This window comes from Oenanthe melanoleuca, chromosome 2 (assembly GCF_029582105.1).
Source record: "Oenanthe melanoleuca isolate GR-GAL-2019-014 chromosome 2, OMel1.0, whole genome shotgun sequence".
In the NCBI taxonomy this organism is placed as follows: domain Eukaryota; kingdom Metazoa; phylum Chordata; class Aves; order Passeriformes; family Muscicapidae; genus Oenanthe; species Oenanthe melanoleuca.
The window spans coordinates 3,736,597-3,808,685 of NC_079335.1; positions in this window are offsets into that span (position 1 = coordinate 3,736,597).

Below are 72,089 nucleotides of genomic sequence, written 5' to 3' on the forward strand. Positions count from 1 at the left end.
CAAATGAGACCTTTCAGAACCCCATTATACCTAATTAAAATCCTTTTTTCTAGGCTTAATAGAAGTTCTGGGTGTGAATAACTTTGTTTAAGCAGATTCACAAATCTGGCTGCAGTATATTACAGATGAGAATTCCCAGGAGCAGAATAAACCCCATCAAGACCCTCATAAACAAAATGCCAGCATCTGGAGCCAGAGAGAAAAGCACAGGCAGGATTGAGAGAAGAATTACCGATCTGGGATTAGCCTATACATCAACATCATGTATGGTGAAAAAAAATCTTTATTTATTGCTTAGCAGCCTTCAGGGTGTGAGTGTCACTCAGCATTAGCATTCACCTTTATAACTGTGCTTTGATTTACAGCTCCACCCCAGCACCGAGGAAGGAGCCAATTACATGTCTGGGGGAACATGGATGCAGTGAGTAGATCCCAGATGCTTCCTCTTGCCTCTCATACAGGATGCATACAGAGAGATTTTTCTTGGCCTGAAATAGAGTTTTGAGAGGTGGGCTCTGACCTGCTTTATGAGATGACTGCCAGAAGAATGTCATGTTCTATAGAAATTTATGCCCACACAGGTTATGCTGCAGTACAAAATGCAGATGTTAGACACAAAGATGCTGTTCCACATTTGTCAAAGCCACACATGGCTTTGCCAGCTGGAAACAAAGAGTTAACGTGCACCAAGGCCAGTGATGTGACAAATTCTCAATTTCCCTGCCTGCAGTGAACAGGTCAGTGACTTCTTAGATGGACATCAGATCAAATCCCATGATTAAGACAAAACCTGAGTGATGCCACCCCTCATCTCTACTAAGATCTTTCTTCCCCTCCACTTTCTGGTGGCTTCTATTGTTTCTTGATATTTACTTCTCTTGGTTTGTTTCACAGTGGCAACCCAGGATCGGCTGGGAGGGTCAAGCACTTCTGAGACCCAGCCTTCAGCTGAGATTGGATGCTCAAATATCAGTGATGGTAAGAGTTGCTCTTGAGTGCTCAGAAGTTCACTTAATGTCCCAAAACCCATGCTGTGAAGACCTGTTCAGTGCTGACCATAGAATCATGAAACATAAAATGGTTTCAGTTGGAAGGGACCTTACAGATCATCCAGTTTCAAGCCCCTGCCTTGGGCAGAGACACCTCCCAACAGACCAGGTTTGTCAGAGTCCCATCCAACCTTCAACACTTCCAGGGATGGGGCATCCACATCTTCTCTGGGCAACCTGTGCCAGAGCCTCACCATCCTCACAGGAAAGAATTTTTTTCTATTGTCTGCTCTAAACCTGTCCTTTGCCAGTGTGAAGCTGTTCTCCCTTGTCCTATCACTACATGCCCTGCAAAAAAATCTCTTTCCAACTTCCTTGTAGCTACTTTAGGCACTGGAAAGGGCACAAGATCTTCCTGGAGCCTGAACACCCCCAATTCTCTAAAGGAGAATCCCCCAAATGTGCTCCTGAACTCATTTTTCTATGCTGTATTTGCAAACCAGGGCTTTTTACAGGCTTGCAGCTTTCCACATCACAGATCCACATCACTGTGGATGGATACTAAATGTAGTGCTCTGATTTTTGCTCTCTGAATTCAGAAGAGCTCCCATGTCAAAGACCTGCCATACCACCAGCTCTGAATTCCCAAAGGAATTTGAGAGGCTCATTACTGATGGCACCTGAACATTTCTTTTTCCAGCTGCCCAATCACCAGTAAAAATGGAACCAAGGAGATGGGTTTTTTTAAGTGTTTATTTATTTATTTCACAATCATGTTTGTTTTGTTTATAACAGGAAATACTGAAATGTTTCACTTCCACCATTAGATGAGAGAGGAGTTGCAGTCAGGCTGGGATTCTCAGACAAATTGAAGATGAGTCTCCACATATTCAAGTGAATATTACAGGAAAGAGTTTTCTTTTGGTTTCAAATATTATTAAGCAAATGATCAAGGCATGCAACTTTAACAGGTACTCATTAGATTTGAATCTTCTGATCCAATCCCTTTATCCTCCCACATACCCCTAAATAGGCAGCTCCCAAGCACTCCAAAACTCCCAGGCACAATGACCCACGCATTGCACCAACACTGAGACTCACAGCAGCACACACTTTATCCCTCCCTAAGGAGGAATGAAATTACTAATTTTTTCCCTCAAAGGTGATTCAGAGGACAGACTGTAGCAAAAGCTCTGTGCATGGAGAGAGAATTACTGCTAAGATTTTATTAGCACATAAACACGATGACGTTTTTGATGCCTGGGGCCATAGAAGCACAATCATTACAATGAAGGCCATATTTCTTTCCATCTTTCCATGGGTCCTGTAACAGACTGAGCAATCCATCTTGCTCACATACCCTACATAATCACAGATATATTTATTTCTTTGCTTCTCTCTATTAGCATTTGACCTTTCATGCACTGCAGATGTTCTGGGGTATGACAGCACAAACTTTGTATCTTCTGCCTTCCAACATAGCTCAGGTGAGGCTTGTGTACAAGTAAGGGACAAGCATGGCACTATCAGGTACCAAATTTCTGTGTGAGCCTCTACCAAGCCCAGAAATAACCAAAAGCAGCACAGTGAGGATGCTTGGAGATGAGTGGTAGAGGACTGGCAGAAGTTATGGATTATACACACTGTGTGTGGTGGAAAATATGTGTTTGCTCACTCACAAAACAATGGTGATATTTTTGTCATCCAAATGTCATTCAAATGAGACACAAACCACTAATTCATAGAATCACAGAATGCCTTGTGTTGGAAAATACCTTCCAGGTCATCAAGTCCTAATTCCCCTTCTATTTCATCACTTTGAAATAGTTGCAAATGCATAAATTTAAAGATTTAGCCACATTAGGTAAAAAAAAAACCCACATTCTGGGTTGCTCAGTGTTCAAAACACGTTTAAGAAACACAGGGATCATCCTTATTAAAAAGATATGTAAAAATTATTTATTATATTCCTTTTTTAGATCATGCACAAAAAAGCCCCAATTTTCTGAAATTTTATTTCAGTTTTTAAATGAATAGGAAATACCTCTGCACACAGTACTTTTAAAGAAAATGCAAAACTGAATCTACTCTCAACCTCCATTTCGTTGATTCAGTCATGTAATGCACTTTCTTTTTAATTGAATGATTTATATAACTGTGAGGCCCTCTGTGAATTTTACAATTGAATATATCATTGATGATTTTCTGCAATGAGGCTTGAAGCTTAGAATTAAAAAGTTATTAGTATTTTCATTAGGAAAGTTCAAGAGCTCAGATATTGAAGACCACATCCCAGAATCCATAGCAGGCTTGTACTGAATTTTTTTTTTCTGCAATTGTTCAGAATTTGCTCTTTGTTATGAATTATTTAAATTAAACCCTTCCACAGACAAAAAATTTCAAGGCCAGGAGAGACCATTGCAATCATTCAACCTGATCTGCTTTGTAATACAGATCACATTCATCCCTTTATTTTCTCACTGGTCTTTCCTTTTAGGCTTTTGTGTGCCTAAACTCCTGTCCTCTGCAATATCTTCTCTGTCCTAATGCTCAGCACATCCTGATTCCTACAGCAACATCCTGATTTACTGGATCATCAGAGATGAGGTGTTTTCTACCTACAGGTTATTTTACCCTTTGGAATATTTCTTATACTTCCTGACCCTGCTTTGCATCTTTATTTTCCCCTCTGCTTGTCAGAGAAGGGCTACTCAGCTGCAGTGAATTAGAAAATAATGTCCATTTATAACTGCTAAGGATACTCAGTTAATAATAATTAATTACATAAAGGCTGCTGAGGCTTTTTCCCAGAAAAAAAATTATTCCTGTCGGGTGATGCCTCAAATAGAATAACAGAGTCACAGATTGGTGGTCTAGGTTAAAAGAGACCTTAAAGACCATGTCCTTCCAACCCCTGCCATGGGCAAGCACATCTTCCACTAGACCAAGCTGTGTCCAGCCAGGTCTTGAACACTTCCAGGGATGGGATATCACCACCCTCATGGTAAGGAATACAACTAATAAAGGGTGATCCATGGATTATTTACTGTCTTCCAGCCATATCTTTAAGTGCAGAGTAAAAGGGATGTAAAACTTCATCCTTACAGAGGAGTTTACCTTAATAATCTGTTTTGAGAGTGTGTGGCTGCATGAAGGAGAAGTGAAGATATTTTCCAGTTTAACTGGGGCACCAAAAGCCCAGACTAAGACTGAGCCTTGTGTCATGGGTGGGTGGAGTGAATCACTCATTCATTGTCATCAATGGACACAGTCATGTTCTAACAGTCACCCTTCTCTACAAGGGAGGTAGAGATGAAAAAATTTTGTGAATTCTCATGTAGTAGTCATGAAATGTATCCACTCTTGGCTGGAGCAGTCTCTCTGTCAAATCTCTCTGTCAAATGTACATGTATGTTTGGGTTATTTTGTCCTCAAGTCATAAATCCACCACAGAAAAAATCAGATAGGTTGCATTTAGAACTTGATCTTGAATAGAGGCTTTATCATAGGTTCAGTCATAGAATGGTTTGGATTGGAAAAGACTTTCAAGATCATCTCATTCCACCACCACCCTAAACCTCCACATTTTCCTGAATCATTTCCAATTTAAAAAATATTACAAAGAAGAAAAAAGCTGTTTGAAAGCCTTGAGTCTTTCTAATGCTATCCCCTCGGACCTTAGAGTCTCAGAAGATCCTAGCTAAAGCACAGAGAACAGTATTCTAAATTCTAAAAACTAAAATAACTAACCCAAAAAATGGGCATGAACAGCAAAATCTTAGATTTTGCTCTTCTTTGCACCTTTAAACATTTGTGCTATTTGTTTTATTAACTTGAAATACACTGAAAAGCCTTTAAAACCATGAAACTAAAGGTTCAGCTCACTCTCTGGTCTTCAGTGATATTTACATTTTACCTTTAAGGTTGTTGTCTTTATACTGCTTTTGGTTTTTGTTGTTGTTTCATCTTGAGTGATCCACCATGCCTGAGAGAATGCATTCAGTCCCCACCCCTTCCCAAACAACGATTTTTGGGGGATGACCTGAGCCAACAGAATCCAATATCATGAAGACTTAGTGCATTTTCACTTCATCACTCATGTCACTGAGAGATAATTGCAGAATAAATAAGTCCAGAGATGAGTTTGGAAATGACAAATGAATATAAAAACACCACAGCACTTTTCCACTTTAACACTTTCTTTCCAGTTGGGAACAGAAGCCTGTGCTGTTAAACAGATGGTGGGAGATCAGCTCTGCTTTGGGAAGTGTGGTGGGAAATGTAATCTGGCAGAGTATTTCACCCACAAAGCAGAATAAGAACATGAGATCCCAGTGCAGCACCACAGCTGTAGCTGCACTTCACATGGAAATCTTTCAACTACATCTCCCTCTCTTCTTCTTTAGGTCCCATCTTCTTTATCCCCTCTTTTATATTCACAATTATTTATCACTCCAACATTTATCACTTTGTTGAAAACAATTGTGCAGGAATTTAGAACTTAAAAATTATTGAAAGAGAACTTTCAAAAGGACAAATCAGTCTGCAAGCTGTCCTCAAAAGCTGAAGGGAGCAGGTCCTCTCTAGGTAGGAATTAGGCATGTTGGTGCCACCAACAGAGCCTCACTGATTTTCATCCCCTAGAAGTGCAAACTTTTCTATAATTCATGCTCAGGAAATCTTTCCAGGTAGGTAATTAAGGCAGCACATCCCTTTTACTGCCACTGAAAGTCTTGGCTTACAATCTGTTCATTATTTGTAGGAATTGCTATTTATATTTCTCTTATTATTTTTCTCCATGCACAAAAATCTTGATTTTTTTTTTCCACTAAGCACAGGGCCTTTTGTGCTATCTTGATCTCACAATCATCTTCTGATTCAGTAGGTGACCATTAAGAGTCTGTTGGGATACCTTGAAGCAAGGACCAGTGTCAGTGATTTTGGAATTCCTTTCAGTTCTATGCTCTGAATATTCAAAAGATCCTCAAAAGAACAAAATTCACCCATTTTCCTGGCAACACCTGGGTGTACTTTCCCAAGATACACTCTTGGTTTTCAGAGGATTTGCATGTATTTGCTGTCCACTTTTCTATAGCAAGCAGGAAGGAAGATGTACTAGAAACACTGGAATTCCACAGAACAGCTTAAATTCTCCCCAGAATCCAAAAGGAAGGCTTGTCCCAGACCCTCATTCCCTGCAGAGCTCTGATACCCTTGAGTGATGAGGGAATTATGTCACTGCACAGGTAATTATAAGGAGCACACTGGTGACTGTTTATTTCTTTTTTATCTTGTATTATGTTTGAATTCCATTAAGATGCAACTGCCTGTCCTGAAAATAACAAATAATGTCATTAGAGAGGCACTGAGATTCAGCCCCTTTCCCCCAGAGAGAAGTCAAGCTATTGTCAGGTGGTTTCTTCTGCATTCCCAGGTGATTAATATTCATTGGAAAGGCACTGTAGATGATCCCTTTGGAGGCAAGGCAATACAGGCTGTGAGGAATGAAATAAATAAAAAATGTGTCCCAAATGGAGCACAGTGTATACTGTCATTTTATTTTTATGGTCTTGGCACTCAGGTGTCTGTGTCACATCCACAGTGTAGATTGGAGGCTGGAAACCTGCCTGCACAGGACAATATTTCTTATTCCACTGACGCCAGTTTTTTCTGGTGTAACTGCAAGATTGGCTTCTTTTCAGTTTTATTTAGACCATTTAGAAAGCAAAGTAAAGCAGAACAAGTAATGCTATTCTTAATTAGGATAAGAGTATCTGAGTGGGAAGGACTGTGAATGAGATTATTCTGCTTACTCCTGACATCAAATGAGTATAATTGTATAGACATATTTTTGGACCACTTCAGTCCATCTACCCAACATGCCTAATTTAAGTCAAAATGCAGATATTTGTTGAATTCTTTCCAGTTCTCAGTGCAGTCTTACCACTGCCAGCAATTGGAAGTAGTACTGGGGCTGTCAAAGCATGGATGTGCACTTTGTTCTGCCACCTCTGACAGGACAGAAAGGGATAGAAAGATCCCAAAGTGAGCAAGACATCTACAGATGGCAAGGTTTTAAAGAAACTGAGTGAAATACACCCAAATTCCTCCATCAGAACTTCAGAACAAGATAAAAAGAAATAAAGAGTTGCTAGTGTGCTCCTTATAAATACCTATACAATGATAGTCATACCAAAGGTTTTAGATTTTTATACATTTTTCAGATGTTTGTAGCTTTGTAGGCTGTTAATACATGGTTATATAGCTCTGGGTATTTTTCCTACCCTTTCTTTCAGATATTAGAATAATAAGCTAACCATTGTAATACATACTTGGAATTCTGTTAAGAAGCCTGACAAGGACATTTCATTTTCCACTACAACTTAGAAGATATAAGTAAGCCCCTGAAACAGCTCCAGTGGGGCAGAACCTGGGAGGAAATTGCCTAACCAGCTGCTCTTCTAATTGGACAATATTTGTTAGATATGCCATTGTTAAACTTGTAAAAGTTGTAGAAATCCAATTCTGGCTCTGCCCATAGCCATGGGGGCACCCCATGCATTATAGATCTGCTTTTTGTGTTATTGTTTGAACACTGTTGCAAGTTTTGGATTGTTGATTTTAGGCAACAGGAGAAGGCACTTTGTCACCTACCAGTAACTTTGGTCTAAGCCAGTGCCAGGCCTGTGGAATTACTGCTTTTCTATTCTTACAAAGAACCTGGCATAGCCAGTTGAAATAGCAAATGTAGTTAATCCACTTTATTTTAAATAAATTTAAATTTTAAAGACTTTATTTTGATAAGGATAAATCTGGTCAGAAAAAAAATTTCTTGCTGTGTGTAGGCAGAGCCGTGGATGTAAAATGTTCATGGACCTGGTTTTACTCCTCTAGAGTCAATAGAAAAACTCCTGTGGCAAGAAAGACACAGAACTGAGCATTTCCTTCATATTGAGCTATTCAGAGATTGCCCTATCAACATCAATTACAGATATGTCTTTATATGCAGAAAATTCTTCTTCTTTCAGAGGAGAAACAAATGAAAAAATATTATTTTTATTAAAGAGATATCCTGTTGTAGGGAGGTTCCACATTTATAACCCCTTACAGATTAAATTACTTTTGCTGTGGACAATTGGAAATGACTGTCTAAACTCCAGAAGAAATTATTTTTTATTTATGAACCTGTTAAAAATACATCCCACCCACAGAACAGAGCAGGATGTCGAGTTTTCAAAAAAGAAAGGGTCATGACCAGATGATTGAGGGAAAATATTTTAATTTACAAGTTCTACCCACTTCTCTTCAATCCCAGTCCTCATGTCTTAATTTAATAGGTAGCACAGAATTGGTGAAGTCACCCAGAGCACACACAGTATAACTCTATCTTGTTATTTGTTGTTAAACAGAAAAAGTTCTTTGCCCACACCTGTTAAAAATGATATAAATGTGTGAAGTGTAACAGAACTGATACTCAAGAACAGCTTTGACTATCTACTTTACAACCTAAATAATGGAGAGAAAGGGAATAACAGATGCCCCTGAACCATTCTTTAAATAGATGGTGAAGGAAATACAGACATATTATATAGTTTTAATTGGATTTCCTCAGACTGTGTTCCAGTCAATAATTTTGGTGGGAGGAGAGGAAATCATCTCCTTAATGCTTTCATCAGCATTAATCACAGCTCATTTGTTTCTGCAGAGGCCAAAGACAACTGGGAAGAAATTAGAGGCACCAATAACTTATGAGTTCAAGGATTAAATACACTGAGGTTCTCCTTGCTCTGCTGAATCTTTCTCCAAGTATTCTGGAGCAGCAGAAAATGAGAAAGCAGACAAATTACATAACTACCTTAGTGGGGGAATATTCAAAGGCATCCTACCAGCACCAAGCAACACTATTTGCTGAACAGAAAACATCTGAATTCCTGAAATTCTCAAATGTCTCTTAGGTTGCAAGCACCTGGCACGTTTTCCCTGTATAATCCACACTACTCTGATCTATTGTTTCTGGAGAAACCACATGCTCTATGCTTTTCAGTTTGACCCAATAATCCCTTTCTGATTCAATAGATATGGACAAATGGGTGCTACAGTTCAGAACCTTTTCTCTTTTTCTGTCCCCAGGCTATCAGTTTTTTGGGGTCATGGCATTGCATCCCATGCACTGCTGTATTTTCATGCCAGCTGGTTTGCATAACCAGAGGAGTTGTTTGAATACAGAGCACAGAGCTGGTTGTCAGAAGCAGCATGTTCCCTAAAGAGACAAAAATGAAATGTCATTTAGACACTAAGAGAAAGCTGCAGCAAAATGAGATAGTTCTGTTGTTATCTAACATTCATCAAAGGGATCACAGTGCTTAATTGCTGGCTTGAGAACTCCTTTATTATATCATCTGCTATTCAGTGTTGGAAAGTACATAATTAGAGAGATCTGTTCACTTTGAAGCAGAAAATATGCACAGACTTGCATTATATTTAATCAGCATCTTGATTCTGCCATTTATGGCTGGACAGACCTACTCCTTCCACAAAAGAAGGTCTGACAGAATAATCCCTGACACCTGAAAGTGCTTGTCTACACCCATAATTTGTTGCCATCTAAAACAGCTACACATCAAAATCACCTTTTGCAGGAACCTCCTTCTCTCTGCTGATTTTCTAAGGAGCATAGGGCAGATACACATCCCCTGCAGACATCTCAATTAAGTGATTGGTTTCCCCTTCTCCACATATCTAGAAGAAAACTTGTCCTTGAACTTGAAGCTTTGGTTATCTGCAAAACACTTAAAACTTTGTCATATATACAACAAGAAATGCATCTCCAGGTTCTTCATAACATCAGCTAATTAATTTCTATCAATGCATGCACACTAACGAGCAAATACTGTAGAAAGGGAACAACTTGATAGCAAAATAAAGTTCAGTATTTGAAAGCACCTGGAGAAAAAAGAAGACAGAAGAAAGGGTTCTCATAGCAGGTGAGCTCCTTCCTCAAACATGGAAAAAGTCATTTTTAGTTTATGAGGCCATCTCATCTTTGGGCTTTAGAGTAGAAAGTTCCTTCTTTTCCCCCTTTATGTACTCTTTCACAAGGCAATTTAATGCTCAGAAATCTCTTCTTCTTCTCAGTGTGGAGAAGAAATTGTAGCATTCTATTATTTATTCCTCACTTTAGGTAGCTCAGGTGGTGGTTTGGTTTTTTATTTCCTTCTTGCTCCTCTGCTTTTAAGATCAACACCCCAATACTCCTTAGCAAACTGATATAGTCACTTTGAAGCTCTCAATTTCTTAAATCATTTTTGTGTGTATTTCATATCATTATTGCAATCTACAGAGTGGAAGCTTTCACTTTTTACCTGCCTATTTTATGTCCTTGTGTACTCTTTTGTACCTATTTTCCAGATGTCAGAGGACAGACCAAGTAGCTTCTTTCTTTTTTCCAACCTTGCCAATTTTTATCTGTGAACCTGTGATATTTGGGAAGGGGGGGGAAGTATCACTTGCCAAAACAGCTCACATAGAAATGGCACTTATTTAAAAATAAATAGTTTTTGCCCCTTTAAATGTCACATTAAAATACATAAGTCAGAAGGTAGATTTAGAGCATAACACATCTGCTTTTCTAACCCTGTGGGGAAACAAATGGAGGGTCAAAAGACACTGTCCTGGTGAGCTATGGAAGTGTTCCTGGGATTTATGAGTCTGTGTCTATCATTAAAAGGACTTTACCTGGTCTTAAATGCATAGATCTGCCTATCCAGAGCCAAAAGAGAGAGCACAAATGAATAGCATTACATGAATCTTTAATGTGTATTGGCTTTGTCTCCCTAATGTATTTATGGCTGCTTCACTTGCAGCATTTTTCACAGAGTTTTGTGGGTAATTATGTTTAGTGAGCCTTCCATCTTTCAGCCTGTGCTGTCCTCCTCCCTCGTTTTGCCCCATCAGGCCTGCAGAAGCAAAGCCCAAGGCAGCTTAAGCCACATTTGACAGAGATGTAAATGTTTCAGAGTTACAATTTTGTGGAATTTTATGGCTGGCCAAAGGGATGTGTTAATTAGCAGCACACTCACTTTTGGGGCCTGATTCATCTGGTCTATTCAGATATTTAAAATCCATCAGGTATGTCTGGCCCTAGAACACTCATTTCTTGCCAGCTGGTATAAAATGAGTCTGGTGGATCAGATCACACCTAAAAATCTTCACAGAAGATAACTAAAGTTAATTAGCTGAATCCCACAGTTTGAGCTCTTTCTAGGATAAAATCCAAGAAGAGGTAGCATAGGAAACCTGGATTTGGTAAGGCTTATACCTGGTTTCTCCTCTATTCACTGGCCTGTTGGTTTTTTTTTATTTCCTGTTCCAGAAACCACTGGTACTTCATGGTGAGACAAATCATCCCAAAAATTCACTGTCTGCATTGGCTGCATCTTCATAAACTGTGGTGGGAGCTGATAGCCACATTTATGTTAGACTGAGTCATGGCCCTGGGACACCAGCCAGTTGCCTAAAAAGAGACTTTTTGTGATAGTTCAGGCATCTTAATGCATCTGAGACACCTCCAGCAGTTGTGCCAGACTGATGTGATAAAGAAGGTGCCACAAACTGGGTCTTGCTCAAATGTGGCAGGAGGGAATCCTAGGAAATATTAGAAGGTATCAAAGTCTCATGTTTAGTCAAAGCGCTCTGTGAAGAGCAGAAGGAAATCACTCATGACCTTATGCCTTCACACGTTTTCTTCTGCCATTTAGATTCTCTTTCTTCCCCAATACTTGTCAGCTCACAGCAAAATCTGGAGATGAGGCCCTGGCACAGGTTGTCCAGAGAACGAGAGTCCACTTGGTCTTCCTTCACTCCACCTTTTGCAAAAATTTATCCATGATTTTATGAGGAGGACTCAAACAAAGTATGTTTCCTCATACTATCAGCCTAACTCAAAATAAAGTATTCAAATAATTCATATCAACCTCCAAAATTCTTTAATCCAGTTTTATATTTTCAGTCAGAAAATTAAAAAAACTCCATTTGGCTCTGTTGCTCTGTCATGCAGAGGTGGAGAACGTCCAGGAGCAGACGTGTATGAGATCTGTTGGCATGAAACACTCACAGAATTTTTCTGGACACAGATTTTTTTTAAAAAAATCAAAGTGCCTTTTTGAACAGAAATAAAAGGCAAGATTAATTAAATACATGGAACAAAACAAACTGTTTATTCTGTGTCAGATGACAGAAACAAGGAACAGCTTTTGAAGTTGGCAGAACCATCTTTCTACACGGCAGAGCAGAACAACCAGCCCACTGAAATTGTGTGGAAAGGGCATTTCCCCTGAGAATCAGAGCTGCACATGTCAAATTCCATTAGTCCTCCAGAACAAAGCTTTTCACAACACCAGCTTGGCAGCATAACCACCAAATTTAGCAGGATATGTGCCAGGAAGTTTCCACTGGGACCAGCTGGGAAAAACCTGTGAAGTGGGGGCAAGGGACTGGGATTGGTTTATCAACACTCTGGTGAAGAAACTCATTTCTCTCAGACATCAGCTGATGCAGTTCATGATGCCCACTCCAATGAGATATTAGGAGCTGGACTTCAGTAATCCTTGCAGGTCCCTTCCAGATTAGGATATTCTGGTCTGAAGGTCAGTGAGGAATGGTGCTCATGGGCTGGGTCCTCTGACTTGTGTTTTCAGGCAGAACAAAGTGACACTTGACAGAAAATACAAAAGCTTTTAAGAACTGACAAAATTATGTCTTTTGCCTTCTTCTGAAGAATTCAGCCATCCCTCATCAGGCTACAGGGAAGCTGAAAGTTCTTGTTCAACCAGTAAAGGCTAGAACAATTCCTCAATGCCAGCTTTCCAAATCTCTTTTGCTTTTACTTTCAAATGTATTGTTTCCCATCCAACCATAAGGGCCATCATGGACCACGTGTTTCCAAGCCTCAGGGTGGAACACCAGGGTTTACATTACCTGAAGTTTAATGTGAATCTGATGCCAAGACTCCATCTGGGACCTGTTGAACAGTGCAATGTTCGATGGCTCAGCCTGTGCCTGTATCTTGCAGTTGGTTTTTTGTTGGCTCCTGGTACCAGTGCAAGGTCTGCATTCTGCTTTTCAAATGATCTGATGATGCATATCCTGGAGATGTATCAGAAATCAGATTCTGAGCAGAATTCACACAGCAGATGTGTCCCTGTGGGGCAAAATGAATCACTGAATAAAGGGTTGAGCATAAAGCACCCTTAGTTAACAGAATCAGCTTTGGGGCAATCTTTTAGAGGAGATTAAGTAATTTGGCACTCCCTGAGAGTGCATCTGGCACTCTCTATGAAACACCCTTAAAATTTTATCTTCAAAAATTAGTTTCCTTCAAAAGCACTGTGTAAATTTTGAGAGTTTCATGTTCTTTCCTAATATTTCCGGACCAAGTGAAAACATGAGCTTTGCCAGTGTTGTGAGTTCTGGAGTCTCCCAGACAGTTTTGTATCTCAGATTTCTTAAGCAAATGGAAAATCAGCATGTCAGCCTGTTCTGCTTCCTGCACAGGAGCACTGTTCAGTCTCCAAGTCATCCTCTCCTTCATGTTCTTCCTCACATGCCACCATTTTCTGTTGAAAGAAGGTTACAGTGGGTGTCTTGATAAAGGTGCCAGTTTTATTCATGAGGAAGAAGTTACTCCCAGAAAAATCTCAGCCTACAGCCAGCATGGTACCTGCTGGTTATGCCAACAAAGTCTTGAGAAAATGCCCATCACAAATGGTATTTGAGCATCTCCTCCTTGAGTGGTGACACTCAACTGGTACATCTGCAGCAGCACTTTATAGAATCATAGAATCATTAAGGTTGGAAAGGAACTCCAAGATTGTCAAATTCAACCCTAACCATGTCTCTTACCAAGTACCTCCTTATGAAAAGGCCAAATATTTTTTGTGGCAAAACATAAAATCTCCATCTGCTCTCTGCACAGAGCCTGAGGATAGAACAGGCCAATTTGCTTCAGCATGATCCCACAGGAAAACAACTGCAGAGTTTTGCTGTGGTAAGTTTCAAGAGAATATGCACTAGAGCAGACTGCAGAGTTTGCCAGTTATACTAAGAAGTCATCAAATTGAAACCAAAAATAAATTGTCCTCCCCATCCAATGTCCAGCTTCTAGGACACAAGCACCAAAAATTATCCATGTGAGTTTCTATGCTGTCATTAGGACTTGACTTCCAATTTATGTCCACCATCTAGGTGGTTGGAAACACTAATTGTTCAAAGTATTTTGGTGAGGATACAGAGAGGTGACAGATATTCTCCACTCAGTTCTCCAATGCTGAAGGAAAGGCAGCAGGGCCAGGCAAAGGCTCCATCCATCAAGGAGCAGTTCTGTATTTGACTCTGGGTTATGTTGACCACTAAATCTGGCTGGTGACTCCTCTTTGCTGCTCTTCCCAATCCAAATCCTTGCCTACTTTGTACAGTCTTCTAGCCAAAAAGTTTTCTACTCACCTAATCATCTGCATCCTGCTTAATACAGTAGTCTGGAACAGACATGTCTATTTTCTACAGCTATCCCTGCCTATTCATTTGGTCTCACCAGAAGTAACTCATCTCATTTATTCCAGATGGATTAAGAAAAAATTTCCACAAAAAAAACCCCAAACAAACAAAAACAAGCCAAAAAAATAAACCACCACCAAAAAAACAGAGTGGGCTATATTTCAACTCTAGCTGGACTATTCAGGCATCCCTCTGATCCAAATTAAACTAAGATGTAGTAATTGATAAAAACAGGCCTTGGTGAACCAGTGTGGGAAGAGGATTTCCAAGCCCCAGAGATTTAGGTGGTCAAAACCTGTAGTTTAAACAGTTTCATGATCCAAGCCCCCAGTCCTCCCCCACAAAACCTTCTCCTCTGCATGTGTATTCCTCAAATGCAGGCCCACACAGCAAAAAACACCTGAGGGGTACTTCCCTTTTCAGCCAGCTCAGGGTGTTTTCAGGGAGGGAGGGATGCAGCCATCAGTCAGACGAGGTGTCTGTCTGTACATCAGGGTGACAGCCACTTTGTTATATTGATGGATTCCAAGGGACTGTGAGTAACTTACTCTCTGATACGATTCATTACATTTAACAGACGAGGCTCTCTCACTGCTGTCTAGAAACATTGACTAAGTAGAAGTCCAGCATACTGATTTATTGGAGCTGGCAACTCGAGTCCAATGAAGAATCCAATGCTGGGACCTTTTTGCCAATACACAGTAACTTTGTTTACTCAATAGAGGATGTATCCATCTTTCAGCTGCCATTGATTGCCCTTCCATTTCTTTTTCAGCATGCCCAGGTTGTAAAGGCAGAAAAAAAGAATCCCACCACAGAAAGTGATTTGTTTTGGTAGAGTAAAAAATGTTAAACCTCTCCACAGATAAACCAAACAGGGTGAGAAAGAAATGACTGCCCTCTTATGTAGCATAAGGATTTTAATTTGAAGCACGGCTCACACAGCTGATTATTTCCTGGCTTACAAAATAAATATTCATTCAGGCAGAAGCAAAATGTCATTATTTTTCTGCACTGAAAGGCCTCGAGTGTCATCATGGAAGGAGATGGGGAATGAAAACAACAATCATATTCTGGCACACAAGTTACCAAGATGGTCATGAAAGAGGGTGGAAGAAATCCATGGAAGATTTCAACTTTCAGACACACACATGAATACCTTCAAGCCACCTGTGGCAGGATGAAGGGCTCAAGCATGAGGAACATCTTATCTGGATTTGGACAGAGGATTTGTGCTCAAACATGACAGATAGGGAGATCACAGGGGACTGCCAAACACCTTTTTCCATCTATTGCTCATAAAATCACAGAATAACAGAATGATTTGGGTTGGGAAGGATGTTAAAGACCATCCAGTTCCAACCCCCTGCCATGGGCAGGGACATCTTTCCATGGTCCCTTCCCACCCATCCCAGGTTGCTCCAAGCCCCATCCAACTTGTCTTGAATGTTTCCATGGATGGCACATCCACAACTTCTCTGGGCAACCAGGGCCAGGGCCTCACCTGCTCATGGAAGATGGATAGAAAAAGATGGTCTTTGGGGTCCCTTCCAGCCCAAACCATCCCATGGCTTTGTGACTCTGGACATGAGTATGATTTTTGCTGCTTGTCTAAGAATGGGCCAGAATGTGCTTTCTCTTTGGAGAAGGAGCTTAAAAGAGCATCTCTTGACTTTAATCCTTCAGAACAGCTTTGACATTTGTAGCAGGGCATCTAACCCCCCACAAAAGCTTATCTGTTGATTTTTATCCAGTCAGATAACTCAAGCAAGACAAGCTGTCTTGTAGGGAGTTATTTTGGTGCCATGGGGTTAACACTGGTCTGGCATCTCCCAGAGGAAAATAAACATCTTAGTGTTGAAGTGAGATTTGACAAGATAAACTGGATTTCTGACCGACAGACACTCGATTTACAACTATAAAAGCCACACCAAACTTTCCCAAAGTGGAAATCTTCTGCAAATTTCCCTGGAAAAGTTTGGAATTTCTCCCATGAGTGAAGATGCTGCTCTGTGGTTCCTTCCAGGGGCTGAGTGGAGGAATCTGTAGATTATCATCATTTTATTGTAAATTACATTCAAGTCCTAATCAATACCATTTCTTTTGCTAGATTTACTATAGATACCTTGATATAAAGCACTGTTTTATATTATGCTGTAATCTATTAGTAATTCTTCTAGTTTTAGACTGTGCACTAATCAGTAACTCTGATTAAAGTCTTTCATCCATTACCTCTTATATGTTCAATAAATAATTCATTTTTATAAATAGTCCTGATTTGCCATCCTTAGCACTTGAGCCAAAGTGATTTCTTAAATTCAAGCTGTTCACAAAAATCTGAGGCAAGACAGGATTTAGCTTTATTTAAACCTGTTCCAGTGAAAGAGTTTCAATACAAAAATTAATTCTTCCTGACCCTCAGAGTCAGCAGCAGGGCTTCTTTAGTGAGCTTTGTTCTGAAACTTCTACTCTCCCTCACAACATTTATTCATAATTGCTCACCCTGGGCTGGGCTGATGTAAATGTAAATAAAGCCAGAACATTTCTTGGTGCTTATCTGCAGCCTCTGCAGCTTGGAAAGTCTGAATCTTGTTTGTTTCCTACTTCACAAAACAGCAGGACAACTTTCTGTGATTCCTCAGGGAATTTGCCCAGGAGCAGATAGACAGGAGACAACAAGGGAGGTTTTCAGCCTTGCCCTCGAGTTCTTGCAATGCTCCTCAGGATTCATGAGCATTCCAGCTCTTACAATAACCAAGGGAAATGCAGAGGTTGTAACTGGAGGTCTAATGCAGAGCCTGTGATTGAAGGGACACAGAAGTCTGGGATGTAGAAATGTATGGCACCAACACAATATTTATTTTGTGAGGCAGTTTCATTCTAAGCAGGCTGCACACCTCCTTAGTTAAGCTGGGTCACAATTACATCCCACTATGAAACACTAAGAGCCCAAGAGTTTAACTTCTTCTCCTCCGTTTTTTTCAAGATCAGGTTTGGAATATGAAGAGAACACTTCCAGAATCTCTATCAGAAACTTAATCTGCAAGATTATATTCTGCTGTCTTTATTCACATGGAACAGCAAAGTTCTGTGTGGGACTTCAGTCTTGATGGTAGATATAAGGTGAAGGAATTAGCTCTTATATGTAGACAGCTGCCAAACAGGGAAGTTTTCAGTGCAAAATGTTTCGACAAAAAAGCTCCAGAATCCAACAGAGTTCATGTAGTTTCTGGTAAATCTCATTAAAACAGCGTCATAATTCTGGATAAAGGATTCTCCAGCTCCACATTTCACACTACATATATTTTGCTAATTTTTCTCTCTGCAAGTGAAAAAAATCCTCTCCAGGAACAAAGCAAAAAGAATCTCTTGGCATTCAAAAAACCTTTAGAAACAGTTACTACGTGCTGCAAATTGCACTTTGCACACAGCACCCCTCCCACGCAGACAGCAATGAGCACTTAATGCCCCAGGAGTGCAAGGAGGCAATTCCTCCTAAATGTTAAGTGCTGCCTGTTGCTGCCTTCGAAATGTCATTTCCAGCAGTTGTGGCTGAAGGAGCCAGCTCTGCTGCATCCCTCCCCCAGCAGCTCTCCCACATCCTGACACATCTCCCTGACTTCCATCCGTGGGGAAACGTGCTGCATTTCTGACAGGTGTGTGAGGGGGCTGAGGGGACTCCACCAATGCAGCAAGGAGAGGAGAGAGCTCAGATGCCTGGAAAAAGGCAGGGCAATTTCACCTGATTTTGCTCTGTAGGAGTCAGACTCCCTAAGGTTATTTACTCAAACACTTTTGATGAACTAGCAGCCCATTCCCCCCCACTGCATGTACAGGTAGTTTAAGCAAGCAGCTCAAGGTTAGACATGTACACAGTAAAAACATAAAACCTACCTTTAAAAAGTGAAGCTGTATTTAAAAATTAAAATCCTTTTTTTTAATCACTATTTATTATTAAAAACATATTGATAATACTGCCTTCTAATAAAAGAAAATTAAATTAAAAAACATCTGTGCTATATGCAGACATTTTGGAGAATGTAATGTAAAGGCATTGAGGAGGTTGATCTTCCTAACAAAGCATGGAACAGGTCAGGATCATCAAATCATCAAACACATGAAGGGTCACAGCCCTGCTTGGGCTTCAGCAGGAGCCCTTTGCCTGTCTGCACTCACAGCCCAGTGCTCTGAGCACTGCTTCAGTTAGAAATAATGATTTTATGTTATATGCTGTTAATGTAACATAGTCCAGCTTAGTTTCTTCAGCATGTTCCAAGCAATGAAAGTGCATCCTTAATAAATGTGGTAGAATTTTTGCTTATCCTGAGAAGTCCAGATGAAAGACTCTACATAAGCAATAAAGCTATTGTATAATATTATACTGGAAAATTTCTTTGTGGCTTTTAAAAAACTGAAGGGAAGATTCCCATCAAGTATGGATAACTTCTGGATAACTCAAGAAATTTGTAGTGAACGATGATTCCTTTTTTACTGTGCATCCTTAAGTGTTATATACTGTCTCTGAGCACTTTCAAACAGCTGCTTCCTTCAGCTCAAGAGATTTCTGAACATTAGTGAAGGATGAGACTTGCAAATTTAGAAATTGTTTGGGGAACTTCTCTGTATAAGTAAAGTCACAGAATGATAGAATGGTTTGGGTTGGAAAGGACCTTAGAGATCTTCTCACTCCAACCCCTTCCATGGCAGGGACACCTTCCACTAGTCCAGGTTGCTCCAAGCCCTGCCCAAGCTGGCCTTGGACACTTGGGACATCCAGATCTTCTCTGGGAAGCTTTTTCCAAAGTCTCAACAATCCCAGGGTAAAGATTTTTCTTCTAATACCAAATCTAAACCTGCCATTCTGGGCAGATCAACAGCCCAGAAGGTCTGATATTTGTCTCACAAATCACATACAACAGAGAAAGAAATTTCTTGTCATTAATTAGGGTGTTATAAAGTGGTTCCTACCAGAATTTTTTATTGTATTTAAAAATCCACAGATCTGTATTCGTTACTTTCCTTGCCTAAAAGATTGCTGGTCTTTATAATGAGAAAGTAATCATAAAGATAAAATTTAAAAGTAAGAATGGAACAGCACATTAAAATATATTTAAATGAGTTTAATTTGCCAGTTCTTCAAACATTTTTAATTGGCATAGTTCCACTAGATTCCACTGAAGGATGGTGATTTTTAGCAGCTGAGTGTCTAAGAAATGTCTGAAAGAGAAAAGAGAGACCATGGGAGGTTACCTGTGTGAAAATCCTACAGAAACAGTGGAACTAGAGGGACTGTTTAGGGTGGGTGAGGAGGGTGGGATTCCTAGAACAAGAGAGGCTGGAAGGTGGATTGGATTCACCTGTCAAAGCACAACTCAGCCTGACTCTCTAAGCAAGTTAATTTCCAGCCAATAAGCATGGGATTCCATAGCATGGTACCTGACAGGAAAGTTAACTGGAACCCCTGTGATAATATTCCAGTGGTTTGTAACCCCCCTTATCATCTGAATGGTGCAAAAAGGCTGGAGGAATATACAGTGAGTTTGCTCTTTGACCAGTATTGCTTCTTACAATCTGACCTCAAACTCTTCTCTGAAAAGTGACCCTGGTCTTGCCAGTTTCTCAAGAACTCTTCTAGGAGCATCTTCCACATCCCAAATATTGGTTTAAATAAAAGAGCAGACTTCAAAATAACAGTAACTCTCAGATGAAGCTCATGCACAGTGAAGGCAATAAACAATCTTAAACACCAAACCAAACTGTATCAAGAAGCCCTGAACTCCTGTTGTGAAATGAACTCTTCTTTTTTTGCTTTAATTGCAGATCTCAGCAGGCACTGTGATATAAAACCCTGAGAGATAGTTGATAATAAACTCAAACAGTCCTATTTTCATTTCTTTACCCATTAAATAGATGATCACAATTGGAAAGGAGGAGAACAATTCTCAGAATAGAACAGTTCATTATGGATTTGTTCCATCCTGGGCAGATTCCCTCTGGGGTGGGGGTTAAGTTGCTATCAGACTGGGTGATTGCCATTCCAGCCAGTGCTTGTGGTTCTCAGAAAGATAATTCCATTCAGGAGTGGTGTGAATTTTCATTTTAATGCCTCCCAGGTTCCTGCAAGGTTCTGGTCAGGGAGCATGCAGTCGTGTTTAGTGAAAACCTCATAAAAGATTAATCCAGCAAAGACTGGCCATAAACATTTACCACTGTAATTCCATAAAAGTTAATGGTGTCAGTAAACAGGAGGCTGGGACAAGGCAGGCTCCACAAGCCATGGTGGGGAGGGAACAAATCCCAGGCTGGAGCAGCAGCTTGCAAAAACACTTGGCAGGACTTGCTTTGCATGTGGCATTTGGAAAGTGGGAATTGCTCCCAGTGGGAAAGGCTGAAGTGGATTCTGTCTCTTGATTTGCTTAGGAAAATGATTGTTTATCCCATCTGTTGTCAGGGAATGGCTCCCCACAGAGAGAGGATCCAGTGCAGGCAAGGAGCTGGCTCTGGGGAGGAACAGGAGACACAGGCAAGTCAGCAGAGCAGCTCTGTGTGAGTTGGTGGTGGTTGATGCCTTTCTCCAGGCAGCTGCACCTGAGGAGGGAAAATTAATTCATCAGCTGCATTCAAAGGGCAGTTTGGGAAAGGCACTTTACAAGCATAAACTGGGAAACTGCCCAAATAATGATGTCTGATGGCAGGGAATTTCTTACTGAACAGAATCCCTTGTTGAATTTCAGTCGAAATTGTTGCAGCCCCACTCATAAATAACATTTTTCTTTCCTTTCTGTTGCCATTGCTGATGATAATTCATTGCATACTATTTATTATATGCTAACATTACATACACAATGGGACAAAAAGTCATATTTTCCCTTAGAAAAGCAGCCTGAAGTACAGACAATACCATTATACATATTTATGCCTACAAGCTGAATGCCAGTGTTTTTATTATGCTTTATTAATCCAGAAAGAACTTATAATCTCTTAATGTAACAGTTATATTCTATTCAACTGTCCTATAAAAATATATCAAAGCTGGCAATGGTAAATAATTACCTAATCCATTAAGACTCAGAATACAATGAGCAGTGACTGTTGTTTTATTTGAGGATGTCTCAAAGAAATTCCCATCTCTTCCTCCCCCTACCCCATGACATCAAGTAAGAGTTAATAAAGGAAAAATACCTCCAATTAACTACATGTTAAAAGGCAACACAGAAAGCCTAAAATACACTGGGAAAGTTGAAAAGAACAATAATTATTTTAGAGTGATAAAAAAAAAAAAAAAATCTACTGCTGCATATCAGAAAAAGCAAAGCAGCATGAATTATGTACTTATGTAAATAAAGTTAATAGGCGATAACGTTAATTAATGGCATAAAACTTCTGCTCATCATTCTGCAGATAGCAGGTATTCATTTGTGAGGATTAATTTCTGTTTTAATTAGAAATTTACATATTTAGCAGCTTGCCACAACAATTAGCAACTCCAGTGCATTTAAGAATTTTCAATTTAGACTAAACCTAGTGAATTTCAAAGGGTCATTTTGGAGCAATTTGTCTCATTTTACAGCAATGGGGAGCTACACATTCCCTTCATATTCACCCATTACCTTCAGATAAAAACTCCTAAGAAGTTGTTTGTAATACCTGAAACATGATTTGGTCTCTTCTGATTTACTTCTCATGAAACATTTATGGTAAATATTAATTGCTAGGGAGGGTCTCTGTGGAGGTGGGGAAGGCAAAATTATTTGCAATTAATAAGTTTGGAGCGACAATAAATCAGCCTTACAGGTGCTGGGTGAGTGGGGAAGGGACAGGACTGGTTGGCCCCATGTATAACTAAGTTTTAGGTAAGATTAGTGAGTCAGAGGTTAAATAAATTTCAAATAATTCCATAATGTGCTGGCAGTATATACAGCATGAGGTTGATCTATATACAAAGAGGGAAAATAAAAATCTGGGTTGGGTGCCTTGCATGATTCATCCCAGATAAACAGATGAAAAGATTTGGGCTCTGCTCTCTCCACCATCAAGGTGAAGGCAGGGGAACTCCACCAGACACTGTATGAGATGACTCTCAACCCACCACAAGTTTTGACAGGTTCACATCCATCAGAACACAGCCCAAAAAACTCACCTCAGACTTGTTTCATTGCAACAAGTGGAATAATTTTTCTTTTTGAGGAACCAGGTTAAATTCAGGGTAGAACAGGTATATTTCCAGCTGACCTGTGCTCATTCCTCATCCTGCAACAGAACCTTGGGCTGGAGGATAATCCCTGGGAAGCCCAGAGCAGAACAGCAGCTCCTGAAATCCACCCAGAGCTGGTGGGGTGAGGAAATGCAGCCCTTACCTGCAGCCTTCATGCAGATAACATTGCAGGCAAGATAAAGGATGCTGGAGCTGCCCAAATAATATTTAATATTATTTTTTCCTGAACAGCATCTCTTTCTGAATTTCAATTGAAATTGTCATATCCCATCCATAAATAATATTTGTCTTTCCTCTCTTTTGCCACTGCTGTTGGCAATTTATTGCATAATATTTGCTACATAGTAACATTATGTACACAATGGACCAAAAATCCACATTTTCTCTTAGAAAATCAGCCTGAAGTGCAGATTCAGGAGTAGCAGGATGCTGTATGATTTCCTGTGATGACTGGACAATAAGTTTGGCTGGGATTAATGTTTCTAATGAAGTCTTTTTTTAATCAAGGAAAAATTTCCATCATGACATGATCATTTCTTTGTGTTCCTCTCTCAGACTGCTGCCATGGGAACAATTATGTGCCAGGATCAGGGGACAGAGGTTCAGTCCCACCAGCTCCTGCATGGGTACAAGGGCACAATCTTCACCCCAATCTATTCAGTGCCTTGTATGATCCACAGCAAGATGAGCCTTGAAACTCTCTTTGATCCAGCTTCTCTAAATGGTAAATAAAACTGATTTCTCACTAAGGTTACTGAAGTGTATTTATTTCAAAAACAGTATTTTGAATTCCCTACAGGACTTCCTTGGGGCATAAGGAATGACCAGAAGCACCTGCCATCAGTTATAGTGCTGGGTGCTAATTGTTTCCCCAGTTGTGCTCATTTTCTCAGCCCAGCTGTGCCACACAAAGCAGAGCTTCATTAATTATGGTGCAAAGCTCACTGATGCAGCTTAGAGAAATCAAGGATGGGGGATACCTCCAGAGATCTTCTACTCCACAGCTGCTGACACCTTCCCCTCTGTCAGTATTTCTTTTCCTACATAAACAGGATCTTTACTCCTTTGAGTGAGCTCTGTGAGAAGTGCCTGTGAGTAAGAGCTGTAGCTGGAAACATCCCTCCTTTGAAAAGTGAGGTTTTGCCAGCAATTACATAGCCACAACTTTGCTGGCTCACTGCCTTGCCATGAAGGCTGGAGCAGTTTTCACTCAATATTACCTTCCTCAATATTTCACAGACTCCTCTGAATCCTTGTGATCCCTCCCAGGCCCTTTGCTAATTTAAGGAGCACTGGCCATCCTCCCACACTTCAGCTCATATGAGAGACCAATATTTCACTGACCAGCCAGAAGAAATCAAAATATAAGCAGTTAACTCTTGGCAGCTGGTGCACAGCCCTAATCCTCTCTCAAGGCACTACTGACACCTGAACCATTTCTCCAGTTATTTGATAACCTATGGCTAAAAATGGGCAGTGATGGATAAAGCAAGTATTGCTTCCAAAGGTATTCATTTTCTTTGCTATTGCCCCAAAAGATTTTTTTTTTCCTGAAGACTAAATGAAAACCTGTAGTCTCTTCTATAATTGAACAAATCCCTTTATTCCAATACATCCTCCTCAGTCATGGTTTCCTTTACAAATGTTCAATTGGCTGTTTGATCAAACATTCATGGTTTTTTTTTTTTCCTCTTTTTCTGTGCTATAACAAGAGCTTGAAGACCCAGCTGAGGTTAGAAATGGATTATGCTGGATTGCTCAGTGTTTGCAATTTCATGTTTATAAGTACATGTATTGAGGGAAAGGCCCCTGTGCCCAAGACTGGGATTTATTCAGGAGGGATAAAAGGCCAGTGGATGCTCAGGAGGAGATAAACATCACCCAAAATCTGTGTTAAACATGGACCACCAGCTCAGGTTTTGGGTAGCATCAAAGCCAGACACAGCAATGTGTCCATTCAAGGTCATTAATGGATTTAAGTGTCTGGCAGCCAGTAGCAAAGAACAAGGAAAGGGAAAGGGAAAGGGAAAGGGAAAGGGAAAGGGAAAGGGGAAAGGGGAAAGGGGAAAGGGAAAGGAAAGCCCTGCAATGCAGATGAGTTTCTCTTTTATCAAATTGTTTCTTTTCAAAAGAGCCACAGAACAAAAATGCCATTAATATCCTGTGACTCCCTACATGTGCTTCACAAAAGCACTTCCAGCCAGGACTCCCCTGTAGCTGGCAATTATTGATCACAATTCTGTCCTATTTTTACTTTGGAAGGTGCCAGCTGTAGGTCCATACAAATTATGCCTAGGGTTTTTTTCCCTACATTTATGATAGAATCACTTTCCTGCCCTGAAAGCTACCCCTACCAGCTGAGATACACTTTTCACTGAAGCAAAATTAAAATCTTCCAGAATCTGCCCCTGTAGCTGTAGCTGTTTACAGAATATGGTGACTTCCAGAAGAATATAAAGATAAAAATTCCCAGGTAGAAAACAGTGAATGGCCTTAAGCTGATGTAGGACAGATTTAGATCACATATCAGGAAGAAATTCTTTACTGTGAGTGTAGTGGAGCCCTGGCACAGGTTGCCCAGAGCAGCTGTGGCTGCCCATGGATCCCTGGCAGTGTCCAAGGCCAGGCTGGACGGGGCTTGGAGCAGCCTGGGACAGTGGAAGGTGTCCCTGCCCATGGCAGGGGAATGGAACTGGATGATCTTTAAGGTCCCATCCAACCCAAACCATTCCATGATTCTGCTGTTATAGGAGACACTTCCAGATAATGCTCACTCCCCTAGATTCACTGAGAGTCAGCCTGGGAAAAGTTATTTTTAGTCATCAAATCCTTTAGGATGACAATTACCCTATAAGATCAGAAATACCTGGGTCACTGCTATCCAAGAGTGGAAGATCATTTCTGGAGTGGCTCCTGCCTCCCCTAAGCTACTGGCAGAATTCTGATTCATTCTGGTGGCAGAACCATCAGTATAAATATAGTGTCCAAAAAAAAAAAAAAATCATAGAATCATCATAAAATGTTTTGGGTTGGAAGGGACATTAAAGGTCACCCAATCCCCATCCCCTGCCATGGCACTAAACTGAGCCAAGCCATTGACAGCTACTGATATCACTGGTGAATTCTTGGCAGCAGAAATCTCTTCAAGAAAGATTTGCACTGCTCAGTCAAGCCTGAGTTCTCCCACCTTGGAGGAGATGTCTAAGAAACCCAGCATAAGAAAGTGCAAGAAATCTGGGATCTGTGCTCAGAACTACGTTGTGGATTTAACTTAAACTAGATTAGATACAATTTCTCTAGGCATGGTAGACAATCATAAAATAAATGCCCTTCATCTCTATGACCAGAAAGGACTAAATGCTAAAAACATAGGTGTGAAAGTAGGAGTTGTACCTGGCAATCCCTGTGAGTCCCTTTTAACTCAGGATATTGTGTTTCCATGAAAGGCTGCTGTTTACTGACAGGGAAATATGTGTTTGCTGAAGGAAGGAACCCTCAAAGAATTAACAGTAAGACAGAAATCCACACAGCAAACAAGAGAGACAGAAAGTAGACCTTGAAGTTCTGTTCTAACTGAAAACATTAAACAAAATTAAAATACAAAATGTCAGTTCTTCATTCCTTCCTTCTAATCTCTTTTCTATAATAAAAGAACAAACATAATTTCTTTATAAAATGTAATTTTCTTCTTTTCAGCTGTTTTACAAAATCAAATTCTTTACAAATGCAGTGTCTGCTTTTCTCTTCTTAATTCAACCAGAACACTACACATTGGGTACCATTTTCTTTTACAAGAAAATATTTTTTCTGTATTATGTGATTGAAAATATTTTGTTCTTCAGTATTTTTCAAAAAAGAAAAATACCTTTTGTAGTTTTGTAGAATCTTGAACAGAAAAGAAACGAAACCATCCTACATATTAGCTGTTCTTGTCAGTATTTCATTCAGAACCATAATCATCTGTGAAGCATCCCTGGTTGTAAATATACATAAATGACCAATCAAACAAAACAATGACACTGGAAGTTTTTCAATGGCCTGAATTGCAGCCTGTTTGCTTCCAAAATGCTTGAGCAATCTTCTACTGCTGGGAGAAATTAACAGAGCAAATTGCTCAGATGCAGAGCATAATCCTCTCTGCATTGGCCTCATTCAAATGGATTTGAATGGTCCTGATTTGAAGCTGCTGTGAAATCAGACACAGAATCAAAGCAGGTTGTAGGTTATGATACACAGGAGATATTTTTCCAGGACAGCAATGGCCTCTGTGACAATCTCACCCTGGCAGAATCACAGGATCATTAAGGTTGGTAAAAAACTCCAAGATTATCAAATCCAACCTTTGAGTGAGCATCACTTTGTCAACTTGACCAGAGCATTGAGTGTCACATCCAGCTGTTTCTTGAACACTTATAGTGATGGAGACTCCACCACCTCCCTGGGAAGCCCCTTCCAATGCTTGACCACCCTTACAATGAAAAAATTCTTCCTGATGTCCAGCCTGAACATCCCCTGCTGCAATTTGAGACCATTTCCTCTTGTTTGGGAGAAGACTGACCCACAACCTCCTGACAAGGAGCTGTAGAGAGCACAAAGGATTCCCCTGAGCCTCCTTTTCTCCAGGCTGAGCCTCTCCAGCTCCCTCAACATCTCAAGTGCAGCTTTCAGAAAGATCTCTGCTCTGGGCTTCATCTCAGCTCAATGGAAATGTCTGCCAAATGTCAGTGACCAGAGCACCAACAGGCTCTGCAGCCCATGCTCCTCCACCATACTGTCAATATTTTGAATTTCCTTTGGAAAACTTCATATTTACCCCACAAAACATGATATAAAATTAAATTAAAGAAACTGCACAAGTTACATATCTGTATAAAAGACTAATGTGGATTGAGTTTACAGCTTGATACCAGGTTCAGCTTTGAATGTGGTGTTGCACACACTCTAGGATTTATTACTGATGGATTTTAGATTCAGAGGGATAGATGAATCTTTACATGAAGCTTTTGTTGGCACTACTTACTTCAAATATTATACATCTATCTCCTCTATTAAACCAACCATCTTTATCTGAAAGGTGAAACGTGTCAATACTCCCTGTAGGATTTTTCCAAATGCAGCAATTTAGGAAATGTCTGACAAGCAGGATATAGGAGCAGAAGCTAGGAGAGGTATCAAGAAAAAGTCTTAGTTCCACTGAAATCTGGAATTTTTTTATTATTGGGACCATAGTTTCACTTCTAGACACTCTCAGTTCATACACTGACTCATTGGATGACTTTGGACTACCCTTGACCTCTCAGATCTCAGATCACATATCTGTAAAAGACAATTTTTCAATTAAGTATTTATATTGAATTTATGCAGGATTTAGATTAACTCACAAAGCACCATTTTACAGTTTCTCTCATGCTTTCCTACTTCCTGGCATATATTTGCCCAAAACTGTTGCCTTTTTCCTGCATTTTACATGCAGCTGTGTGGTGACTCACAGCCATCCCCTAACAAAATCCTTCATGTTTACTTCCAGATGTTGTCTGTGCTGTCCCTTCACTTTACTGCACATCCTATAATCTGCAGCATTATCCAATTCTCAACATATTTACAACAATGTGCTGCTGGGAGGTTTTCTCACAGATTGCAATTGAAGTCAAAAGGAAGTCAACTTGCCAGACATCTGTAGGACAGCCTTGAATTTTTGTACTTCTGAGCTGAAATTGTTTGGGTTGACTTTATAAAAAGAACTTTGCAGTGAAAAAACCATTCAGCTGTTCTCAACATGGACAATTAGTGCTGTGAATTGGAATTGCTTTAGCTCTGCTCTGGTGAGATCCCATCCTCCAGCTCTGGAATCTTCAGCACAGGAAGGACATGGAACTGTTGGGAGTGAGTCCAGAGGAGCCCACCAACATGATCAGAGGGATGGAGCACATCTCCAACAAGGAAAGGCTGAGAGAATTAAGGTTGTTCAGTCTAGAGAAGAGAGGGCTTTGGTGTGATCAGATTTTGGCCTTCTAGTACCTGAAGGAACCTAAAAGAAAATGGAGAGGGACTTTTTACAAGGGCCTGGAGTGACAGAACCAGAGGTAATGGCTTCAAACTTACAGAAAGCAGCCTTAGATTAAATATTACAGAGAAACTCATTATTTGGAGGATGGTGAGGCCCTGGCATAGGGTGCCCAGAGAAGCTGTGGCTGCCCCATCCCTGGCAGTGCCCAAGGCCAGGCTGGGTGAGGCTTGGAGCAACCTGGGACAGTGGAAGGTGTCCCTGCCCATGGGAGGGGGGTTTGGAACTCAATGGCCTTGAAGCCATTCTGAGATTCTGTGATGGCCATTTCCAGCTGCCTGGTCCAGATGATCACTGGCCATTGTAACTGCATCAGAAACTCTTTGAGAGATGACTCCACAGCCCAGACCAAAGCAAGTGCCAGTATCTGAGAGCATTTACTTGTGCTGGTTCATTTAGTGGTGCAGAAGAAGCTTAGACATTGCCACGTCTTACAATGTATTGACCAATCTGCCACATATCACGTTCACACATCACAAATGTACAAAGTCCAATGGGCCTGGCATGATCAAAATAAATATTCCTCCAAATATATTTACATTTTGTGCTACTTGAAAACATGATCAGTCTTCAGATTATGAGCCATGACTAAAACTGGACTTGGGTGAGGATGTCCAAGCACCCTATTCCTTGTTTTTCTTTCCTGGGCCTACTAACATTTTTAGTATCTAGCTTGGATACAGCTACATGCCTTCTGCAGACACCAGGATAACACAGATCAAACAGGAGATGATCTTTAAGGTCCTTTCCAGCCCAAACCATTCTGTTATTCTATAAAATTAGAGGTTCTCTATGTAGCTAAATCCTTCTGTAGACAATGCAGAGGGACAGCTCTCTCCAGAGTGCCCATCATCTCATCCTGAGGAAGATACCTGACTTACTTCAGATGAAGTAGGTTTTTTTCCACCTAAACACACTCTTTTATCTTCACCAAGTCAAAAAGAGATCTCACTGAAGAGCTGTACACTGAAAATACCTGAAAAGAGGCAGGGGACATCTCTGACCCTACCCCAAAACCAACCCCAAGCCCTGAGGCCAAGGCAGGGCAGCAAGGGGACAAAAACTGAGCAGCACTGGTGGCACTCCTTTCCTGGGTGGGCTGTCAGAAAACAGCACATTCCCATCCCCATAATCACATTTCCCAGGCCAACCTTCCAGCACAGAAGATGGATTGACAAAGTCATGGCTGATAGAGGCTGATGGAGGTATGATACATTTTTGATGAAGTTTGCTCCAGGCATCTACTGAGCCTTTCCTTCTGTTCATGTCAGACCTGCAGAGTCTCTGTGCCAGCCCAGTGAGCAGCAATGATGCCACACTGCTTCCTGTCTCATTTTTTTTATTGTTCTGTGGTTTTGCCCAAACATATTTTGTACAAATCTCCTTTCACACAACAAAACTCAACCACAGGGTCTTTCACATCAGTCGTGCATCTTCATTTTTGTGTGAATATTTACTTCCATCCTCCCCTTTGTCCTGTTCAATGACAAACTTTCAAAGTGCATCCAAGGGCTGAATTCCAATGTTTGAGTTTTGCAAATATGTCTATTGCAGATGCTGCTTATTAAGTATTTACCAAGTCATTACCCCTTAGGATGCATCTTCTTGCTTACACTGGAACAGCTAGGGAGTAGAAGGGATCTCTCAAAATTTGGTTAATTAATCCAACTGCAAACAGTAATTAGATTTTATCATAATCAACTAATTAATTCTTCCAACTCAGTAGTCGATGTAATGAGCAAAGGAAGCACAAACAGCTTTTGCAAGACATGAACCTCAGCTTAGAAAAGAAATGAGCAAAGGCCATCTAAACCAATTAAAGGAGAGTATATATACCAAGTTACTCAGAGGGGAGGTGGTTCTGGGATATATGACACAGCTAAACTGGCATTTTTCCTTTCCAGAATTGCTTTGGTTCTGATTCCTAACCAACCTCAAATGTTTCCGGACATTCCCAGCTGTGTGCTGGGCCTGTCTTGTCCCTTCTTCCTCAACTTCTCCTGAAGCTTACCTTGGAAAATTTATCTCTTTTAATTCTCAAAATAATTATATTAAACCAGCTCTGAAGAGGAGGATGTTATATTCTGAACATATCAGTGCCTCCTCCTTGTGTAAGGGCTTTACTGGGGTGTCAGTAGGAGCTCAGTGATGCATTTCCCAGCACTTTGTCATGCAGACAACACTGCCTTGTGTCTTGGGTGGCAAGAAAAAATGCCATCAACATTGTTCTTCATGAGGGTTCACTGAGACCAGGCTGGATAGTAAAGCCATGTAAAGACTTGTTTGGGAATTTAAACTTGTTTCAGGCCTTCTTTTAGGGCCAGTTAAGGCACTTTGGAATGTGAACACATCTAAAAAAAATGAACATATTTAATCATTCTGTATGAGAGGTCACTTGCACTAAGCAAAAAGTCACAGCAGCTGTGGATGTAATTAGCATTTGTATGTAGATTCATACACCCAGAACCACAATTTACAGTGGTCCTTTACAAGTGTTCTGATGTTGGCACTGTGCAGGTAAAGCAAGTCCACCCTCTCTATAGATGCAATATCTGGGAAGTATCAATATTGGATTTTTAAGTGTACAAGACAGGAAAAATTACTGAATTGCTGTAAACAGACTAGAAAGGCTTTTAATGCTGTCTCTCATAAAATTCTTCAGGATGAAGGGATGAAGTATGGACTACATAAGTAAACACAACCTAAGGAAAAGCAAAAAGAATAGGTTAATAGGACTACAAGCCATTGCCCTTCCCATCAGAATTATCCAGTGCCATATATCCCCAGTTCATACCATATATTCTGTAACTCCTACAGCCCAGGTCAAGACTCTGGGATCCAGGGAGCATTGCTGATGCAGCTGCCATCACAATTATTTCAAGGTAAGCCAATCCCAAAGGTTTCTGGAGAACAGCAATCTTCTAAGCCAATATCATCAAACGAAAATATATTTCTGCTGCCCAGCTCTAAGAAGTGAGGGAAATATTTGGAAGCTGTTTGAGTCCAAACTTTTCACTCTGCACTCACTGCACATAAGGCTCAATTCAGTCATTAACAGTGTTCAGCTAATGAGAAATAACTTGTTAAGCTGAAGTGACTCAGTTCCTTGCACATGTCCACAAATTGCCCAGCCACCTCCACAGTAATAGGGTTCTACCTTGGGTAGTGGCACAACTGTTGTGAAAGAGCATTTTGTCTTTGTCAGACAGAAAATCTATTAAAACATTTCCACCCAGCACTCATTTGCCTTGCACACTCTTTAATTAACTCAGGGGCTTTCTGAGAAGCACCAAACCCTGCCCACTTGCTTCTCCCCTTCAGCAAGTTCTTGTCCTCCCTGAGGTCTGCCCCAGTCCCCTGGTCATCTCTTGGTGTCTGTGGGGTCTGCACTTCCACAGGTCTTCAATTCTATGCAAGATTTGCAGACCTGTTGCACAGTGTTCAGCTGCTGCTGTCAAGAGTGGGTTCAGGAGGAGTCCAAAGGAAAGGACAGGCTCTTCTTGTTCCTGACAGCCCATCTGACATCCTATTTTCAAGAAACAAACTCAGACATACAAAACTGACATCATCCATCACAATACACCTTTAAAGATCCCTTCCTGCTATCTCTGTCTCTCCAAGAATCATCTCAAATCTTCCTGCCTCTGAGATCTCTGATGAATTTTGCTGAAGTAATTTGTGGCATCACCACTTTCAGAGCCATCACCACGAGAAAAATCCAGGGGATCATTATCTGCAGGTGAAGCCAGCAGACAGTGCCCTGTGCCCTGAGCTTGTCAGGTTGCAAGCAGAGATGACACTCAGCTAAACTCCCTTCCTCACTACTGGAAGCTGCTGCTCCTCAGCTGAGCACCACAAGACACATCCAGCCAAGCCAGGTTTATCATCTCACTGCACTTTTGTGCACTTGAGTCACACATCAGGCTGAGCTCAGAACCAGAATCCGGACATCTGCATCCTTCTGCATCTTCCCACCCTGAAAGTGTGACATTCCCTGGCAGCAGGTGGCTGCATCTCACATCTCTGCTGCAAGATTTATCTCCCCTTGTCTGTCAGAGTCTTAAATCATCTGGCAGCTGTGTAGGTGGCTAAAGGGACAGGAGCACAAAAGCAATAAAGAAATAGCTTCCTATAACTCTTAACTACTTTACATTTGATATTGAGATGGAAGAATGGCTCAGCTTTGCTTTCTCTCTGAGAAAGGGCTGTAAGTCAGCTGTGATGCTGTGCAGGAGAAAATAAAATTGTTGCCTCAGACAGCAGCACTGCTGTGAATATTTGGTAACTAATGGCACTATTCAGAAGGCACTGTGAGTGTGGGCAGGGCAGAGAGGAGGCAGAGGAGGCTGTAAGGGATATCTAATCATGCATGATGTTTGTAGATGGGGAACATTTAGATAGATACAGTGGTGATGGATGAGTTATAAAGAGAGAGGGAGAAAGAGCAGCGTGAGTTACAAAACAGCAAATAGGAAATATTTTAATGGTGAACATTTGGCACTAAGGAACCATAAGAAGGTAGAAAGGGAGTCAGAAGGGTCACATGTAACCCCTCCTATGTGTCTGTCTAGGCATTATCATTATTACTGGTAATGATAATTTCACACTTAATTATCAAAAATTGGGGCTGGCAGGATATCAAGAACTCATGTGCTACCCTAGTTTCCTGTCACTAGGTTGTTCCACCCAGATGTTCACCCATCACATTTATAAAGCCTTGTGGGACAGAGTCCACATTTAGCTTAGGCAATCTGCTCCAGCATTTTTTAACTTTCAGTGTCAGAACTTTCTTTGCCAGGGTCTAACCCAAAACTCCTTTGTTGCACTAACACTACTCACTTCATGATGTGCTCATGAGGAGCATCTTCTATGAGCTCTGCATTTTAAATCATAGCAATGAATCCTCTTGCTTAACACCACAGCAAGTGACCCCATCCTTCAATTAACTTTTCCTTTAATATTTCTGAGAATTTCTTGAGGACCAAGCACTCACTAAAGCCTTTGCCATTTTCACTCAATGGGTGTTCTACTCAGTTTTAGGCTTCATTGTGCCTCAAGTTTCTGTCCACCAAATTCAGGCAGTGATTATTCATGTCCTACCACTGCTTGCCTGTGGAAAATGTCCCTCTCCACCCTTTCTGTAAAGCCCCTTTGGGTACTGGAAGGTGCTTTGAGGACTCCCTGGAGCCTTCCCTTCTCCAGGCTGAACAACCCCAGCTCTCAGCCTGTCTCCACAGCAAAGGGTTCAAGCTCTCTGAGCATCTTAGATACCTGTAGGACACTACAAGCTTTATGCCAGCTTCTTCTGTAGTTCTCAGTATATAAAAATGGATCCTTTCTCCCTGTAAATGCTCACAGCTTGTAATTCATGCACTGGTATGTCCTAGGACAAAGGTTTATGCTTTGCCATATGTATGTGAGACCCCTGAGATAATGAGGGGTTAAATTTAGTAGAGGCAGATGCAGACAGCAAACAGCTGTTACCAAAAAAATCTCACTTCTAGACAAGCTCATTTCTAGCTCTGCACCAAAGCACATTCGTCAGTTTGTGGTTTGGGTCCCAATTCCCCTCCTGCTTGGCTTTCTCCTTCATTTTAGTATTTTATTCTTTCCTTGATAAATCAGGAGGCTTTTCCATTGCCTTGCACTCAGCCCTTATCAAGAAGCTTTATAAATAACAATAATGACCAGGCAAAAGATGCAATTCAGTTAACAGTGTAATGACTGCAGGGATTAGCACTGCTGTGTATTTTTTATGGGTGTAATATGTCGTTTTCATTCTGTTGCCGTAATGAAAATAACAAATTAACAGAAGCATTATGCAAATTATACATTAAAAATGTCATGTTTATTAGTCCATCTTGGCAAAAGAGAAGCTACAGCAATAGCAGTGTTAACTGCTTAACAGCCATGTTATAAAAAGAAAAGAAATTCAATTCAGCTCAGCGTGGCTTGGCCTTGAGGTTGTTTTTGGTTACTTCAGTGCCAGTGTTTGTGTGCTCAGGGCAAAGCATATGCTTAAATACATTTCTGGAGAACAAGATTATAGTAGCAGTTTGAGTTCAAGGATATTTATCTCAATTACCTATTTTTGGAACAAATTCCCCAGAAAACATCTTACTCTTTGCACCTGCAAAATACTTGTGCAACAGCATTTACTGGAAGTTCCTTAAAATCTTGCTGCTACTTCAGAAACTGCTACAATATTTATCCAAGCATTAACTTTATTACATTTTCTGCAGGAGACAGTTCTGCTTTGTTCTCTTTGACATTAAGGGACGTGGGGAATTCCTTTTCCAGCATACCCTGAACTTAATTTTGCTTCTAACCTTGAGGCAGTTTATTGAAAATCCAGAGGTGATTGTTTTCTTACAGCATAAGTGATTAACACTTAGTAGTAAAAATTTCTTTGTCCTTGTGTAAAGAACTTTTTACTCACAGGAGGAACAAAGATTAACAATAATCAGAAGATTCAAAGTTTGCTTTTGTTTAACAAATACCAGCTCAGTAATAAAATACAGTTATGAGATTTCTGCTATGTACTGTATTATTGACATTCATCAGAATCTAAAGACACAAGGAAATTTATTTTCTGTATGAGATTCAGATTGAAAAGAAATTTAAAAAAAAAGAAATAGTGCTGGGAGCCATATGTTTTTGCAAGAGAAAAATTCTCTCCAGTTTGGATTTACAACTAAAGAGCAAAGAGATGCTGGGAAACCACAGGCCAAAAGTGATTAAAGGGACAATGGCTTGAACCAAATGGGAGCAATGGTGAAGTCAGGATGAGTATTCACATTTCAAGGCTTTCACAGCCCTTCCTCACTGCCTGAATCATGTCACCTTTCTGCACTCATGGCTGTTTAAATTCCATATCTCCTGGAGTCTCCACTGGCATCACTGGGGACCCACAAATTGCCTGTGCACACCCAAGGAAAGCAGATAATCCAAGCTCAAAGACTAATTTAAAAAACAACAATAGATATAATTAAAAAGAAAGGGGGAAAGGGAAATAGCCATTAGACAAGTTCAAGCATAAGCCAATCCAATCACAACTTGAAAGAGAAGAGTTTATTTCACAGTTACTGTGTTGGAATAAACATGTCAAGTCATTTTCACAGGAGTCTAAAACCCAATAACAGTAAATGTGAAGCTCATGGAAACTTGAGAATTCCATTTTGTGGAAATTATGACATCTTCAGAAGAGATTTGTTTTACTGAGATGAAACAAAGCCAATTTTTGACATTTCTCACAAAATTTAATTGCCTGAAACATTCCTTAATTGTTTCAGCTCTATCAAGGCATTTCATTTTGTTTTGATGCACTGGAATATTTCTAGCTCATTTCACTACTGAAACCACACACACACACACACACACACACATATATAAAGAGAGAAAAACTGTCTTTTAAAATTAGGGTTTGGTTATGTTTCTTAAATGAAAAGCATAAAAGGAAATGAACATCCATTGCCTATTCTAAACAGGCACTTGGCACCCTAACTGTGCCAAGGTAATTAGGAGTTATTCTGGTTATCTGTGACAATCTGATCTCTCAGTGACCAGCTTTCCCCAGCTTCCTTACTGGTAATTGCAGAGCTGAGCAATATTTATTTATCAGAAATCTGTGAGCAGTTTATCTGGGTGATTGATTCCAGCTCATGTAATCCAGTCAGGAGGCCACATTTAGGTCAGGAACCCAAGCCCAAGGTAGGTCTCAGGCTGCTCAGGAAATAATTCCATGTAATCAGACTCTGTTAAAGCCATCAAGTTACAAGAGGAGTCACACAGGACTGGGTAAGAAAAAAAACAGCAATAGCAATGCTCAAGCTTTTCTAAAATCAGAAACCAAGCTGCTGAATTATTTCTAGGATGATCAATTTTTCATACTTTGAGAACAAATTATTGTCAAAATTATCGGTTTTCAAAAAAACTTTGACATTCTGCAGCAAAAGTATATTCCATATGTGAATTTTAAAGACTTTTGCTGTCCAAGGGTGGGATTCAGCTCCATATTTCAGCTGCAAGCCTGGGCCAATAAAATGGGATGGAAAGTCTACCAAAATTTCTTACTACTTAGTCTAAGATTTAAGAGCATCAGAATATTGGGATGGGGAGCAGGGAAAAGAATGGAAGGGGGAGGGAGACAAAAAGAAGATGCTACATTTCTGCTCCATCAATAGCAATCAGTGGTTTAGGAAACCTGACATGCAGGGGAAGAAAACAGGAACTGACCTTTTTGTCAAAGAAGGGGAAATGAAAGAGACAGAATGTATCACTCTGCATTACTACTTAGATGAGAAACAATGGTTTGGACTCAAATAAGGGAATTTAGACTTGGAAAAAGCCTATATTTAGTGGGGAAAAATAATTAAAGAAAAAAATTTAACAAACAAAAAATTAACCGCCCTCCTCCAAAAAGCCACCTTCCTAAAAGGAACATAAAAGAAGTCTGGGATAGACAGCACAGAAATGGGCCTTTCTCTCTGCAAGTCCAAAATCATCTCATGTTCTCAAAAACAGTCCAAACATCCATCACAGAATAATACAGAACAGTTGATCCTGTGCATTTTCTTGGTCCCTTCCAGCTCCATTTTCTCTCATAGTCTGGAAGACACAGAAAGGAAAATACATTAATTCAGATCATACACATTTTACAAGGGTTAGCCTTGATTAGGAAGCAAAGAGGTAAAGGTCTTTCCTAGAAGGGTTCCCATCCAGGAAACCCTGTTTTCTGGATTTCTCAATTCCCTACATGGCTTATTATGTCTCTGGATTTTCCACAAGAGATCCTGGCAGCAATTTGAGAAGAGAAAAAAATTCTGCCCACTATTTCTATCAGAACCTCCCACAAAGCTTCCTTTGATGCTTCTGATCTCTGTGAAGGAGGGAAGAAAGAAATCCAATCCTGATGAGCCTCAGCTTGCCAAGTTTGTTGCTGAACCAATGCATTATTCATGTGTTTGTGACAGAGTGGTGAGTTTAATGTGCAGAAAGGAGCCTGGAGAGCTGTGGGGTTCTCACATGCTCTGCCTGGCTGTGCAGGGATTTGTGCTGGTTGCTGCTGCTGTGCCAATACTCCTGTGCAAAATGCAATCCCACCATGTAAAGACTTGCAGCCTCTTGTTTGCACTGCTTTTTGGGTTGCAGATCCTGCTTTCAATTCGTGTTTCTGATATTTACCATTTGCTATTGGAAAACCTTAATGAGCTGAAAAAATATTGTGCACTCTCACTTCAAATCCCTCTGGGAAAGCAAATACAGAAGCACAGAATCACAGAATGAAAGGGGTCTTAAAGACCACCCAGTTCCAACCTCCTGCCATGGGCAGAGACACCTTCCACTAGACCAAGCCCTGTCCAGCCTGGCCTTGAACACTTCCAGGGACGGGGTAGCAACAGCTTCTCTGCCAGTACTTCATATTATCCCTCAAGTTGTTATAATCAAGACAACAGAACCCAGAATAGGGATAATTGTTTTCACAAACCAGGGAGAGATTTGTCAAAATAATAACAAAACCCTGCAATTAGGCACCAAAAACATGTAAGAGGGATGAAAACTCCTCAAACTTCTGGGAGGAGTTATCATAAGAAGAGTATTCTGCAGATTAAACCAGTCAAGGCTGGGCAAGATTGAGTATTTCAGGGTGTTCTTTAAAATGCCACTGCACTGCCCTTCATCACATCTGCACAAACCAAATAAAAGCCTATTTATACTATTATTACTATAGTATATTATAGTATATTAATACTATACTATTTATACTATTATTCCCAGTATAAACATAAAACAAAGATAATACTTCTTCAGCCAGCATAATCTTCACCCCCTGCATTGATTTCCACTAGGGCTGTTTGAAGACCTTTCCCATAGTTCATAAGTGTTGAGCCACTGTTTTACAGGATAGTTTCTTGTGCTACATGTGGTGCTACTAAAGTCATTAATTTCCTGTGGAATAAGTGATGTTTAGTTTAACTTGCAATCCTCTGCAATATATTTCTCCCTGCTGTAGTTGTAAAGGCTAATAAGAGCTTTGTGCAAATCAGATTAGATTAAGGTGGTGTGTTAAGATTATTTTCCTTTCATTTAGTTCCAATGGCCCCTAGTACAAGAAGGAGCATTAAAAATTGTCCAAAATTCAAAATACGATATAATGGCACAAAATGAACCTTTGCATGAAAAACAGAAAGAGTTCTATCTCTCTAGTTCAGCCAAAAGAAACTTAAAGGAGCCATAATGAGATTATAAATCTCTATGAAGGGAAACTACCTTGTACAACAGGTGCTTTCAGTTTAGCAGAACACTGAGTAAAAATTTCAAAATGCTTGTACCAGGCACCCAAAGAATCATTTGGTTTCCTTTATGTTGGAATAGTGTCTATCAAATAAAGAGCAGAGGTTAATGTTGGCAAGTGCAGAGGGAATAAAGTTAAGGCTTTTAATTGCAAGGGTAGTGAAGCACCAAAACTTATTAAAGTCACAGTGGATTTTCCATTACTGAGTAGACAGAAGGGATTTCCTTAATTTTCAAAGTACTGTTCAAATTATCATGAACTTCAGGAAAACTTCTGGTTTCTCTGCTATGGGAAATCAAATCAGATAACTTCAGTTGTTCCCTCTGACCTTGTGAAGTTGTCATTGGTGTATAAAACAGAGTGGTCAGGATCATTCAGTCTTTGCATTGCTGTGTCTCCCATCCAGCTTGGAAAAGGGAGGGAGGAAAAGTGCCATGAGACATTTGGATATTGCTGAACTGATAAGTCTTGCTTCCTCCAGAGATGGACAAATAAAAACAGATGAACCTAAACAGATGGCACAGAATCACAGAAAAGGTTGGAAAAGACCCTTAAGATTGAGTCCAACCATTTACCCAGCACTGCCAAGCCCACCACTAAACCATGTCCCTAAACTGCACAGCTACATGTTTTTGGGAACACTTCCAGCATGTTATAGCATTATATCTAGAACTGCTAAATCTGAGAAAACAAATGCAGGCACAGAACTCCTTGTTCCCAAAACGGGAAGAACCACCTACTTCATCTCCTACCCATCCAGGATCAGTCTCAACAGCACTGCAATGATTTATTCAGGGATGATAAATTTATTGCAAAGCATCTTTTATCATATGCAGAGGTTTCACTCAGCTGAAAAATCCAGATAATAATTTCCAATCACAACAGTATAATGCCCATTAATTTGTCCAGTATTTGTCAAAATAACATTCATCCTGATGAGCTAATGTATAATATTAGGGTGAGCACCATCTTTATGACATTCTTGTTGCTGTTCAGTGCTCAGTAAACTCAACTTTTGCTATCAAAGCACATTTGTAAATAAACAACCTCATGCTTATAAGGCTCCCTGAGCACCATATCAAGCATTAAATGAGGTTGTGGTTAAGGTAGGCTCCAACACTTCTGGTGATGAAGCTGAGAATCTCTGGGCTGCAGGAGGATGAAAGCAGAAAAAATTTAGTAAATGTCATTGTGCTTTAGCCAACAGTGATACAGACAGCTGGCTTTGACCAGGGTAACAAGATTCAGTCCACTTTCTCTATGGATAACCTTTTTCCTTGGACACCCCTGAGAAGAGTCTGAGCACATCTTTATGCCCCCACACTGGGTGTTTAAATACATTGATGAAGTGTTTTCCCTCTCTGTGGGCAAACACATCTGGCCAGTTCAGTGATCAGAAGAATGAGATGGGGGCCTTGACATATGTGGGGTGCTTTGGTTTTAGTCCAAATGAAGATCTAGATAATTTCTCCCATATTTTAATTATGTCAGACTCTTCAGGATGATGCAGCTTCTCTGTCTCTCTGAAGAGGAAAGGTGGTGGCAAAGATAAGGGTCCAGCCCTTCACCCAGTATCTGAACTGCTACATTTATTTATTTATTCCATTTCAAGCTGATGGGTTTGGAAAAGCAGTCTCCAAACCAGGAGAAGCCAGAAAAAAATCATCAGATGCTGCTGTTTAACACAGATTTTACTGTCCTTCCATCTTGGAAATCAAATTATTCCTTTTTATCCAGGTCATGACACCTACCCTTGCACAACTCCTGGCATTATGAGTTAAGCTGTATCCCTCCAAAAATACTGCAGGTCCAGTCTTAGATCCTAAAATGAATAATAATGGGCAGCCCTGCAGATGTCCTTAGCAAACCCTTCTTTCACCAGTCCAGCAGGAGGAATCCATTTTGCAAATCCTATAAAGGCAGACCTCCCAAAACCTTTCAGATGTATCTGGTTAAGATGTTTCTGTTGCTGCATGATAAAGTGAGTCTGAAAAACATGGCTTTTTCTTCATGCTTTCAGGACCTAACATTAACTAAGTTCTGTTCTTAACCCAACTGTTTCCTGCTTGACATTTATCTGTAGCTTTGGTTCTAAAAGTCAGTTTGCACAGTCTGTTCTGCTTTCCTGCAGGGAAATCACCATCTGTATTTTGCCATTGTTTGATGATTATCTACAGGTAGCATCACACTCTGCTTTTTCAGGTGTTTGCTCTGGAGAAAGAAAACCTGTTTCAGTGGTTTGAGTTATTATAGGTTCAAATTCTCATCAATCCAAAACTTTCTGGTTTAAAGAGCCTGTTTTCTCCCAGTAGTGATGGCTTCCAGCCATGGGGTACCACTACCAGGAGTGACTGTGAAAATCATGTTGAGGTCCATCAAGCTGGCAAAAGTCAAAACCCAGACCACAAACTCCTGTTTGCAAAAGGTGAAATCCATTATCTTTGCCTCATATTTGTTAACTGCTCTTGGCACTACAAAACATCAAAAATACATATAGAAAGAAACAATAGGAGAATCCCATGCCGAGAAAAATAATATTTCAAAACTGTATTTCACTGTTACACTCATGTGACTGGTTTTAGTGTCTCTGCAGAAGAAGCAAGGAAGATATGCCTGATGAAAGAAGGTTTTGCTCAAGAGAAATGCCTTGGAAAAGTAATTTTAAAAAATTTAAAGCAACAAAGTGATAAGGACCCTGAACTTTCTTTTGCTTTCCTGGCAGGAAACCCCTGCCTATTAAGGAATTATTTTTGGATGAAGCTATTAGAATGTGATATAACACAATTTTTCCACAGAAGCTACAAAATTTGCTGGCCAACTTCTACCTTGAAATTGTGAGAATTCTGTACTGGTGAAATAAGGAAAGATGTAAGAGATTTGAAAAGCAACTTTTTTTTTTTTTTTTTGAATGTATAAAAGAAACTGTTTAATGAGGTTATAACAAGAAGGTTAGTGTTTGTTAACACATTTTGCAGGTTCTGCACTTACCAGCCATAGCCCAAAGATTAGGGGAACCTTTTCAGCTCAGAACATGAACAGCAAGACTCTCAAATCCAAGAGCAGGTTTAGACTGAGTTCCAGAACTTCTTTTCAGAAGAAAACAGAGACTATTTACAGGAGTGTGTAGTGACAGGACAAGGGGAAATGGCTTTAAACTGGAAGAAAATAGGTTTAGATTGGTTAGAAAAAAAATAATCACTGTGAGGGTGGTGATGACCTGGAACAGACTGCCTGGGGAAGCTGTGGCTGCCCCATCCCTGGCAGTGTGCAACCCCAGGTTGGATGGGGCTTGGAGCAGCCTGAGATAGTGGAAGATGTCCCTGGCCATGGCAGAAGGTGGAACTGGATGATCTTTGAGGTCACTTCCAACCCAAATCATTCCATGTTTCTGTGAAAAGCTGTCTCCACCCTGATGGGATGACTGGGGAAGGATTTGAGTCCTTCTCCACATCACTGTGAGAACTACAGGGATTTTTTGTGTGTGCAGCCATTGTTGCTTCTCTCCTCCCATTGTTTGCTTCTCCTTCTTTCCAGGGTCACCAAACCAGCTCAGTAATAGACTTCTCATTTGCATATTCATTTCTCAGGTGAATAGAAATGCAGTGTACTGATGCTCAGGCAACCCAGCAGTGCAGAGTCCACAGCACCCTTTCAACACAGCACCCGCCTTTAGGACTCCTTATTCTGCATTTGTTGATAATTCCTCTCTTGTTAATGTGCTGCATTCACCAGGCAGGTAGCACATGCTTATCTGGTAAACCCAGGCCTGTAGCAGCCTGAAAATTACCCCTGCACTGTTTAAGAATGTGGAAGCATCCTGAATGTGCTGAGTATGATCTCCTGTGAGCCCTGCCTGTGTCCTCACGCTCACCACTGCACTCCAACCCTCTGTGACATTTGAGGCACTTTGGTGTTGGAGGTGCCTGCCCAGCACTGACAGCTGGGGCAGAAAACATCCTGGTGATGCAAAACCTTCTGCAGAAACACCTGGAGGCCACAAGACATCCTCAAAAGCACTGAAAGGGCATGAGAGAACTTTGTCTGGAGCCTGAAATATTAATTTGCAGTCAACCAGGCAGTCTTCACAGAAAAATGGGACCATGCTGACTATATTTATATTAATAGAGAAAATGTGGGGGTTGATTTTACCTTGCATTTGTTTAGGTTTGCAGGCTCCCCTACAAAGAGAAATGACATGAGACAAAGTGATCAGAGGCATAACCAGAGGCATCAGGAATCCACAGACAACAAAAGATCCCACAATGGGTTTGTCAAAACTGCCACTGTTACAACACTTCCCTGTGCAACAGAAAATCAGAGCACAGCAAAAAACAAATGAAACTAATGAAATAAAAAAATATGGGTAAGCACATGAAGGACATTAAAAAAAAAAAAAAAAAAAAAAAGGAAATTACATTAGGTTTTGTCATCTAATTTTTTTTAATATCCAAATCTTTTCTGCCTAGAGAAGAACATATCATCCCCACGGTTTATATTTCTCTAAGATAAGTTATTAATCTGTTTAAACTGCTCCAGACTGTAATTATCATCCTTTTCTGTGAAACCAAAGCTTGAAAATTTTTGATCTTTGGTATTATTTACTGAAGCCGTCCCTGACTCAACAGAAATCTCATAATAAAAACTGTAATCAATATCTTATTATGGATTTTTTTGAGGTAAATTAGCTTTTATTCCACAGACACCTATGCATTTTCTTATTTTAGTGAGCCTTTTCTCACTGGCCATCTACTCCCTTTTCATTTAATCTCAAATCAAAAACCAGATCTCACGATTTATTTTGAAAGGAAGCAAAACAAATGGAATTTTTAGGTGAAGATGAATGTCTGTACAGTGGAACAGGGACCCAGGAGACCCAATTGGTCTCATCTGGCTGTGATTTGAGAGATCTGAGACTGAGTCTTCATTTCAAGCTGTAGCCACCTCTTCTCTTCCAGCCATGGCTGAACCATGCCTTTTACTGAAATAAAAGAGGTAATCTTTGTTTCCTGTAATTCAGGAAGAGGAGCAGCTGCAAGGAATGAACAGTGGAACAATATTGAACTTTTGCCCATGCTGATTTTTTGTAAATAATATTGCAGACATGGAGAGCTTACAGCCCCTGTGAAAAACTCTCCCCTGAAAAATTCTAAATCCAGAGCAGACCTCTTGCTATCAATCTGGTTTTCTTGAGTCATTATTTTCAATTAGTATTTTGTTTAATAATCTTTTTTTCTTTCTTGATTTGTTAAAGCTATAACAAAAGAACTGCAATGTGCAAATGAATGACCAATATTTAGGACTGAACCTATAGTAAAATCAATAAATTTTTATTATTCTGGTTGCTGGGCAATAAGGTTACAGTAAGGATATTTCAAAATTTTCAAGGAACCATTTATCACAACCATCATTAAATAAAAAAAAAATGTGTACTCTGAAACAGTCAACAAATTCTGTTCATGCTATTATGTAATGTGTTAAAATAATAGAAATTAAATTGGGAGGCTTCCAGTAGCAATGCAAGACTGAATTGAAATGTGATGGATGGGTTCGGAGATATGAAACTCTTTGGAATAAAAGAGATTAAAAAATGAAATTACAACAAGAAACTGTTCAGAACCACAAATGAGCTTGATGGAAAAAGAAAATGGGAAAAATAGCAGTCTGAAATTGCAGAGCAGGAGGCATCTTTATTGTCAGTTGATGCTGCCTCATCCTGATGTCCAGGTTCACATGGTCTGTCATTCTCTGTGTGCTCCAGGGCTTCTTTCAGGTATTTGGCCAGGGAAATCAAAAGCAAAGAAATCAATGTCCTTATTTTGTATCCCATGGTGTCTTTTTCACGGAGAGGACTGAACCAGACCTGCTTTCCACCAGCCTCCTGTTTCTAACTCTGCACCCACGAGCCCCAAGGAAGCCAAATTCACCCTGGCACAGCACTCATGGGTGATACAGCACAAGCTCATCTTTATCCTGATCCAAAACTTCCTTCTTCTCCAGAGGCTTTTCCAAGGTTTCCCACACCAGCACCTGAGCTGGCAGATAAATTCAGCACCCCACTTGTCATTCCACTGCCAAGGTGAAGCAGTCAGGGGCAAAACCCTTTCCTACACCCTCTACAAACTCTCAACACAGTTGTTTATTGCTATAAGGGAGTTACATTCCGTATAGGACTTTTGTAAATCTTTTTTTCACAGGGGTAGATGGTATTTATAGTGTGTTTAGGAGCTGTGGGGGAAAAGGGACAGAAAATTTATGCTAACCTTCCCATCCTGCAGTGTCCAGGACATTTCCAGTGTGTGGAAATGCTCAGCTCTTTGGGGGAAGGCACTCTGAAGGATCTCGGTCAGTCAGCAGCCAACATTTGCTTAACATCCCGTTAATATTTAAACAACAAATCTGTCAACAGATTAATTGGCACTGCCACTTTCCAGCAGTTTTATGGGCACTTCAAACCACCAGCAGTCTATTGCTAAAAAGGAGCATGTAGCATTTAAATATGTATGCATACAAGATAATACGGATATTAAGCACCCTGAAGAAAAAGCAGAATTGTAATCATGCTGTTCTTGTGCTGAATTCCCAATGCTCCCTGCTTTCTCTAGAGAAGTGTTGACAGAAAGAGGTCACCAAAAGTATTTAGGAATCACTTGAGCACTTTTTCCCATGGTACAGAAGACATTGATATCAAGGACCAAACATAAACTGGAATGAGCAAGGAGGGAGAGAAGATTTTAGATAACGTCAGAAGCCATTTTGTGGAATCACAGTCATTAAGGTTGGAAAAGATCCCTGAGATCACTGAGTCCAACTGTTAACTCAGCACTAGCTCTCTATGGAGGTTCTCCTATCCCCTCTCCCAGCTGCTACTGAGGGAACCTGGACAGTTTAGATTCCAACTGATGCTTAAAAGCTGAAGTTTGGTGAAGAGAACCTTACCTCTGGTATGGTGCATCACTCAAGCCTCATTTACTTAAATTCAATGGCTTTCCCACCTCTATTTTGACAGGCACATCACAGTTAATTACAGGAATCATTCAGTGAAGTGGGCATAGATTAATGCCTGTGCTTGCTCAGATCCATGCCAATAGATCTGGGAAAAAATTTGCATGAGTGACAGACGCTACAGTGCATAATTCCCCTGCTCCACTCATTAGCCAAGCATGTACCAGTTTCAGGAGCAGTGATCCAACCTTATTTGCTCTGCAGAGAGATAAAATCCACAAACAAGTGGGAAAGAGAGGAAAATGGGCACAGAGATGGAGACTGCAGCCCCTAATTGATCCTTCACAAAAATGTATTTACTTTGTTTTCATTCCCTGGTGAATTCATTAGCTCTCACTTAGCACCATTCTTTGGTCAAATGCTCAGGGAGGAAAATAAATTGAAGCAATTTATTCTATGACTCATAAAATACTGGTCTATTTCTACTTTTTGACTATGCAAGCCATGAAAGCACTTACTCTTTGGAACAGAAATAGTTCTCCCCCTGGCTTCCAGAGGTTTTTTTGGAAGAAACTCACACAAATGTGTGTCTGTGTGTGGGGGCACATTCATAGCAAATTTCATAACAATTTCATGGTGTCACTACCAACAACTTAGAAAAAACAATTAAGGCATTTGAAGTTTTCTGCCAACCCTCCAAGCTTTTTCTGGAGTCTTTCTCACTGGCACTTCAGATCAGAGGGGTAAATCAAACCCTCTTGTGCTCCATCAGATTTATTTCCTCAGTCAGAGGGTGAGTGAATGAGACAGAGCTACATTTCGTGTTTATAAAGACTCACAGACCTTAATTTTAGTTTTAATTTTAAGCAATCAGGTAACACTTGTGTTCATTCAGCAGCTGTTCTGTGCCTCTTTGGTGAAGCAGGTACCTGCCCATTTGGGAGCAAAAACCGTATTTCTGCAACATCTAAACAAAAAGGGTTTTTAGATTTACCATTGGGAAAACTTTTTAAAGTTTACCTACTTACCTTACCAAGCAATCACTCCTTGTTTAATGAGTATTTTCTTGCTCCATCTCAGGGCTGTTTCTTCATTGTAGATTTCTGTAATCAACATTCCACTTCAAACTTATCACAATTATTTGGCTTTACACCTGGCATTTGAACTGAAAACTGATTTTTTTTTTAAAAAAGACACATTTTTATATATTTGCTGTTTACTTTTATTTCCCTTGCTGGGCTGTTACTGAATACACACTCCTTCCTCCTATAGTGCAATGTTCCAAATGCCAATAGCTTCAGCTAAATTTGAACTTCAGAAATGGGCAATTTCTGAACTTCCAAGAGTCTTTGATCATCTAGAAGCTCATTAAAGTTGCTCCTGAATACAACACTCTATTTCTGCAATCACTTTTCCAATTAATGCTAATGTCACTTATTAGTAAATGTGTGAGACCCATGGCCTGATTACTTGGAATAGGAGGCTATTCCAGGTTTTAACAAAGGAGCTACATCAATAGAGCTTTGATAAGATTCTGCTACACAGCTGCAAATAAACTGGCTCTGCATTGATGCCTGGAGATGTTGCCTGGAACAGAGGCTAAGCAGAGTTAAAGGAATAAAGCAGGTATTAATTAAAAAGACCTTCAGAGGATACACATGGGGCAGTACAAGAGCCCAGCCAAGGCTCCACCTGAGATGCACAGTGTGTCACGAGTTTTCACACTTTTGTAAGTTTTGGTCCATTCACATATTGGGGTTCATTGTCCAATTCCAGCTCCAGGTTTTGCAGTCCCATCCTCCCAGACTGATCTCCTCAATTCACTGTTTGCATTTTTGGGGCCTGAAGCTGAAACGGTGTCCTTGGCTCTTGGGCTGGAAAAGGATTGTTTTGTCTGACTGAACTGTGAGGAGAACTTGCCAACACTTTATATGAAGTTCAGAGTTACATACTAATGCAGTATAGAATCTGAAAAATATGAAAGCTAAAACTTTAGGCATCAGCATAGTGAGTAAATTATTTAGTGGCAAAAGAGACAAATTCTCTCAAAGAGTCTCCCCTTGGATGAAAAGTTGGCATCATTGATCCTTTACCAGACTCTTCCCAATGGAAATGAGGAGAATTATTTCCAGATAATTTTTAATTTTTTTTTAATTGTTGTTGTTGTTGTTGTTGTTGAAGTTACAATTCCATTATAATTTTTCTTCCCTCTGCACATGAGGGAATGAGAACACCAATAATGTGGGGATTTCTGTCTTCAAGGAAAGATATCAATGTTTGATGAAGAGATATAATTCCAAGGAAAGCCTGGCATATTTATAATTAACACCTCCAAGGGTGTCCATTCTCATTTCTTTCTAAGCTATGTTACAGCTTTAAGTATTAGCAGAAGTCAGCTGAGAATTTACAGCTTGGAGGCTCAAATAGAAACAGCTTCTTCTAAACTGTACCAGAGCTTAAAATGCAATTATAAATCATGTATTTAATTACACTGCAATCTCTCTGTATACACAGAACATTCCGGTTAGCATAATCAATAGGAAAGACAGAGAAAGCATCAGTGTGAACTCTGAAATCTCAGATATAACAGTTAATTTACCCAACACAAGCACCAAAGCCAAAACAGCACTCCTCAAATCTCAGTTGCCACAACAAACTTCTGGATAAGCATTTTGCCTTCAGAATGCTTTTCACTTAGATTTGAAATTTGTAGCTCAGAAAGAAATGAGAGGAAATGATCTGTTTGCAGCATCCATCCATGCAGATACTTGAAACACAAGGGGACACAGTCCTTTGCAGTCTGCTTTCACCAGACCTGCTTGTGGAAGGTGTACTAGATCATCTCCAAAGATCCATCCCTGCATCATCCTTTCCATGACTCTGTGAAGTTATGGATAGTGATCCCAGAACAACACAAAAAAAAAAAAAGTTATCAGCCAAAAATAATTTAATGGCTTACATTTCTAAGCATCTAAATTTCTTAACAGCACCTTAAAAGCACAAATAAAAGATCAGGAATCTTGTTCTAGGAGAATTAAACAAATAAATACTCTTAAGAAGATCTTTAAGAAAGATCGAGCATATGCCTGGAAGTGGTTTTTAGGTTTTGGGGGTAATTCTAAAGAGATCTTCAAAGGCAAATTTAGCAGAACTGGACAGAGATTTTCAGAATATTGCTTTACCAGGAAAACATTTATTCTAATACAAACAGGTAGGACTAAGAAAGACAAAAAATAGCAGTTAAGTGACAAAAGAATTAACTTTAATTTACTCTAATTAACCTAAAGATAAATTGGTCTTTGCCACTATATTCTGCCATCACACTAGGGTTTTTATAAGTTATTTTTATTGGCCAATCCATCTTCAATTCGACTTTCTTTCTTAAGTCCTCATTACTATTCCACAGCTCAATAGTTTTTTTTTTTCCACTGGACATGTTAAATGGGGGAAAAATAAAATGGATCAATACAGCAACTCAATTAATTCCTCATCTTAAATTCTAATAAAATCAATTTGGAGAAGTGTCGTATCGTTAAGCTTACATCATAATGCAGTAATTAGAAACAACTTTCATCTTGCTTGTTCCTTTGAAGATTTTAATGGCAATCAATTAAACATGCTTTGCTTCTCCATTAAAGACTTCCAAAATGGAAATTGGATGAGAAGTTAAAGATAAGGTGGCTGATTGCACAGTCATTCCACCCACCCCTATATCAAATATTCCTCCCAAAATGTGCAGACTCACCATTAAAAAGTTAGCATGAGCATAGCAACCAGCAATAAGTTTTCAGTGAATAGATCACATTCTAATAGTGTGCTCCAGCACTTTGGGATTTGCATATTTACCATGCAAAAATTTTCGTGAGGCTCACTGAACTTAAATCTGTTTTCAGTTTTACACCCAGACACCTTTAGAAGTTTAGATATTTTTTAATTAAAAGGATATAAAACAAGCTTCTCTGTACTACATAAATTTTTTCTGCAGGTCTTAGAGAGAAATGATAAATTTTACATGTTGTTTCATTAATAGTAATAACTGCAGCTTAGCAGTGATCCCCCTATACCAGGTACTGCACAAAAAAAAAATGAAAGAGGACAGACCCAAGTTCAATTTTTCTACAGTTTAAGCATAAACCACCAGGTACCTCTATTAATTTTTCTCCTGCTAGGGATTTATGCCCAGGAGGGATTCACATTCAAAAAGAAAACATGCACACCCAGTCAATGGCTGAGCATCAATTAGCTGCTTCTCTCTGGCATCAGAGAAATCCAAATTCCTTAATTACTTGTGTTTTGCCTTGTTAAATTCCAACAGCATCTTTCCAGATGTCAGAGCCTGCAGTTGCTATCTCTGGTGGTGTCCTAGCATGGACCCCACATCTCCACACCCTCCTCCCCCTTGTTATCACCCCATGGTGCCTGAAATGGCACTCGAGGGGGTATTTTCAGGTTTTCTGAATTGTTCACATCTTGTGTATTAACACTTACAGAACAGATTGTAGAATCTTTTGAATGGTTTGAATTGGAAAAGGACTTTGAAGATCACCTCATTCCAGTCCCCCTGCCATGGGCAGGGACACCTTCCACTGAACCCGGTTGTTCAGAGCCCCATCCAACCTGAACACTTCTGGGAATGGGGCATCCACAGCTTCTCTGAGAAAACTGTGCCAGGGCCTCACCACCCTCACAGAGAAGAATTTTTTCCAAATATCTGATCTAAAGCTCCTTTCCTTCAGTTTGAAGCCCTTCCCCCTTGTCCTGTCACTCCATGCTCTTGTGAAAAGTCCCTCTCTTTTCTTGTAGCTCCTTTCATCAGAAGCAGATCAGAGTTATTGCCACTGAGATCATCACAGCACAATAGAGGGTTTGGATTAATTCCAAACGATGAATACCATTTATTCTTCAGGTCTCTCCATTATCTCTTGTTTCTTTTTTTTTCATTCATTTAACTATCTGTCCTTTCTACAGTCAAAGAAAAGACTAACATTTAAGTAAAAAGCTCTTCCAAGAATTGAACAACTTGTTCTTTAGTCAATGTCATTGGAATTTTATAGATAAAACTATTTCTGGATATGTCAGTAAAAGAGACCTCATTGTGCCAACATTTGCAGTCAGCCTGAGTATAGATGAAAATATGAAATGGTATAATTAGAGTTCATTGTTATAATTAGAGTTCATCACTCTTGAGTTCATTAAAAGTTAGCATTTTGTTGAAAATGTAAGATCAGCTTTTGTTGAACAATTTTTAAAATTCTTCCTTGGACATCTTATGAAATATTAGTATATGAAAGCAATTCTATGCTTAACTTTTCCTGAACTTTCTTAAACTTTGAATTGAAAGTGCAGAAGAAGTTCGGAAACTTCTTTAAATGTTATACAGTCATAGCTAGAGAAAAAAAAATTAAAAGGGAGAACAAGAGTTAAAAAGACAAATCAAAAATGGAAGAGAGGAAAATTTTCTTTTCTTTTTTTTAATGGCACCTCAAAGAAAGCACTTCAGATTAAAAATTATTGATTTACAAAATTTCTAAATAGAATTACATTCTTCAGTCAAAACCTTGCGTGATTTGGGTTCATCTCATCAAAAGGTCTAAAGGTCTACACCTGAACTAGAAATGAATGTGCTTTTAGAGTCAATGGAAAAAAATAGTTCATCTTAGGGTATAATTCAAATATTAAAAATCAGTCAGATGCATAATGTCTGTTCCTTTGCAGTGTGCCTTGGTTTGATTTGGGTTTGCTTATTTTAGAGATAGGATTTAGGAGCAAAGATAAGGCAGGCTTAAAACTTAAAAGGGTATATAGAAGAAATTTATTAATAACACAGAAAAAAAAATTGAGAAATTCAGAATAAGATTTCCAGATCATTCTCTCTTCTCCCCCTTAACCTTATATTTCTTAACAACAACTTACAGAGAACACTTCAGTCAGTTTTCCACTTAAATAATCATTTCAGTTTATTCTTGAGAAGAAAGTTCCTTTTTTGGTTTAGGCATAGGGGCTATCTTACTTTCACAATTTGCATCTGCCCAGGGAAAATCTGCAAATTCTGAAACTTCCTCCCATCTTCACAGTCTTTCCAGAGCTGTGTTATGGGTTATGCTGCACACATGAGGCATTACTTTTAAGAGCAAGCTGTTTGAAGACAAAATTCTCTTCATCTCTTTTTCCATTAAATGTCTTTGTCCATATTTCCAGTCTCCAAAACAGAGAGCCCCATGCCCTCAGGGCAAAAGATCTTTTTCCTGAAGTACTTGAACCACCCCCCCCAAGAAGTTTTTCACAGTTTAAAGGAATTTTAGTGTAGTCACAGTCCCCTCATAGCCCACAAAAAAGATTTTTCAGCCACTTATCAGTGGCATCTCTTCAATCTCTTCCCATCTAGAAACTTAGCTTTCATTTCACTGACTTCAGTAGACTCCTTGCTTTATTCTTCTCATTCAGAGGAGCTCAGGAGATCTGCAGTCTTATCCGGGCACTAGAAGGGTTAAAATTGCATCCAGAAGGTGAAGGAGCTGGGACAGGCCATGCTGGAAGCGTGCTGTAAGGAAAATTAATCCACAAACACCAGAGGTTTATGTCCAAAAAGGAGATACAAGAGTCCTTTTTGCTTTATTCGAATTAAGGGAGATGCCATGGGGCATTCCCCTGGCATCTCTCGGATTTTTGGAGGACGCAGCCTCCCTTTTTATCCTAATTTCCCGGCCGCTTTTCCCTCTCTCTTTCCCCACTGGCTGAGGTACTCGAGAGGCACAGACTTCCTGGAACACCTGACATTCCCCTCTAATGTATAACCCTCCCTTTTAATTTTTAATTCTTGTAGAATTCATAGTTTCCCCCCTTGTTGCTTCTTTCATCTTCTGTTACCCAATTTCATTTACCAACAAACCTATAGTTTGTTTGTAAAAGCAAATCTCTTTTTCTCTTCATCAGTGTAACCCCTCCCATTGTTTCTTTTACCTCTAGGTGTTAACTTTATCTACCAACAGATCTACAATTTATTTGTAGAGACAAATGTAACATTCCTCAGTGCCAGGGCTTTTCGGGCCGCACGGTCTGTGTGGAGGAGGAGATGAAACCGCAAAGCCCAGCTGCATTGGCATTGCATTGGCTTCTCCTCCCCCTAAATGCTTTTAAAACGACGGCAGAGCCCCGGCTGAGCTGTGGCCACACTGGGGAGGGACCAGGATCCCAACAAAGGTCTCCTTTTCCCCGGGCCACCAGGGAGAGGGGCTCGGCGGGCTCCCCACCCCGCCCGGCCAGGCCGCACGGAGGAGGAGCGGGGCCGGCTCCCATCGCTACCTGCTCTTCGACGGAAGTAAAAAGAGGCAGATTAACTTTACCGGTGTAATTTATGAAAGCGAAATACCTTTTTAATTGGTTACTCAAGCTGTCAGTTATTAAGTCAGCTCCCCGATTGGTCCTCACAGCCCAGAGAGGAAACTCTCACAGAGGGAACAGCCCTCCCGCGTTCCAGCGCTCCGCTCTGAGGCGACTTTGCTCCGTGCAAAACCAGTGTCTGCAAGGTGAGCCTGGTGTTTCCAACACTGAGCAAGGCATCACCTAAGGGAAGTGACATTAATGCCACCTCTGGATGTTCAGCGCTGTAAATGTCACAGGAAATCTTGTTTAGAAGGAGAAGAGGTGCAGGGTCAAACGTCCAAGAACCCACAGGCAGGTGTAAGCTGTGACAGGGTGAGACAGTGGATTTGTTGGGTTTGTGAAAATCACAGAAATCACAGAATAGTTTGGGCTGGAAGGGACCTCAGTGCTCATCTGCCTGGTGAATGCAGCACATTAACAAGAGAGGAATTATCAACAAATGCAGAATAAGGAACCCTAAAGGCGGGTGCTGTGGTGAAAGGGTGCTGTGGACTCTGCACTGCTGGGTTGCCTGAGCATCAGTACATTGCATTTCTATTCACCTGAGAAATGAATATGCAAATGAGAAGTCTATTACTGAGCTGGTTTGGTGACCCTGGAAAGAAGGAGAAGCAAACAATGGGAGGAGAGAAGCAACAATGGCTGCACACACAAAAAATCCCTGTAGTACTCACAGTGATGTGGAGAAGGACTCAAATCCTTCCCCAGTCATCCCATAAGGTTGGAGACAGCTTTTCACAGAAACATGGAATGATTTGGGTTGGAAGTGACCTCAAAGATCATCCAGTTCCACCTTCTGCCATGGCCAGGGACATCTTCCACTATCTCAGGCTGCTCCAAGCCCCATCCAACCTGGCCTTGGACACTGCCAGGCATGGGGCAGCCACGCTTGACAAGCTTCTCTTGTCAAAACCTCAGAGATTTCCATGGCTGCATGAGCAGCAGAACTGGAACCATCCTCAGGCCATTTTTCAGAAACTGGTATTGGCAATAACTTCACCTGGACTTTTCTTGGAGTTTATCAGTACCTCGAGTTTTTCATCAAAAGATCAAATGGTTGGAAAATCAATTTTTACATTGCTCAAGTGGTCTTTGCACTCAGGAGAACATTGGTCCAGACATGCACAGGTTTAAAGGAAAGCATGTTATGGAAGGGTGATGTAAATATCTGACAAACTAATTCCACATCAGTGTCAATGCCTGAACTTGGCTTTGAATAGGTTATCAGAACTGAGCCATTTTCAAAACAGCAAATATGAGACACACTCTACAGCTCCTGGATATTTCACAGAAAGTCTCAGCAGCTGCATCCCCTCAGCCACTGTCAATGCTGCTACTGGGTTAAATAAAGATATAAGGGCACTGGTAATTGGAGTCTGTTAAAACAGAGGTCTAAGAGAACTCCCACACACCTCTAGAGAGATCAGCACTGCTTTAAAAATTATCAACCCACGGCAAGTCCATCACTGAGTCTGTATTTTCAAGACAGAGGAGGATAGGGAGCTGCTTGCTCAGAAAGTTTGGGGAAAAGATTAAACTGAACTCGTTTCCATTAACCCTGGCCCAGGATCTGCCCTCAGGGACAGCAATCACAGGATGTATTTGTCAGCCACAAAGCCCTGGAGAAACTTTTGCTTGCAGAAGTCAGATCACAGTTCAGGAGTTGGATGTATAGACCCAAACCTTACAAACAGCTCCCTGGCTGAGCAATAAATCCCATTTAAACTTGTCAAGAGCACTGAGCTGGATGTGAATTCCTTCACAAAACAACTTTGTAGGTCCTTTCTTACAAATCCTTTCCACAGCTCTGCCTTGCTAATGGTTTTTTGGCACAGCAAATACCTGTGGATGCCATCCCTGGAAGTGTTCAAAGCCAGGCTGGAAGGCCTTGGAGCAACCTGGTCCATTGGAAGCTGTCCCTGCCTTTGGCAAGGGATTGTGGAACTAGGTCATCTTTAAGGTCCTTTCCAACACAAATTGTGGTTTTCTGATTATTCAGTGTTTTATTTGTCTATTCAAGAAGTGTAATCCAAGCAACTGTAGTGATACCATGAGTCATTGCAGACACTGGAGAGAAGGCAGGATAAGGTTGAGTCAAAACATTGAGCCAAAAACAACTGAGCAATGCTCTCCTTACAAATACCCACCATGGGATATTCACCAAAGTCAGAATTAATGCCAACATCCCTTGAGAACTTTGTGATGGGGCTCCTGAGCTCCTTTTTTTTCTTGTGCTCTAGAGAGAAATCTAGCATGAAGGAAAGATTGTTTGAAACTAGATGGAAATGCCAGTAGTTCTTGCTGTGTGAATTAAATTCTGATGGAGTGTCACAGTACTCTGCTAATCTGTGCCATTCCCAAACAGGTATTTGAGATTTCACTAACAAAGAAGTACAACACATCTTCTACCATTCTTTAGCAACACAAGGCTCCTCAGATTTTGGAACTGAAGTTTCACAGACAATTAGCTTTCTAAAAGTCCCCCAGGTGTTATTCTGCAGTATTAACCTAAAGGAATATGACAATCTCTGATTAGAAGATGAATTTTCATGTAATGACCTGTCTTAAGTTTAAAAAAAAAAAAATTTAAAAAAGGTCTTTTTGACTGTTCCTGTTTTTAGATAAACATACAAGTCTCTTAGAGAAGATCACATCACATAACTATATTATCTACCTTAACCACAGCTGGCATCTGGTCTTTCTGCAGAAGCAAAAATACAGACAAAACAGAAAAACTGAAGAACATAATAAAAAAATGGGGAATGGATTGCTTAAGAAAGACACAGAAAATTCTTAAATAATTTAATTTTACAAAGAAATTAGGAAAAAACCAAAAGCCCACAGAAATCCTTCAAACAGAGAAGCTACAAAACTATCATCAGCAGAGATATTTAAGGAAAGGTTAGATTTGCATGGTTTGAACTGAAGTCAATACCCTCTTGAGAAAATGGCTTGACCAGAAATCTTTTCTATCCCAGAGTTTTCTACAGCATTCTCACCCTCTTCAGTTCTGTGCCAATTACAAAAAGTGAAGCTGCACAACAGAATTTTGCATGCTGATTTTGAGCAGAGCAAGGAGTTTCTCCATGTCAGACCTGCAGGAACCAGCAGAGTGTGTTTTCTGTGGCTTCATTTTCTGTTTCCATTGCCCAGATCCTCAGGCTGTTCTGGGCTGGGTGACTGCCACTCCCACAGCCTGGACAGGTGCTGTACTTTAGCCCTTGGGTCATCCAAAATTTCTTCTCTGTAACCACAAATTTCTGAGTTAGATGCCACAGAGGCACTTCCTATAGGGAAGGGAGTTGTGTGCAGGCTGTGAAATGAGATTTTTGCTTTGCTCTTCATGTAAGAGTTTAGAGATAAAGATTGTTTCACAATTTTTCTTAAAAACAGAGTGGATAATGTTTGTTGTGTTATTTTCTGCACATGGAGGAACTCTTCTGTCAGAGAATGGCCTAAACAACAACCAGACAGAGAGCAGCAAACTTTAAAAATGTTAAAAATTATAAATTGCTTTAATTTATATATCCCATGCAGATATTCAGCAAGCAGCATCTCTTTTACCTTTCTCTTTCTCCTCCCTGCCCCTGAAGCTACCCTGTAATCAAGGAAGGCTCACCTGGTTGTCCAGGTCTGCTGGGTTAGATCCTGACCTGAGACATTTACACTCAAAACCAAGTGTGCAGTGAGTTTCAAGTGTTTAATCAGGTCCTAAATTAAAAGATAATACTGTGTTCAAGCTAATTGTTCTTATCAGAGGTGGCCTTTAACATGGTGTGTTTAGAAATTAAACCATCTTAATCAGCTGTTCATTAATATTGTTAATATTATCTCTTCATTTTTATGAAATCATGTTTGTGTATCATTTCCACATTTATGAAGCCTTGGTAGACCTTCACAAGGATTTGCCTGAGGCTAAGCAGCACAAGTGGCTTTATCTGTCCCTAGTGGGCATTTTTCCTCCTTTACTCTCACACCTTCTCTCTCTCTGCTTTCAGATGCTGTTTCATGTTCCTTATTCCTGAGACTGAGATCTCTGCTATTTTCATTCCTACAGATCCCCACCAAACGGAGTCCTGACCCTCTCATGAGAATCCCTGGGGCTGCAGAGATGAAAATTCCTCCCACAAGGCTCGAGAGCTCCCCTCCTGCTGGGCAGCTTTGCTGTTGGCCACTGTGCCATTAGCATTAATAACTTCCAAGGGTGCTTCAGTACAGCAGGAAGAGTTTGGGCATGAGAAGCAGGCACAGAAAAAGCTCTGAAGTGTGGAGGGTACAACCTGCTGCAGTAGGCATCTCAACTGGGAGCTCTGCTCACTCATCATCAAACCCCTGGTTTTCTTCCAGAGCCTGGTCTCCTAACCTTTGCCCATCTGTTTCAGTGGCCATTTCTGCTCAGGAAAAAAGAAATACCACTGGGAAAGAACACCCCTAGAATGTGACGTGATCCTTGGAAGTGTTAAAAGAGATGAGACACTTGGGACCATGCTGAGTGTTGGGCTTGGCAGTGCTGGGTTAACAGTTGGGCTTGATGGTTTTAGAGGACTTTTACAGCCTAAATGATTCTGTGGTCCACCTTCTTCACAAACAAACATCTGTGATTTCTCTGTCCCCGTATGTTACATGCCTTAGACCTTGGTGGCAATCAGGACAAAGGACAGTCTGGTGTTCTCCCAAAATTGCAAAACATTAAGTAGACTAGAGACAAAACACATGACCCATCTTTCCTGGTGTCACTGTGCTCTCCTGTGGCTTCCCTTATAGAGCTTGGGGATAAAATGGGAAGCTGTTATTGAACTCTTTCATAATTACTTTGATATCATTCAACACATAGAGATAAGGAAAAATATAGATTTTTGTCAGCATCTGCCTCACAAACCAAAACAGCCACAGGAATTTCACTGCTTCCCAAGATGACAGGAAAAATCAGAGACATCTCATAGTGCATGAGTCTGTTCTACTGTGCATTTCAATTACTCTTGTCATTGAAAATATCTTACCATGCATTTACTGAAGAATCAACATCTCCGCTTGCCTGACCCCAAATTTCCCTTTCCTATCCTTAATCAGTACAGCTGGCAGAAACAGTCTTGATTATTTTCCATAAGATCTGATATTGATTTGAAGAAAATGCCTGTCTGAGGAAGAGCTGAATTAAAAGAGTGAAAATCAGTACCAGATAGGAATTACATCCCTTTTCTACTGCACATGGAAATGTGCAGAGAAGGAGGGTGAAACAGTGGAGGAATCAGAAGAATGAAGTTTGTATTTTTCTACAGTACAGAGACTAAAGCCCTATGCAGATTCAATCTCATCTGCCAAAACACCTTTGCCAGGAAGAGAAGTTCTACTTAAAGTAGAGAGATGTAATTACACTAAATTGTTCAGAGGTAAATGAGACTCAGTCATGCATGTGGGTCTTAGGAGAAGAAAATGGGGCAGATTCTGTGGTTTCCATGGGATTAGTCTTCCTGTCAATCACTCTGATCTGAAAAGCTGGGCTGAGCAGTCTTTCTGGCTTTTATTATTATAGCATCAGGAAATTGCAGGGACTTGAGAGGCTACCCACAAACCAAAGAACACTTTTACGATTCTCAGACACTTTTGCAGCCTTTCAACAAAATTTAGGGATTTAAAGTGCCTGCCTTTTGGTGTGCTGTACATTTTCTAAATTTTGTTGTAAGTGCCTCCAATTGATTAAATGAACTGCTTTTATTTATTTTTTTCTTAAAGTCCTGCCTTTTTACCAACATCACTACCTGCAATTTTTTGAGAGTTGAGGTAGGAAAGTGGAGACATCTTCTCTGTGACTAGCAGTTTGTGATCCAGAGGGGGATGAAACACTAATGGATCTCCTGAGGAGCAGAGAATGAGGGATTGTACTGTACAACAGGAAGTGGAAGAAAACATCATAAAGGGTAGGGAAGCCATAAAATGACCAAATTCATGTATAACAGTAAAGGGCTGTTGAAGGCAATGCTGGTGGGACAGTAAGACAGGAATTAGAGGAGTGGAATGGTTATTTTTCTGAGTGCTTGCCTCTTGTCCATGCTGTTGTTTTCCTTAAACAAATCTGTATGTAAACAAATAGATCCCTAAATCACTAATTTCAGTAGGAGTGGGTTCTGATCTCTATGCTTATGCAAACACAAGCACATGGATCTTATTCCAGGCATTGGAATTGGGGCATCAGAAGTTTGGGCCATCAGAAGGAGGTGAACAAGTAAAGAAAGAGTACAGGAGGTCCTGACAGCAGAAGAGTCCTTAATCCTTCTTTGGACAGAGCTGCAACACAGATAAGTGTGCAAAGTGTTTAGGAAAGTCAAGGGCAGGCCTGAGCAAAATCTCTACCTCTCATATTTCCAGAAAGCTGGAAGTCAATAGAAATAACCTTTCAATGTCAGTTTACCTTCAGGAATACAAAATATTGCTGAATTTGTGAGAGCTGAAACACCTACAGGAAGCTGGAGAGATACCGAATCTCAGCAAACACAGGCACGGGAGAACCTTCTGAGCTTGGCTCTGGAATTTGCCTCTAGAGAGCCCCCTGGGAGAGATGCAAGACTTTATACTCTGTGATTGCCTCTGCAAGCCAGGACTGAGTGAAAAAAACTAGCTGGTGTCCTAGAATCATGCCAGGCATCTCCCCATCCAAACCTCATAAAATCTCAGATGCACATCAGGACAGGTTTTCTCTACATGTTACCACAACTGGTCCCTTTTCTTGTCTCCTCTGCATGTGGCTGGGCTCAGATGGGTAATTCAGGCTCTCCTCTGCCTATACTCAAAGCTTTCTGCATCACAGCCTTTGCCTGGTCTTTGAAGCTGCAAAATTTAAGCAAGAGCTGCTGTTTTTCAAGCTCTCTTGTGTCTATTAGCTCTCTATAGTCTCACAGCTCTCAGATTCCCCTGAACCATTATTGCAAAAACAAGCACCAGTCCCCGTGACTTTCATCCATGGCACTCTGCTAACAAAGGCAAATATGTTACATGAAAACAGATTTGTTTTTTGTCCCTGGAAACCAGAGAAGGGGAAAGAATGCCTAATTAAGAGTAAAGTTAAGTTATTTTCATTCCTTTTTTTTTAAGTTTAATGAAGTCCACAGAAAGAGGAACTACAGAAATACAAAGCAAGCAGCCTACTTTAGTGAAAGCTGTCTCTGACCACGACAGGAGGTTGGAACTAGATGAGCTTTAATGTCCCTTCCAGTTCAAACCATTCTATGATTCTATGATAGCTCTGTCATGACTGAATGCAACGCTCCCAGGAAAAAAATAAAAAGCAGTAAGACACAGGTCTGAGTTACTGCAGCTCCACAAGCTGTAGGTCACTCATTGACAAAAAAATGGAGGAAGTTTACATTGATACAATTCTCCTCACTTACTATATGTCAGAAGAAGTCCCTATGAGTGATAACCTGTGCAGTCAGTGCAGGGTGAACTCACTTGCCTTGGTAACTCCACTTCCTGAGGGGGCCTCCAAGATGACCACTTCAGCAAACTATTTAAAATACTGACACAATGAAATTTCCATCCAAGATTATTTCCTGGAAGTCATAGAAGAAAGGGTAACAACATCAAAATAATATCACAAGCCCACAGTCTACTTTTTTATTTCTCTTAAGGACCAAGTGGGAACCCAACAGAAAAACATAATGCAAAAAGGCCTGTCTGGATGCTGCTGGTACTGCAGGCTTTTTTACCATAAGCTGTTCTATTTTCCTGACAGACTGCAAATGCTCTCTGCTTTTCTCAGAGCCTTGATGCATCACATACCTGCAGCAGCAGAGTTTCCCTGGGATAAGTCCCTTTGCTTGGCTGTACAGCTCAGGTTGGAGATTGTTTTAGATTAATGGAGCCTGTCACTTCTACAGTAACAGTTGTTACTCACAAAATTGGACATTTTCCAGCTAACCACTGCTCTAAACAGAGGAGTAAATAGAGACCATTTAGCAGAGGCAAGAAGCTCAGCACTGCAGGAGGATCAGGACTGTCACAGGTGACAGGTGTCCTCTGAGTGGGGAGTAAGGTCAGACAGCAACAGAGTCCCCCCATCTGCTGCTTCTTCAACACTAATTGCAGCCTTCTGCTTTACATTGGTGATTGCCTCAGGTTGGATCAAGCCCTGACGTCTCTCGTCTGGAATAAGCCTGTGGAAAAGAGAACAGAAATTTTTGAAATATGTTTGCAAGCTGTTTATCCAAGCAGCCAGACACTGGAGGAGCTCACCTAGGGAAAGGTATAAAGCTCCCAAAAAGAGCTTTCAAAAATAAGTTCAATGAGCTGCTGTAAGGTGACAGCTCTGTTTGTTAACATTTCCATGGAACAAGGAGACAGCTTCAATATTCCTCTGTTTCTTGTGAAACTCTAAGCTGCTAAAAGTTGCTGAACTGCCCTGCTAAGAAACACAGATATATTGAAATGCTTGAAAAATCAATGATCCAGCCATATGCTTATCTGAGTAGATAATATTTCAATGTCACAAAAAATCATTAAATCATTAAATCATTAAATAGATTGGGTTGGAAGGGACTTTGAAGATCATCCAGCTCCAAACCCCTGCCATGGACAGGGACACTTTCCACTAGACCAGGTTGCCCCAAGCCTCTTCCAACCTGGCCTTGAACACCTCCAGGGATGGGGCATACACATAATAATAACAACAATAAAATTATAATAAATAATTTTAAAAATTCTCCATCATCAACATGAGACTAGAACTGACCTGCTGTGAAAGACAGTACTCACTTCAGACCATTTTCTGTCAGCCACATCACAGCAGAACAATTCTGGAAACATTCCCCAGGAAAGCCCAGAGATGAGAGGTGATGGCAGTGCTCTTGTTCCAGAACAAGAAATTCATTTGTGGCAGAAATTGGCAACTGAGGAACTCAGAATCTCAGGGTCATCTCATTCCAAGCCCCTGCCATTAGCAGGGACACCTTGCACCAGACCAGGTGGTCAGAGCCCCATCCATGGACATTTCCAGGGATGTGGAATACACAACCTGTCTGGGAAACCCGTGCCAGGGCCTCACCACCCTCACAGTAAAGAATTTCTTCCTAATATCTAATCTGAACTTCCCCTCCTTCATCTCAAGGCCATTGTCCCCTGTCATATCACTACATGCCAATGTCAAAAGTTGCTCTCCAGCCCCCTTTATGTAATCCCAATATCCCAAAATATCAGTGTGTGCTACAGAGCCCATCCCTGGCCAAGAGTTTGTCCCAAACTGGATTTTCACATCAACTATTATCATGTCCTTCATGAGAAGAAATGAGAAGAACATGAGAAGTAATGAGAAGAACATGAGAAGAAATATCTATGAGCTCTATTTTTGAAGGCACATAGTACCCTCAAGCAATGCTCAGGTCTGGGCTTTGTTTTTAAAAGTATTGAATGAAGGGCAGTGCCTGTGGGAAAGGGAATGCTGATGCATTTCTTTATTTGTTAGATAATGCAGGGCTTAAAAAAAGCTTCATTATTCTCCTCTCTACTATATATCCAACTGAATCAGGTCCAGCAAATGCGTAGAATTTCATGATCATAATTTTTGGTATTTTTCTATTGAGTAGTGAGGCATGACCAAAAAGTCCCTAAAATCAGATACTAATTTCAAAAAGGTTGATGCTGACAGAATTTTTTCACAGGCTTGCACTAAGATAAACACCTCAGAGGGCTGCTGGCATCTGATCTTCAAGGCACTCCCTGGCAAACAAACTCCTTTCTCTCTCTCATGAGGGTTTGTTTGAGTGCCTCCCAAGAGAGGTCAGAACTGGTGTGTGAAGGGTGCACCCACATCACACACCTGGGGAGTGACCTGCTGTTCTTCCTCAGCTCCCTGCCTGCAAGTGCCAGAGCTCTACTGCCTCATACAGCAGATTCCCTTCTGCTTTATTAGCTGGAACTCAGCCCTGTCTGAATACAAAGAAATGAACTCCCAGGCCTTTTTTTTTTTTCTTTTCCTTTTTCAGTGCCTGTACTCTCATGCCAGCTTATTTAGAGGGGAAAATGTGCTGCGAGCAAGGGGAGCAAAACAAATGATTTTCCTTTCACTTCAGAACACTTCCAATTTCTCAATTTAAATTGCATTTACACTGAATATCTCAGTGCAACCTCACAGACACAAACAGGAGAGCCCCCATCAACACTCAGCACCATACCCTCAATTAGAGATCAGCTTATCACTTGCTGAAAATATGTTGGTTTTATGACTTTTCTGTGACCAACCATATTCTTTGGAAGTCTTTACATTAAGCTATAGGCTGTGTCTTACACATAAATGTGTGGGTGGCAGTAAGATCTCCAGAGCCATAAGGAAAGCAATGTAACAGACACTGCAGATGGAAATTCCTGTTTTATCCATATCCCAGAAAATCTCTGATGCACCTTACACAGAGCTGTTTCCCAAATCAACAGACATTGGCAAGTGCTTCTGCTGCCAGGTAAAGGAAAATGAGGCAGTATCAGTCTGGAAAAGGCCATGGCAGCATGATAGCTCTGCCATAGAGCAGAGAGAGACCCAGGGGGAATCTGCCCTTCTTGCTGTCTCTGTCCTGCTGGTGCTGTGCTGCAATGGTGAACGATGACTCCACACTGGTATCCACACATTTGCTCCTGTTTCACTGTTATGATGACAAGCAGCTCTGGGAAAGAGTGGGAGAAGGGAGCAGTGTGGGCAGGAAATGAGGGAGGAGGACTGGAGAGAGGAAGAATGCTAATGTGCATCTGGAGAGGGATGTGGTCATAATAAAACAATAACAAAGTGGGGGGAAAAAAAGAGGGAAAAAAAACCAAAAGCAGAAACAAAAAGAGGGAAAAAATCCAGAACTCTTATGCTTTTATTATTTCACCAAAGGATCCTGAAGACACTGAAAGCAATGTCCTTGTCAGGTCAGTGTCCTGTAGGACCCCTTTATTAAAGCCCATCAGCAGCATTGCCATCTGCCCTGTTTCCACTGAACATGTCACCAGAAATTTAAACCGTTTTAAACTTGCAGCATCTGCAGAGAGCTGCTGTTCATGGGTCTCACTGATGGCTTGAGCACAGTGGGGACAGAGGGGACACTGAACTTACTCTGTCCATAGGTACCTCCATGCCTTCATCCTCCTGCCTCTCAATCCCTTCATTCCTCTATCCCTCTACCCCTTCATCCCTCCCAGAGAAAGCAAGAAGGACAAGGCTTGGCTGGGCCTGTCCTTCTGTCGTGACTTTTTCCTTGGTCCCATAAGACACTTCTCCCACTGCTGCACTTTATTCTCTAATGGAGATAAGACAGAGAAAAAGAATGAGCTTCAAATTCTCCCATGGAGCAAGTTCAAAGCAAACCCAAAAGAGTTCATCATGAAGCTAGGGAGCTCTTCACCACAGAATGCTGCAGGTGCTGAGAAGTTGTGAGTTTTCTTGGGGATGTTCATGCTAAGAGAGCCACCGATTTTACAAAATACACAGAAACCACTCCAGCTCAGGAAATCTCTGAACAACAAGGGGTTGGATGTCTGAAGAATAATTTAGTGAAATATGTTTACCTTGTTCTTATACCTGATGTCACCCTGGGCACTGCCAGAGACAGGACATGAGGCTACACAGTCAATACAGCCTCTCTCATGTCCTGTCATCCCAGGACCTGTTCCGTACTCCATGGAAACAATATTTCTTCTGCCCTTCAGTAAACACACAACCCTTCCCTCCAACAGGCAGTTTTTGGTTTTTAATCATGACCAATACACCCCAACCCCTTTAACATCAGTGTCATTCCAGTCCCTCAGACTCTGCTTCCCAAATTGACCCCATACTTCCAACGCCATTTCAATCACTCACAGTCTCCAGGCACTATGACACCAGCTCTGAATTAATCCCAGTTATGTTTTACTCCTTCTGCCTCAGGCCCCCCCACCAAGAACCTCAGATTCCCAAAGTCAAGTTTGGGAGATGGAAGGAAAGTGTAAAAGGAGGGAGAAGTGATTTGGGAAAGGAAGAGTAAATTAAATAAACCCACAAAACCAGGAAGATATCTTCTTTTCTGCTACTTCAAAGTTGCACTGTTTTTTAACTCCTAGCTTACACTTTTTTCCTAGCCACCACTGCCAACATACCCTCAGAAAAGATGCCTTTAAAGCATTTTTGCTTTATAAAATGCTATTTTTGTTGTGAGGTGTGATGAGTACCTAAAAAATTTCTTGTACCCCTGTCAAAGACAGAAATCTATCTAAGGAAGAGGTCTTTTCTTAGGAAACAGCACAAGCTCAGTTCAAAATATGTCTATCACACATAATTGCTTCCAATAACTTGGACTGTCTTAGTCTTGGCAGCTGTTGGCCAAAAGCACCTTGTGTAAAGGGGAAAAGAGCAATATTTACAGGTTGGCTTAGGGCATCTCATTTAACAGCTCACAAACTATTCTTGTTTTGCTTGCCCACAGATTTACCCCCCACTTCCTCAGAAAATGTGTCTGCAGGCAATACACGTGCTAAGATTGACCAAATGTCATTGACTCAATTCTCATGCCAGAAGGGAGGTGTAATATACACCCAGTACCCATTCAAGCACAGAAATTTCATCAGTCCCACCCTGGGGTTGCAGCATCTTCCTGCAGACTCATAAGAAATTGTTTGGTCTGGTGACAAACATCATCACAGCAGCAAATCTGCCTTTTCATGCAGCATTGCTGGCCATGGCTCCTTTGTTCATTTTGTGAAAATGGCTCTTTATAAGGTTTCTGTAATCCTGAAACTCCACCAGGGAGGTGTGTGTGTTGAGAGAGAACAGGGGACAGGAAGGCTACCCTCATTAACAGGACAATGATGAATTGTGTCCATGACCTGAGTCATTAATTGTGGTTTTTTCACCTCGATCTGAGAGCTGCCTCAGCAGAGCAGCCACTTGGTCATGGCACTGCCAAGCCACAGAGCTCTGAGAGATGCACTTTCACATGCAGAAACAGTGGTTGTTTTTTCTTTGTGTCACATTTCAGGGCTCTGTGTTGTTTCCCTGCAGCAGGAGAGAGAGGTGAGACTGCTGGCAGAGGTAAGATCACGCTCAGGTCCATGCTCAGAATATTTATTTAACAGGACAAAAGCGAGGAGAGGCAGTACAGGACATGCAGATCAAGTATCATCCACGGAGGTTGCAGAGGTTGTCATCACAAGCTTGTCAACATGTTTAACAGCTTTCCTGCCATGCTCTGACTAAAGTAAGAAGCACCCAGGCTTGGACACTGATTTATCACTGACTGGACCACTTCCATCTTGGAGCAAATTTCAAGCCTTTCAAGGAGGTCTTTCCCAGGCAATGTCTAAATATCATTTGAGGAGCAGCACAAGCCAGGCACTGCTCCCAAAGGGCAGGATGAATTGCCCTTTCCAAGTAAGGGTGTTTCATCTTACACATGCCAACCTGCCATATCCTCAGGACCAAGGAATAGACTTTGCCCCTTATTTGTCCATAAAACACTCTTGTAGAAACCAGATTCTAGACACAGCTGAATTTATTTGAGGGTGAGTATTATAGCCCAGTGGTATTTTGGAGTGAAAATTAAGGGGCGGGGGGGAGGGAGTAAAAACTCCATAAGTAGATCTTATTCCTCCACACCTCTGAAAACTTTTGTCCACTGTGGCAAACTACAAAGAGACAGCTACTCTGTGACCACTGAAGGCCACCCTTCCCCAAATATACTTTCCAACTGGAATTAGGAGCATGACAGGAACTTCAGATGAGATAACGAGGATACAATTGTCCAGTCATCCCAGGTCTGGGGAGAATAATTTATCCACCACTGATACTGGGAGAGGCTGGAATGCTGATGGCTCAAACCTTCAGGGGAAAGCTGCTGATGTGCAAAGTACCTCAGGTGTGCATAGCCCACCTCAGGCTACAGTTGGTGTTGAACAAGATAAGGAAAGAGGCAAACCAACATCAGCTGAAACTCCCTGCCTCAGGGGAGGTACCTGGGCATTCCCACCTGTATCTGAGTGGATATAAATCCAATAGAGTTGGTACTCCTGGAATTTCTCCCAACACTTAATGAGTCTGGTCTGTGATCATCACTTTGATCAACAGATAACGAAATCGTAACAACCAGGTTTTATTGTGAGCCCTACAGGTGTTGAGATATTTCCACTTCTATCTTTTCCTTCTCTTTCTTATATGTTTTTTAAGTGGCATCTTTATGCTCTAATATAATAGATAACAACCAAAATGGGTACATACCCATTTTTCTGTGCAGACAAATTGTTCTACAATAAACTCTACATGTGTATATTTGCAAACACTGATCAGCCAGTGTTGTTTCACTCTAATCTCTCCCAAGGGACTTAAGAACAAGAACCTGGCTTATCCTGGCCTTCTAGGACAGGTCATAACACATGTCCAACACTTCTACATATATCCAAGTGTTTGCTTTCTGTGCTCCTGCTGCACAAGCAAGCAGAATAAAAAAATTAGTGTAACAACTCTTCACATGCTGTGGATTTGACTAGTTTGGTGAGATAGCACTGTTTTCTGGAGACAAAAAAAAAATGTTGGACTTTTTTGACTTTATGTTTATATCTTCATTGAAGTTTTAATTTTTCAAATGAGCCCCAGCCAGTGCAAACTCATGGTTTCTACAGGGTCTTGAATCCAAGTGGAAACACAGATTTCAGTATGCTGCCTCTGCTTCACTGCAGGGGCTGGAATTAAAATCCCAGAGTTCTTCAAATGGAAGGATCTGGAAATTTCAAAGGATAACTGCTTCACCAAGAACAATTGCTTATATGAATTAATTAGAGCTTTAGGACATGGAATTCCAACATGCAAAAGAAAGAAATCCAGCCTTTGCTGGAGGGCCAATGGAAGAGTTAATGAGTTTGACATGGTCAGTCCTGAGATCCAGTTTTTGCTGGAGGGCTGCAGTGCCTGAGGGCAGTGCAAGAAAGCTACCAAGAGAATGGGAATACTGACTTGGTCAACAAAATATCTTGTCTCTTGATTTCTTTATCAAAGCAGAGGTTTCTGTTGAACAGATCAATACAGTCCTGCTCTGACTTTCTTGTATGGATGAAGACGGGCTTTGCACCACTGCTGTGAATTTTATGAGAGGAGATATGTCATAAGTTGGAGTCAGTGAGTCAGGGGATTTTCTGAATTCTTCAGAGAGAAATCAGAGTGCAGGGATTGAATTAAAGCTTTTGGATGCGTTGAAGTATATTAAGCCACTCACACATAAAGTAGACGTTTAGGTAGAAATAAGTCAGTAAGTTTTAGTATGAACTCTAATGCTTTTAGTAAGTGAAAGGTTTCAAATGCCAGAATGGCAGTGTGAGTTCTATCAAGGCTGAAAACATACAGGCCCACAGTTGTAGACAGTACTTAGACATAATAGAGATATAGTAAGAATATTTCTTACATTTTTCAGATAGAACAAGATGGGTTGAATATGTAGTTTGTAGATAACCTGGCATGTTAAGAAACTAGAATTCTAATAGGTTAAGGAGTGGTGGTCTGAGCTTGTGTCTCAGCTTGTTGAGAAAATCCTATATAAGGGTTTGTATTGGGAAGAGTTGGTGCTTATTGCCACCATTTTTGCCAATTGCTTTTGCCATTTCTTCTGCCATTGCTTTTCTGCTGCCTTTTGAGACTGATGTGCTCTGCAATAAATAATTTTTTTAGCAACTATTAGCTAATTAGCTGATTTAAGATAATCTGACGAAGTTGGTGCCTAGAGCACTGGAGGTTACTAACGTTACAATAAGTTACATGAAGCCCTGTGAGTCAGGCAGCTGTCTCCTGCAACTTTCCAGTCAAGCAACTTTCCAGCTAAGGAGCAGGAGCAGGTCGTACTAAAATCCATTGGCACTTGTCTCTTTACCCAGATCTGTGGTTTTTTTTGGCTTCTTTGCCTGTATTTAGACATATGCACCTGCCCAACACGATGTAAGAGCGGCTGTACTGACCACACTTCAGTGGGATGACTCACGTACTTGTTCTTGAATGGCTGGGATTTCCATTAGTAGAAATTATAGATTTTTCAGTGGCCATATTAATCTAATAAATTAGACATTTCTGACCAATGTTTAATTGTGGATCAAGCTTCCAAAAGAGATACAAAAATGTGTATTAATAAAATAGTCTGCAGCTCAACAAGACATAAAGGGAAGCTTTAAAGATGTGAAATCAAGTCTATAAACAGGATTTCAGAAAGAGAAGTAAATAATTCCTTTTCCCTCCACGAGTAAACAAATAGATGGGAAATTATGCAGAGCCTTCAAAAGGAAAAATCATGAAGCTGTGGTCCTTAGGAATAAGCTGCAAGATCCATTCAGATAAGTCTCACTTGTTCATCAGAGACAACCCAAAAATCTGGGTGAAATCCTGCTCTGTTGGATGCAGCTTTGGGAATTCTCCCTTTCTCTTTCATCTGGGGTTTCTTGGTTTTTTTTGCAGGAGACCGGGATGACCTTTTTCCATCTGCTTTTCATATCAATGGTGCAGAGCTGAATGTGAGCTGACACAAACTGGGTTTACCAAGCAGCTTTTCACCTCATTTCTGGGGACTCCTCTGAAGATTGCCAGATGCTGCGAGTGACCATTGCTCTTTATGGCAAAAAATATCCACAAGCAGAGCCTTTGCTGGCATAAATTACCAGTTTGCAGCATCTGAGGACTTGCCTCTAGTTTGGTCACTCAAAGGCAGCTTCAATCCATTGCACTGTGTCGTCCTGGGAGGTGTGAGCAGCCATGTCCACTTTCCCTCTGTTCGTAATTTAGAGGTGATCTTGCAGTGGATCATAGGCTGGGATATAGAAACCTCAGAGCAAAAAACTTTTTCCAAACATCTCATACTCTCTCAAGTGAGGAAACTGAGGTTTTTACAGAGCAAGAAGTGTTTCAGCCTAGGAATAGTAGTCTTAAATGCTGGTGAAAAAGGAATTTATAGCTCCTAAGTGCTCCAGATCTTGCTTACACAACTCAAGTTTCCATGTTGATCAGGCAACTCACAGCTGCCTTCTTTCTTAGTAACTTGACTGGCTCAGAATTTGCTAGGGGAACCATGAATTTGGCACATTAACTGCACAGAAACTCTTTTTCAACACTCAGACTCTTCTGAGACCATCCAGTAGAAGCCAATTACTATATCTGGTAGTGTTCAAAGTATTATTATTCACAAAACTTACACGCATGCTGAGGGCTGAATATTTTTCGTGATCATGGTGGGATTTTTTGTGGTCTTCTTAATTTCTAATTTTAAAAATGCATTTCTATGAAGGGCACATGTCAGACCAAATTCTCAATAAAAAGCATTTCTTTAGGAACCTGTATGGATTCCATACAGCATTGGGCAGGGATAAGATTATCTCACACCTAAGAATATCTCTGGTGCATTTAAGGCGCAATAACTATTGATTCTCTTGCACAAGCAGAAGAGTAAATATGACTGAGATGATTTCACTGCTTTGAAAATTCCAGGAAGGAAGAAAAATAAATAAATTCAAACCAGACAGCCTGTGTTTTGTCAGATGAAATCAGGAGGGAACAATATGTGCTTTCTGAAAACATAAGAGAGCCTTAAATGCAATGAAAAGATTCATTTGTTTGGTTTTAAACGAGAAGAAAACAATAAAGGCACAGTTGTACCCACTCCTAGTTGCTCTCTGGGCAGATGTAGTTGGTAGCTTTCTCCAGTTATGTACAACACATTGAAAGGAAACTTAGGAAAAGTAAAACAGGCAGTTTAAGAGGAAAAGAACAAATAACTGAGTAGTCTGAGAGCAGGAGTGTCAGCAGCTATTGTTTTTCTGAGTGCCAGAAAGGCATCTGAAGGTCAGTAACACCAGGAGTGCAGCCCCACAAAGTGTAGTGTGGCAGTCGTGTGTGAGCACTGAATGGGTTGAGTTGGAAGGGACCTTAAAGATTCTCTAGTTCCACCCCCTGCCATCGACAGGGACACCTTCCACTGAACCAGGTTGTTCAAAGCACCACCCAGCCTGGTCTTGAACACTTCCAGGGATGGGGCAGCTACAGCTTCTCAGGGCAACCTGTGCCAGGGCCTCACCACCCTCCCAGGAAAGAATTTCTTCCTCAAGGCTTATCTAAATCTCTCCTCTTTCAGTTTAAAGCCATTCTTCCTTGTCCTGTCATTCCATGATCTTGTCAAAAACCTCTTTGCAGATTTCTTGTAGCTCCCCCAGGTATTGAAAGGCTGCAATCAGGTCACATTTTCAGGACAAATGCAGTAGCTGCAAGTTTCAGATTCAAAACAAAGGTTTCCTAACCCTGAGTTTAATTACGGAGCACTCCTTGAGTTGGACCTCTGTCTAGTGAGCTGAGGCAGCAGTTGCCTTGCAGGAAATACATTAATCTACCAAGATGCACAAGTGGGCACTATACACTTTACTCCAGGTCTGAGAAGGATCTCACACATCTACAGCCACAGTGAGAGTGAAAAGCAAGGTCCTGATATACAGTGTCTGTGCCCCAGATGTCCAGGGAGACCAAGCAATTGAACTGTTTGATGGATTAAGGATGTGCTCATTCCCAGTCATGGCCTCCTCTAGATACTTTCTCCCTAGGGCAACTGTGCCTGTGCTCCTATCACAGCCCCACCACGCCCATTTAGGGCTGATAATCATGTTTTTTCCAAAAAATACACTGCATTGTTGCTTCCCTGTCTG